General features: G+C 44.3%; 1 protein-coding gene and 3 long non-coding RNA genes across 8 annotated transcripts; 2 read left to right on the top strand and 2 right to left on the bottom strand.

Moving 5' to 3' along the window:
* Nucleotides 1–23,633: 23,633 nt before the first annotated feature.
* LOC108006065 (uncharacterized) lies at nucleotides 23,634–31,168 on the bottom strand. Of its 2 annotated transcripts, none has more exons than XR_005016075.3 (4): nucleotides 26,668–27,010; nucleotides 26,469–26,593; nucleotides 24,164–24,279; nucleotides 23,634–24,063 (listed from the first exon to the last, which is right to left on the bottom strand). It is a non-coding gene; the product is annotated as an uncharacterized lncRNA (long non-coding RNA). The 2 variants fall into 2 exon arrangements; XR_010655158.2 differs by adding an exon at nucleotides 30,102–31,168 and having other exon boundaries at nucleotides 23,670–24,279; nucleotides 26,668–29,943.
* LOC108006066 (uncharacterized) lies at nucleotides 27,284–29,531 on the top strand. 4 transcript variants are annotated; one of them, XM_017069510.4, is made up of 2 exons: nucleotides 27,284–29,293; nucleotides 29,352–29,531. In XM_017069510.4, exons 1-2 carry the CDS (start codon nucleotides 27,284–27,286, stop codon nucleotides 29,457–29,459), a joined length of 2,118 nt encoding a protein of 705 aa, XP_016924999.3. In that variant the 3' UTR covers nucleotides 29,460–29,531. The 4 variants fall into 4 exon arrangements, with proteins under 4 accessions (XP_016924999.3, XP_016924998.3, XP_065724674.2 ...); XM_017069509.4 differs by having other exon boundaries at nucleotides 29,343–29,531; XM_065868602.2 differs by lacking the exon at nucleotides 29,352–29,531 and having other exon boundaries at nucleotides 27,284–28,519; nucleotides 29,127–29,267.
* A 2,650-nt stretch (nucleotides 31,169–33,818) lies between the features above and the next one.
* LOC136117631 (uncharacterized) lies at nucleotides 33,819–35,510 on the bottom strand. The gene is made up of 3 exons (XR_010655159.2): nucleotides 35,406–35,510; nucleotides 34,506–35,265; nucleotides 33,819–34,446 (listed from the first exon to the last, which is right to left on the bottom strand). It is a non-coding gene; the product is annotated as an uncharacterized lncRNA (long non-coding RNA).
* A 4,911-nt stretch (nucleotides 35,511–40,421) lies between these two features.
* Nucleotides 40,422–45,529, top strand: LOC139354755 (uncharacterized). Its single transcript, XR_011605617.1, has 2 exons — nucleotides 40,422–41,577; nucleotides 45,219–45,529. It is a non-coding gene; the product is annotated as an uncharacterized lncRNA (long non-coding RNA).
* The last annotated feature ends 26,560 nt before the right edge of the window (nucleotides 45,530–72,089 follow it).

Genomic DNA, 72,089 nt, shown 5'->3' with positions numbered 1-72,089 from the left:
CTGGATAATTCCACTCGAGACCGTACCGATCGACCGCTCTCCCTTCTGGCTTGTTATACTCGTGGTTCAGGCACGCTGCTCCGGGACCTCGCAAGTCGAATCCGTAGGGCTCTCCTGGACAATTCCACTCGAGACCTTACCGATCGACCGCTCTCCCTTCTGGCTTGTTATACTCTTTCCAGGCGTAACGCCAGGACTTTGTGGACAGGGTTAATCGACCGCCTTGACCTAGCCGTGTGATGCCCTTTGGATCTCAGCTACCTGCGTCTCAATTCGGAGATTCCTGGTATCCCAATCCCGAACGTCTCGACGTAGCAATCTCGCTCCTTGTAGGCTCCCACGGCGCTGCTTCTCTGGCGACTCGACTTGCTGCTGCTCCCTTGTAGATTATCTGGTTGTTTGATTGTTCACTTTGGTATCTGAGTGATCTTGACGGTTTGACTCCTTGTGATCGACTGATCCAGCTGCCAGCGCTCTGCGGCCTTATATAGGGCCTCCGGGAACCGTTATTTCCCTTTTGCGCACGGCCCGCTGGATCTCTCCACTCTGGGTCCAAAGTCCGTGCCTCCTGGATGACCCACTTGTCGTTCCCGTACCGCTTCCAATCGATGCTCCGCCCACTGCTGCCATCCCGCTGATTCCCGTGATGCTTGTGGCACGCCTGTGTGCCGCTCCACCGCCGAGATGTGGCACTTCCTCTCCCGGTCCACAGTTCACGGGAGAGTCCAAAGTCCGGTGGAGTCCCGTTACCCGCTATTGCACACGGCAATCTTGCCTTGCCCGCGAAGTCTCCACTCTCTCTCGATCTCCATCCTTGGTCTCCAAACTCTCTCGCTCTCCTTCATTGGTCTCCAAACTCTCTCGCTCTCCTTCGTTGGTCTCCAAACTCTCTCGCTCTCCTCGCCGCGCCGTTACTACGCGAATTCGCCGCGTATCTGGCAAGCGGCCGGCCGTCTGCTGCTGTTTCTATTTGTGGGGAGTTATTCAACTCCTCACAATACAAAACCGATTCAGGAATGACCCGGAAGTAAATCCTGGCCCTACTGGACAACGTCAGCAAATCGGTCCGTCGAGTTATCAGCAGAATCTTCAACAGGAAGGTATGCACTTCCGACCAGGTTCCTCTTCCAGTGGAAGCCATCAACCAAGAGACACGGAAGGGCGTCAAGGGACTCTTCGGCGGAATCATGAAGTCTACGGGTATTCTCAACGAGGACACTGTGTCCCAGTGCACAAATGGGGGATACAGTTCTCTGGAACCTCCGATGGGATGAGTGCGGAAGAATTTATATTCCGAGTCGAGCACTTAAGGCAGCATTATGGCACGCCTTGGGCGGATCTTATCCGAAACTTTCACCGCTTGGTGGTCGACGGTGCGGCGGAATGGTATTGGCTGCTAGTCCGTACTAACAACATAGCAACCTGGATGGAATTGCGGACGGCTTTTGAGCGTCGGTATATCGACACTAGATGCGACTATGAGAGGATCCAGGACCTGAGTGAGCGGAGGCAAATGCCAGGAGAGTCTCTGGATTCTTTCTTCCACGCGATGCGAAGACTGAGGGCTGCGGTGCGGTTACCAATTACGGAAGAATGGATGATCAAGACCGTCAAGCGTAATCTGTGCGAGCCCTTGAAGCAGTACGTGTTTCCGATTCGGGCATATACCTTGAAGCATCTCAGAGACGAATGTCGAGAAGCCGAAAGAGCTTTCGCGGAGGAAGTGGGACGAGCCAGACAGACACCACGAGCGGTACCCCCCAGACGACTAGAATTTCGAGGACAGAGGGTAGACGAAGCCGGCGGTACAGTAGCATTCCAGACCAGAATTTCCGGACAGTAGTCGAAGATGAAAGCGAGGGAGGACTAGTAGAGGCCATCCAATCTGTCAGCAAGCGGAAAGCCGTGGTATGTTGGAACTGCAAACAAGCCGGGCACGTCTACAAGCAATGTGAAACACCGCAAAAGTCCTACTTCTGTTTCAAATGCGGGCGAGCCGACACGTTGACGCCTAAATGCCCAAGGTAATAAACCCAGTGGAGTTGCGTTCCGGACGGGAGCCGGTCGGTGTAACCCCAATGACCCAGAGTCGTGCGAAGTAAACGCAGGATCAAGGGTGGAATGGCAAGGAAGACTGGCTATACCACTGGAGGAGAGATGACGTCGATACAAGGAGGCTCGGCAACGCATTTTTAAGGACCACCAACTGGAGGGAATGACAGCTGTAACCAGACGGATTCACAAGGCCAGGCAGCGCTTCAAAAAGAGGAAAATGGAAAGGCAGGAGGTCCAGCGCACGATATCACAAATAGAATCCCTTAAGTATACTAACGGCGATCCAAGGCCCTACGCGACAGTGACTGCTGGATTCCGGAGCTTCTATTAGCGTCTTAGGTACCGGCTGCCAGGAGTTGGTGGATCGACTTGGGTTGGATTGGTTACCATACAGGGGAAACGTTAAGACAGCGAACGGCGAAGATCAACGGATACTAGGCAAGGTCATCGTGAGAGTGGTTTTCTGGGGACGAGAGGCCAGCATGTGTTTGTATCTATGTCCTGCTTTAAAGCAACAGTTGTATTTGGGGGTAGACTTTTGGAAGGAGTTCAATATTGCTCCGGAACTATTTGGAGGTGGCGTCGAGGAATTGGTAGAGTCGCAGGAAGTTACAACTGTCGAACCCGAGCGTCATCAACTATCGGCGTCCCAGGAATCCCGACTCGCTGAAGTCCGAGGAGTGTTTCTTTCTTACGAAAAGGTTGGATTGGGACGAACTAAGCTTCTAAAGCACAGGATAGAACTGGAAGAAGAAACAGTTCCAGTGAAGTCAAAGCACTATCCGATGTTTCCGGCAAATAGGCGGCGGTCTATGCAGAAGTGGATGAGATGTTGCGACTAGGCGTCATCGAGGAAAGTGAGAGCGCTTGGAAAAAAACTTTGTCGTTGGTCATGAAACCTGGGAAAAATAGGCTTTGTTTGCACGCGCGCAGGGTGAACAAAGTGACAAAGAAGGTCGCGTATCCGCTTCAAAACATAGATGGAATCCAAAGCAGAATTGCCTTAACCATATTTATCAGCAGTGTCGACCTGAAACATCCTTATTGGCAAATCGAGCTGGAGGAAAAGAGTCGACCGATCACTGCATTTACTGTCCCTGGAAGGCCCTTGTACCAATTCGTCGTAATGCCCTTTGGGCTCTGTAACGCGGGTCAAAGCATGTGTCGGTTGATGGATAAGGTCATCCCATCCAAACTACGGGAGAAAGTCTTTGTTTATCTCGACGACCTACTGATAGTAACCCCGGACTTCGAATCACATCTGTCCATTTTGAAAGAAGTAGGAGAATTTTTGAAGGCAGCCGGACTCACAATCGGGTTACAAAGATCCCATTTCTGCTTCAAAGAATTGCGCTATTTGGGTTTCGTAATTGGCGGAGAAGGCAAGAAGGTAGAAGCTATTCGAAAGCTAAGTAATCCCCGTAATCCGCGGGAGGTTCGTAGTCTGTTGGGTACAGCAGGATGGTACCGCAGGTTCATCCATAATTTCGCAGAAATTTCCGCCCCTCTTACAGATACCTTGAAGAAGAGTGGGAAATTCCACCTAACCCCCGCGGCTCAGCAAGCCATAGAAACCCTGAAAACTGCACTCGTAACGGCGCCCGTGCTAAACCATCCAGATTTCTCACGGCGTTTTTACATACAGTGCGATGCGTCCGACACGGGAGTTAGGGCAGTGCTATTCCAGCTTGATGATCAGGGAAACGAAAGACCCATTGAATACTTCTCACAGAAGCTGAACAAATGCCAAATACCAACTGGCGAGACGTTTGAAGGCATTAGAAGACAACGAACTGTATATCCTGCCAAGAGAATCTAAGATCGTCCTGATGCGCGAAGAAATCCGGAAGAATTCAAACAAGGCTACGAACGAAGCGCAGCTGTGTACAACCGGAGGTTACGAAATGTACGATTCGCAGTCGGACAGGAAGTATACCGGAAGAACTTTACTTTGAGTAATTTCGGCCAGAACTATAATGCCAAATTCGCGAAGAAATTTGTTAAGTGTCGAATCAAGTCAAGGATAGAGAACAACATGTATGAGACCGAGACATTGCAAGGGAAACCTAGTGGAATATATCACGCGAAGGATTTGAAGCAGTAAGAACGGACCTACAAGCGACCCACGACGAGCACTGGAAGAGAAGGTGTTGGTGAGAAAAGTTTGCTGCGAATATGTACTCACCTGGCTCCCGCGACGAGATTCCAAGTCCATTAGTGGTCATCCACCCAAAAAAGAAACCAAAACAAACACAATCCGATGTCCAGCTGGGGAAGAAGAAGACATCGCAACAAGCTGTTCGGTAGTATGTGTGGGTGTGATCCCTCGTTGGGCCTTGTCCTGATGTCCCAAAATGATCCTCCGTGTTTTCAGGGTAGTTCCGGATTTACAGATGTCTGGAAGATGTCCATAGGAGGGATGTCTTCTATATTTTACTAGCGTTTCGGAGAAACAAGCATCCGAAACGCTAGTTTGGTTGTTATGTCGCCATCCCTCAGTAATCGACTAATCGAGAAAAACCAGGGATGCAAAGTGGGTTTAGGGTTTCCAGTGATGGGCAACGTGAAAATTGGAGTCAGTTCGGGGGCGAATTCAAATTCAAACCGGACAAATGGAGGTTATAGGGACATTGACCCAGAATGCAGGGAACAGAGGTCCGTAATCTGCATGGGTTAGCGGAAGGAAAATGGCCGACATTAGATCAGTTCAGATTTGGTGTCGGAAGCGCGCAGTCGCAGCGGGTTCGGTGAATTAGCAATCTCCTCACGCGGTCGTGGTGTTCAAGTGGCCATCAGCGCCTAGACAAGTTCAGCAAAAATTTCGAACGCAGTATTGATAAATAAAAAGGAGTGAGCCCGCCCGTGCAAAGTTTTCGCCTGGCCAAGTTCTTTCTTGAAGCAACCCCGGTTCTCGGCCGGAGGTTACGTCATCGGCGAGTCCGGCGCCTCCAGCCGCTAGCTATCTGGAGGAACCCGTCGTGCCTGTGAAAAGTCATCCCCCCGCGTGGAGAATTCACTCCAGGAGGGGGCATAATCCTCCCCAGGATACGGTGGAGGATTCGATTGCGCGTAACAGCACGTGGAATTACGTCACCAACCGGACCTGGAAAAGACCGGCGGCTTAACGCAAAATAACCTGTTCGTACCCAAAGGTACTCAACATGACCACACCCAACAAATCAAGCAGTAGCCAAGTTGGGAACAGTACCACGCGCACAGTAGCACCCACTGCATATGAGAATTGCTGATCAGCATATTATATGTCTCACTAACTCACCGTCTCGCCGACTCAACGGCACACTGACCGGCCAATGCAGTCGGCACAATTTGCAGCGTCTGCCGAGCCAACTACACAAACTGCTACCATAATCATAATTCCCTGACCAACTTTAGAATACAGCTTACTTCTCTAATCATTACACTAAACTTCCGTGTTCCAAGTAGTATATAAACATATTCCAAATGAAGAATAAAACAGTTATCAACGCATCTCATAACTCCGCGGATCTACTTCCTACCTCTGGGAATAGGGCTCGTAATACACTATCTCCACTAGCAGCTGACCCACGTTAGCTCACCCTCAGCGCAGTTCAGCATCGCCTGTGGTCCGGCATCGCAGTAACCATCGTTACCATTGCCGCGACGCGATCGTCCTGCCATCAAAGCGTCCCCGTGCCAGCGACAAGTGCTCATTACCCCCTTGTCCCGCGGTGTACCCGGAAGTGTCTACTTCGGTTAGGCACAAACATTGGTGACCCCGACGTGATCCTTTAACAACAAAGGATCACACTCAAGCAACCCCCTTCCCACTGAAGGACTCACAGCTTAATCCAGCTTCACAGGATACGCTTCTTCTTCCAGCGTCACAGGAACTTCAGCTTCATCCAGCTTCACAGGATACGCTTCTTCTTCCAGCGTCACAGGAACTTCAGCTTAATCCAGCTTCACAGGATACGCTTCTTCTTCCAGCGTCACAGGAACTTCAGCTTAATCCAGCTTCACAGGATTTGCTTCTTCTTCCAGCGTCACAGGAACTTCAGCTTAATCCAGCTTCACAGGATACGCTTCTTCTTCCAGCGTCACAGGAACTCAGCTTAATCCAGCTTCACAGGATACGCTTCTTCTTCCAGCGTCACAGGAACTTAAGCTTAGTCCAGCTTCACAGGATACGCTTCTTCTTCCAGCGTCACAGGAACTTCAGCTTAATCCAGCTTCACAGGATACGCTTCTTCTTCCAGCGTCACAGGAACTTCAGCTTCATCCAGCTTCACAGGATACTCAGCTTAATCCAGCTTCACAGGATTCTTCGTTTCCAAGACACACAATATGTCTACTTCATTCATAGAGGAAACAAGTCACACAAGAATCGATTTACAAAATCGATTACTAGACACCCAAAACGAGCTGCAAGGGAAAATCCAACAGCTCATTAAGAATTATGGCAAGGATTCCGACCGACGCCACCGAGACGGCTATTATTCCGGTAAGCTAAATCAGTTAAACGATCTCTGGCGGCAGTTTTGCGACCTAGGTGAAGAAGTCCAGCAAGCGGCACTACCCACTGGAAGTAAGTACTCTTCACGACTAGGAGCACTTAAAGAGCTGGTCGAAAAATATCAGAATATCTTTCTGGACAACATGCCGACTGGAAGCGGGCTTCATCATTAACATTAGCCTCGAACGCCCCAACTGTCACCCCAGCCCTACAAAGGCACCTGGATCTCCATTGGGCGTTACTGAGGCAAGCCCACGACGTATTGGATAGCACACCTGGGGCCGCAGCTCTGGCAGAAGCAGAGCTAGCCCAATTCCACACATTATACGAGGAATACGAAATGAACCTGCTACGAGAAAACGACGCGCCAATGAGCCTAAACTTGGCACCTTCACCAATTAGCATTCCGGAGTTCAACGGCGAGTATCTAGACTGGCCACGGTTCCATGATCTCTTTGTGGAATTGGTACATAACAAACCATATTCGGCCAGTCAAAAACTACATATTCTACAGAGTTCGCTTCGTGGTGAAGCGAGGAACGTCTTGACAGACACAGCCTTCTCACAGGGTGGCTATGACGACACCAGGTTGCGGTTGAAGGCCAGGTACCAGAACGGCAAAATATTAGTATTCGCCGCCATAGCTAAAATTATTGACCATTGGCCTATAGACAGCTCCTCGCGCCAACTAAGGGCCTTACATGACACTATAAAAAACTCAATGAGTACTCTTAAAAGCCTCGATATCAGCACAAAATCCTGGGATCCAATCCTGTGTTTTCTTATCAGAAGAAAACTAGACCAGCAGTCTCTAGCTGCTCTAGAAAATTCAGCGGATGCACCAACGGAAATTCCAACGTTATGAAGTGTACTGACATTTATTGAGCGGCGCGCTTGCATGCTGGAGACGATAAGCGCTCAACCTACAGCAACACTCCGCCATCAGTCAGTTCACAACGAAGAGAGCTGTAAGATTTGTCACCTAGGACAACATAATCTTAGAGCATGTAGCCGTATCCAGCAAATGGACCCCACGGCGTCAAGCCATTATTCAAGTAGGAGCATGCACAAATTGTTTGTCTACAGCTCATAAGGTTGAAAACTTTGGATTACCGACCACTTGTCGAGTCTGCCAGCAACGGCATCATTCACTGTTACACCAAGGACCGACTAGCAATCCAGTGGCCGGTGCAGTAACCATTGCAGGCTACGACAACATAGGAGGATATACTTTGCTCGCGACCGCGAAGGTCTCATTACAAGGGCCAAACGGTCAATTACAAACATGTCGCGCTGTAATAGATGGTGGATCACAGGTGAATCTTATCTCAAGGAGAATGGCCGATCTGCTATCTCTTAAGGAAAGGTCACCGATTGAAATATCTGGAATCGGAGGAAAGATATCAATAGCAATTAGATCAACACTAAAGCTCGCATCCTGTACATCAGGGTTTGAAAAACTATTAGAGGTATTTATTATGCCCACAGTCATTACAGACCAACCGTCAGTACCGATTACAACCGATCTTAATATTCCCGAGGGACTGCCATTAACAGATCCTGACTTTCGGCAACCAGGACCCATTGACCTAATTTTAGGGGTTGAAGTATTTTCTCGTGTAATTAACGTCTTGAACTAGGACCTAATAAACCTTTGGCACAAGGCACAAGGCTTGGTTATGTAATCACAGGTTATCTCAATAAAGAAACCTCATCTGATACGGAAATCAACCCCAATCTAATAGAAAACAGAGATGATTTTGCAGGACCGAACGTTGCTTATGAGCCAACGAAAGATAAAAATCCGATGAATATAGAACCGACTTCTCATCAATTCAAAACCTACAAGAAGGCTGACTTTGGTTCAACATTTCTAAACTTAACCAAGAAAGATCTTAGTTTTGTTGCAGAACGTCCACATACCATAGACGTGCCAAATGATCAAGTTCTACGAGGGCACACTTTCAGTCCCCACTTTAATGTCAATTTTATCGCAAAGGGGAGTGTTAAGCAGCATCAAGAAGACGTGAAGGACCTGAATCACAAACATGAACCGCAGTTGAAGGAAAGATCCACCTTGGTCAACGATTTGTTAGGCGCTTCCTATACAATTCGGTCAAGGGCTGACCGACATCACGACTTAATTGAGGGTACCCAATGGGGGGGAGAATGTTCGTACCCAAAGGTACTCAACATGACCACACCCAACAAATCAAGCAGTAGCCAAGTTGGGAACAGTACCAGGCGCACAGTAGCACCCACTGCATATAAGAATTGCTGATCAGCATATTATATGTCTCACTAACTCACCGTCTCGCCGACTCAACGGCACACTGACCGGCCAATGCAGTCGGCACAATTTGCAGCGTCTGCCGAGCCAACTACACAAACTGCTACCATAATCATAATTCCCTGACCAACTTTAGAATACAGCTTACTTCACTAATCATTACACTAAACTTCCGTGTTCCAAGTAGTATATAAACATATTCCAAATGAAGAATAAAACAGTTATCAACGCATCTCATAACTCCGCGGATCTACTTCCTACCTCTGGGAATAGGGCTCGTAATACACTATCTCCACTAGCAGCTGACCCACGTTAGCTCACCCTCAGCGCAGTTCAGCATCGCCTGTGGTCCGGCATCGCAGTAACCATCGTTACCATTGCCGCGACGCGATCGTCCTGCCATCAAAGCGTCCCCGTGCCAGCGACAAGTGCTCATTACCCCCTTGTCCCGCGGTGTACCCGGAAGTGTCTACTTCGGTTAGGCACAAACATTGGTGACCCCGACGTGATCCTTTAACAACAAAGGATCACACTCAAGCAATCCCCTTCCCACTGAAGGACTCACAGCTTAATCCAGCTTCACAGGATACGCTTCTTCTTCCAGCGTCACAGGAACTTCAGCTTCATCCAGCTTCACAGGATACTCTTCTTCTTCCAGCGTCACAGGAACTTCAGCTTAATCCAGCTTCACAGGATACGCTTCCTCTTCCAGCGTCACAGGAACTTCAGCTTAATCCAGCTTCACAGGATTTGCTTCTTCTTCCAGCGTCACAGGAACTTCAGCTTAAACCAGCTTCACAGGATACGCTTCTTCTTCTAGCGTCACAGGAACTCAGCTTAATCCAGCTTCACAGGATACGCTTCTTCTTCCAGCGTCACAGGAACTTCAGCTTAATCCAGCTTCAAAGGATACGCTTCTTCTTCCAGCGTCACAGGAACTTCAGCTTAATCCAGCTTCACAGGATACGCTTCTTCTTCCAGCGTCACAGGAACTTCAGCTTCATCCAGCTTCACAGGATACTCAGCTTAATCCAGCTTCACAGGATTCTTCGTTTCCAAGACACACAATATGTCTACTTCATTCATAGAGGAAACAAGTCACACAAGAATCGATTTACAAAATCGATTACTAGACACCCAAAACGAGCTGCAAGGGAAAATCCAACAGCTCATTAAGAATTATGGCAAGGATTCCGACCGACGCCACCGAGACGGCTATTATTCCGGTAAGCTAAATCAGTTAAACGATCTCTGGCGGCAGTTTTGCGACCTAGGTGAAGAAGTCCAGCAAGCGGCACTACCCACTGGAAGTAAGTACTCTTCACGACTAGAAGCACTTAAAGAGCTGGTCGAAAAATATCAGAATATCTTTCTGGACAACATGCCGACTGGAAGCGGGCTTCCGAAAGCCCCCAGACGAACTTCGGCCAACATCAAGCTCACAACAAGAGATCAAGTCAAAGGAGATTCCGCAATTGACACGGTGATCCGACAGTTGCAGAGAAGATGCAACGAATTGGAGTCATCATTAACATTAGCCTCGAACGCCCCAACTGTCACCCCAGCCCTACAAAGGCACCTGGATCTCCATTGGGCGTTACTGAGGCAAGCCCACGACGAATTGGATAGCACACCTGGGGCCGCAGCTCTGGCATAAGCAGAGCTAGCCCAATTCCACACATTATACGAGGAATACGAAATGAACCTGCTACGAGAAAACGACGCGCCAATGAGCCTAAACTTGGCACCTTCGCCAATTAGTATTCCGGAGTTCAACGGCGAGTATCTAGACTGGCCACGGTTCCATGATCTCTTTATGGAATTGGTACATAACAAACCATATTCGGCCAGTCAAAAACTACATATTCTACAGAGTTTGCTTCGTGGTGAAGCGAGGAACGTCTTGACAGACACAGCCTTCTCACAGGGTGGCTATGACGACACCAGGTTGCGGTTGAAGGCCAGGTACCAGAACGGCAAAATATTAGTATTCGCCGCCATAGCTAAAATTATTGACCATAGGCCTATAGACGGCTCCTCGCGCCAACTAAGGGCCTTACATGACACTATAAAAAACTCAATGAGTACTCTTAAAAGCCTCGATATCAGCACAAAATCCTGGGATCCAATCCTGTGTTTTCTTATCAGAAGAAAACTAGACCAGCAGTCTCTAGCTGCTCTAGAAAATTCAGCGGATGCACCAACGGAAATTCCAACGTTATGAAGTGTACTGACATTTATTGAGCGGCGCGCTTGCATGCTGGAGACGATAAGCGCTCAACCTACAGCAACACTCCGCCATCAGTCAGTTCACAACGAAGAGAGCTGTAAGATTTGTCACCTAGGACAACATAATCTTAGAGCATGTAGCCGTATCCAGCAAATGGACCCCACGGCGTCAAGCCATTATTCAAGTAGGAGCATGCACAAATTGTTTGTCTACAGCTCATAAGGTTGAAAACTGTGGATCACCGACCACTTGTCGAGTCTGCCAGCAACGGCATCATTCACTGTTACACCAAGGACCGACTAGCAATCCAGTGGCCGGTGCAGTAACCATTGCAGGCTACGACAACATAGGAGGATATACTCTGCTCGCGACCGCGAAGGTCTCATTACAAGGGCCAAACGGTCAATTACAAACATGTCGCGCTGTAATAGATGGTGGATCACAGGTGAATCTTATCTCAAGGAGAATGGCCGATCTGCTATCTCTTAAGGAAAGGTCACCGATTGAAATATCTGGAATCGGAGAAAGGATATCAATAGCAATTAGATCAACACTAAAGCTCGCATCCTGTACATCAGGGTTCGAAAAACTATTAGAGGTATTTATTATGCCCACAGTCATTACAGACCAACCGTCAGTACCGATTACAACCGATCTTAATATTCCCGAGGGACTGCCATTAACAGATCCTGACTTTCGGCAACCAGGACCCATTGACCTAATTTTAGGGGTTGAAGTATTTTCTCGTGTAATTAACGTCTTGAACTAGGACCTAATAAACCTTTGGCACAAGGCACAAGGCTTGGTTATGTAATCACAGGTTATCTCAATAAAGAAACCTCATCTGATACGGAAATCAACCCCAATCTAATAGAAAACAGAGATGATTTTGCAGGACCGAACGTTGCTTATGAGCCAACGAAAGATAAAAATCCGATGAATATAGAACCGACTTCTCATCAATTCAAAACCTACAAGAAGGCTGACTTTGGTTCAACATTTCTAAACTTAACCAAGAAAGATCTTAGTTTTGTTGCAGAACGTCCACATACCATAGACGTGCCAAATGATCAAGTTCTACGAGGGCACACTTTCAGTCCCCACGGTAATGTCAATTTTATCGCAAAGGGGAGTGTTAAGCAGCATCAAGAAGACGTGAAGGACCTGAATCACAAACATGAACCGCAGTTGAAGGAAAGATCCACCTTGGTCAACGATTTGTTAGGCGCTTCCTATACAATTCGGTCAAGGGCTGACCGACATCACGACTTAATTGAGGGTACCCAATGGGGGTGAGAATGTTCGTACCCAAAGGTACTCAACATGACCACACCCAACAAATCAAGCAGTAGCCAAGTTGGGAACAGTACCAGGCGCACAGTAGCACCCACTGCATATAAGAATTGCTGATCAGCATATTATATGTCTCACTAGCTCACTGTCTCGCCGACTCAACGGCACACTGACCGGCCAATGCAGTCAGCACAATTTGCAGCGTCTGCCGAGCCAACTACACAAACTGCTACCATAATCATAATTCCCTGACCAACTTTAGAAAATAGCTTACTTCACTAATCATTACACTAAACTTCCGTGTTCCAAGTAGTATATAAACATGTTCCAAATGAAGAACAAAACAGTTATCAACGCATCTCATAACTCCGCGGTTCAACTTCCGTCCTCTGGGAATAGGGCTCGTAATACACTATCTCCACTAGCAGCTGACCCACGTTAGCTCACCCTCAGCGCAGTTCAGCATCGCCTGTGGTCCGGCATCGCAGTAACCATCGTTACCATTGCCGCGACGCGATCGTCCTGCCATCAAAGCGTCCCCGTGCCAGCGACAAGTGCTCATTACCCCCTTGTCCCGCGGTGTACCCGGAAGTGTCTACTTCGGTTAGGCACAAACATTGGTGACCCCGACGTGATCCTTTAACAACAAAGGATCACACTCAAGCAACCCCCTTCCCACTGAAGGACTCACAGCTTAATCCAGCTTCACAGGATACGCTTCTTCTTCCAGCGTCACAGGAACTTCAGCTTCATCCAGCTTCACAGGATACGCTTCTTCTTCCAGCGTCACAGGAACTTCAGCTTAATCCAGCTTCACAGGATACGCTTCTTCTTCCAGCGTCACAGGAACTTCAGCTTAATCCAGCTTCACAGGATTTGCTTCTTCTTCCAGCGTCACAGGAACTTCAGCTTAATCCAGCTTCACAGGATACGCTTCTTCTTCCAGCGTCACAGGAACTCAGCTTAATCCAGCTTCACAGGATACGCTTCTTCTTCCAGCGTCACAGGAACTTCAGCTTAATCCAGCTTCAAAGGATACGCTTCTTCTTCCAGCGTCACAGGAACTTCAGCTTAATCCAGCTTCACAGGATACGCTTCTTCTTCCAGCGTCACAGGAACTTCAGCTTCATCCAGCTTCACAGGATACTCAGCTTAATCCAGCTTCACAGGATTCTTCGTTTCCAAGACACACAATATGTCTACTTCATTCATAGAGGAAACAAGTCACACAAGAATCGATTTACAAAATCGATTACTAGACACCCAAAACGAGCTGCAAGGGAAAATCCAACAGCTCATTAAGAATTATGGCAAGGATTCCGACCGACGCCACCGAGACGGCTATTATTCCGGTAAGCTAAATCAGTTAAACGATCTCTGGCGGCAGTTTTGCGACCTAGGTGAAGAAGTCCAGCAAGCGGCACTACCCACTGGAAGTAAGTACTCTTCACGACTAGGAGCACTTAAAGAGCTGGTCGAAAAATATCAGAATATCTTTCTGGACAACATGCCGACTGGAAGCGGGCTTCATCATTAACATTAGCCTCGAACGCCCCAACTGTCACCCCAGCCCTACAAAGGCACCTGGATCTCCATTGGGCGTTACTGAGGCAAGCCCACGACGTATTGGATAGCACACCTGGGGCCGCAGCTCTGGCAGAAGCAGAGCTAGCCCAATTCCACACATTATACGAGGAATACGAAATGAACCTGCTACGAGAAAACGACGCGCCAATGAGCCTAAACTTGGCACCTTCGCCAATTAGCATTCCGGAGTTCAACGGCGAGTATCTAGACTGGCCACGGTTCCATGATCTCTTTGTGGAATTGGTACATAACAAACCATATTCGGCCAGTCAAAAACTACATATTCTACAGAGTTTGCTTCGTGGTGAAGCGAGGAACGTCTTGACAGACACAGCCTTCTCACAGGGTGGCTATGACGACACCAGGTTTCGGTTGAAGGCCAGGTACCAGAACGGCAAAATATTAGTATTCGCCGCCATAGCTAAAATTATTGACCATAGGCCTATAGACGGCTCCTCGCGCCAACTAAGGGCCTTACATGACACTATAAAAAACTCAATGAGTACTCTTAAAAGCCTCGATATCAGCACAAAATCCTGGGATCCAATCCTGTGTTTTCTTATCAGAAGAAAACTAGACCAGCAGTCTCTAGCTGCTCTAGAAAATTCAGCGGATGCACCAACGGAAATTCCAACGTTATGAAGTGTACTGACATTTATTGAGCGGCGCGCTTGCATGCTGGAGACGATAAGCGCTCAACCTACAGCAACACTCCGCCATCAGTCAGTTCACAACGAAGAGAGCTGTAAGATTTGTCACCTAGGACAACATAATCTTAGAGCATGTAGCCGTATCCAGCAAATGGACCCCACGGCGTCAAGCCATTATTCAAGTAGGAGCATGCACAAATTGTTTGTCTACAGCTCATAAGGTTGAAAACTGTGGATCACCGACCACTTGTCGAGTCTGCCAGCAACGGCATCATTCACTGTTACACCAAGGACCGACTAGCAATCCAGTGGCCGGCGCAGTAACCATTGCAGGCTACGACAACATAGGAGGATATACTCTGCTCGCGACCGCGAAGGTCTCATTACAAGGGCCAAACGGTCAATTACAAACATGTCGCGCTGTAATAGATGGTGGATCACAGGTGAATCTTATCTCAAGGAGAATGGCCGATCTGCTATCTCTTAAGGAAAGGTCACCGATTGAAATATCTGGAATCGGAGGAAAGATATCAATAGCAATTAGATCAACACTAAAGCTCGCATCCTGTACATCAGGGTTTGAAAAACTATTAGAGGTATTTATTATGCCCACAGTCATTACAGACCAACCGTCAGTACCGATTACAACCGATCTTAATATTCCCGAGGGACTGCCATTAACAGATCCTGACTTTCGGCAACCAGGACCCATTGACCTAATTTTAGGGGTTGAAGTATTTTCTCGTGTAATTAACGTCTTGAACTAGGACCTAATAAACCTTTGGCACAAGGCACAAGGCTTGGTTATGTAATCACAGGTTATCTCAATAAAGAAACCTCATCTGATACGGAAATCAACCCCAATCTAATAGAAAACAGAGATGATTTTGCAGGACCGAACGTTGCTTATGAGCCAACGAAAGATAAAAATCCGATGAATATAGAACCGACTTCTCATCAATTCAAAACCTACAAGAAGGCTGACTTTGGTTCAACATTTCTAAACTTAACCAAGAAAGATCTTAGTTTTGTTGCAGAACGTCCACATACCATAGACGTGCCAAATGATCAAGTTCTACGAGGGCACACTTTCAGTCCCCACGGTAATGTCAATTTTATCGCAAAGGGGAGTGTTAAGCAGCATCAAGAAGACGTGAAGGACCTGAATCACAAACATGAACCGCAGTTGAAGGAAAGATCCACCTTGGTCAACGATTTGTTAGGCGCTTCCTATACAATTCGGTCAAGGGCTGACCGACATCACGACTTAATTGAGGGTACCCAATGGGGAGGAGAATGTTCGTACCCAAAGGTACTCAACATGACCACACCCAACAAATCAAGCAGTAGCCAAGTTGGGAACAGTACCAGGCGCACAGTAGCACCCACTGCATATAAGAATTGCTGATCAGCATATTATATGTCTCACTAGCTCACTGTCTCGCCGACTCAACGGCACACTGACCGGCCAATGCAGTCAGCACAATTTGCAGCGTCTGCCGAGCCAACTACACAAACTGCTACCATAATCATAATTCCCTGACCAACTTTAGAAAATAGCTTACTTCACTAATCATTACACTAAACTTCCGTGTTCCAAGTAGTATATAAACATGTTCCAAATGAAGAACAAAACAGTTATCAACGCATCTCATAACTCCGCGGTTCAACTTCCTACCTCTGGGAATAGGGCTCGTAATACACTATCTCCACTAGCAGCTGACCCACGTTAGCTCACCCTCAGCGCAGTTCAGCATCGCCTGTGGTCCGGCATCGCAGTAACCATCGTTACCATTGCCGCGACGCGATCGTCCTGCCATCAAAGCGTCCCCGTGCCAGCGACAAGTGCTCATTACCCCCTTGTCCCGCGGTGTACCCGGAAGTGTCTACTTCGGTTAGGCACAAACATTGGTGACCCCGACGTGATCCTTTAACAACAAAGGATCACACTCAAGCAACCCCCTTCCCACTGAAGGACTCACAGCTTAATCCAGCTTCACAGGATACGCTTCTTCTTCCAGCGTCACAGGAACTTCAGCTTCATCCAGCTTCACAGGATACGCTTCTTCTTCCAGCGTCACAGGAACTTCAGCTTAATCCAGCTTCACAGGATACGCTTCTTCTTCCAGCGTCACAGGAACTTCAGCTAAATCCAGCTTCACAGGATACGCTTCTTCTTCCAGCGTCACAGGAACTCAGCTTAATCCAGCTTCACAGGATACGCTTCTTCTTCCAGCGTCACAGGAACTTCAGCTTAATCCAGCTTCAAAGGATACGCTTCTTCTTCCAGCGTCACAGGAACTTCAGCTTAATCCAGCTTCACAGGATACGCTTCTTCTTCCAGCGTCACAGGAACTTCAGCTTCATCCAGCTTCACAGGATACTCAGCTTAATCCAGCTTCACAGGATTCTTCGTTTCCAAGACACACAATATGTCTACTTCATTCATAGAGGAAACAAGTCACACAAGAATCGATTTACAAAATCGATTAATAGACACCCAAAACGAGCTGCAAGGGAAAATCCAACAGCTCATTAAGAATTATGGCAAGGATTCCGACCGACGCCACCGAGACGGCTATTATTCCGGTAAGCTAAATCAGTTAAACGATCTCTGGCGGCAGTTTTGCGACCTAGGTGAAGAAGTCCAGCAAGCGGCACTACCCACTGGAAGTAAGTACTCTTCACGACTAGGAGCACTTAAAGAGCTGGTCGAAAAATATCAGAATATCTTTCTGGACAACATGCCGACTGGAAGCGGGCTTCCGAAAGCCCCCAGACGAACTTCGGCCAACATCAAGCTCACAACAAGAGATCAAGTCAAAGGAGATTCCGCAATTGACACGGTGATCCGACAGTTGCAGAGAAGATGCAACGAATTGGAGTCATCATTAACATTAGCCCCAACTGTCAACCCAGCCCTACAAAGGCACCTGGATCTCCATTGGGCGTTACTGAGGCAAGCCCACGACGAATTGGATAGCACACCTGGGGCCGCAGCTCTGGCAGAAGCAGAGCTAGCCCAATTCCACACATTATACGAGGAATACGAAATGAACCTGCTACGAGAAAACGACGCGCCAATGAGCCTAAACTTGGCACCTTCGCCAATTAGCATTCCGGAGTTCAACGGCGAGTATCTAGACTGGCCACGGTTCCATGATCTCTTTGTGGAATTGGTACATAACAAACCATATTCGGCCAGTCAAAAACTACATATTCTACAGAGTTCGCTTCGTGGTGAAGCGAGGAACGTCTTGACAGACACAGCCTTCTCACAGGGTGGCTATGACGACACCAGGTTGCGGTTGAAGGCCAGGTACCAGAACGGCAAAATATTAGTATTCGCCGCCATAGCTAAAATTATTGACCATTGGCCTATAGACGGCTCCTCGCGCCAACTAAGGGCCTTACATGACACTATAAAAAACTCAATGAGTACTCTTAAAAGCCTCGATATCAGCACAAAATCCTGGGATCCAATCCTGTGTTTTCTTATCAGAAGAAAACTAGACCAGCAGTCTCTAGCTGCTCTAGAAAATTCAGCGGATGCACCAACGGAAATTCCAACGTTATGAAGTGTACTGACATTTATTGAGCGGCGCGCTTGCATGCTGGAGACGATAAGCGCTCAACCTACAGCAACACTCCGCCATCAGTCAGTTCACAACGAAGAGAGCTGTAAGATTTGTCACCTAGGACAACATAATCTTAGAGCATGTAGCCGTATCCAGCAAATGGACCCCACGGCGTCAAGCCATTATTCAAGTAGGAGCATGCACAAATTGTTTGTCTACAGCTCATAAGGTTGAAAACTGTGGATCACCGACCACTTGTCGAGTCTGCCAGCAACGGCATCATTCACTGTTACACCAAGGACCGACTAGCAATCCAGTGGCCGGCGCAGTAACCATTGCAGGCTACGACAACATAGGAGGATATACTCTGCTCGCGACCGCGAAGGTCTCATTACAAGGGCCAAACGGTCAATTACAAACATGTCGCGCTGTAATAGATGGTGGATCACAGGTGAATCTTATCTCAAGGAGAATGGCCGATCTGCTATCTCTTAAAGAAAGGTCACCGATTGAAATATCTGGAATCGGAGGAAAGATATCAATAGCAATTAGATCAACACTAAAGCTCGCATCCTGTACATCAGGGTTTGAAAAACTATTAGAGGTATTTATTATGCCCACAGTCATTACAGACCAACCGTCAGTACCGATTACAACCGATTTTAATATTCCCGAGGGACTGCCGTTAACAGATCCTGACTTTCGGCAACCAGGACCCATTGACCTAACTTTAGGGGTTGAAGTATTTTCTCGATTAATTAACGTCTTGAACTAGGACCTAATAAATCTTTGGCACAAGGCACAAGGCACAAGGCTTGGTTATGTAATCACAGGTTATCTCAATAAAGAAACCTCATCTGATACGGAAATCAACCCCAATCTAATAGAAAACAGAGATGATTTTGCAGGACCGAACGTTGCTTATGAGCCAACGAAAGATAAAAATCCGATGAATATAGAACCGACTTCTCATCAATTCAAAACCTACAAGAAGGCTGACTTTGGTTCAACATTTCTAAACTTAACCAAGAAAGATCTTAGTTTTGTTGCAGAACGTCCACATACCATAGACGTGCCAAATGATCAAGTTCTACGAGGGTACACTTTCAGTCCCCACGGTAATGTCAATTTTATCGCAAAGGGGAGTGTTAAGCAGCATCAAGAAGACGTGAAGGACCTGAATCACAAACATGAACCGCAGTTGAAGGAAAGATCCACCTTGGTCAACGATTTGTTAGGCGCTTCCTATACAATTCGGTCAAGGGCTGACCGACATCACGACTTAATTGAGGGTACCCAATGGGGGTGAGAATGTTCGTACCCAAAGGTACTCAACATGACCACACCCAACAAATCAAGCAGTAGCCAAGTTGGGAACAGTACCAGGCGCACAGTAGCACCCACTGCATATAAGAATTGCTGATCAGCATATTATATGTCTCACTAGCTCACTGTCTCGCCGACTCAACGGCACACTGACCGGCCAATGCAGTCAGCACAATTTGCAGCGTCTGCCGAGCCAACTACACAAACTGCTACCATAATCATAATTCCCTGACCAACTTTAGAAAATAGCTTACTTCACTAATCATTACACTAAACTTCCGTGTTCCAAGTAGTATATAAACATGTTCCAAACGAAGAACAAAACAGTTATCAACGCATCTCATAACTCCGCGGTTCAACTTCCTTCCTCTGGGAATAGGGCTCGTAATACACTATCTCCACTAGCAGCTGACCCACGTTAGCTCACCCTCAGCGCAGTTCAGCATCGCCTGTGGTCCGGCATCGCAGTAACCATCGTTACCATTGCCGCGACGCGATCGTCCTGCCATCAAAGCGTCCCCGTGCCAGCGACAAGTGCTCATTACCCCCTTGTCCCGCGGTGTACCCGGAAGTGTCTACTTCGGTTAGGCACAAACATTGGTGACCCCGACGTGATCCTTTAACAACAAAGGATCACACTCAAGCAACCCCCTTCCCACTGAAGGACTCACAGCTTAATCCAGCTTCACAGGATACGCTTCTTCTTCCAGCGTCACAGGAACTTCAGCTTCATCCAGCTTCACAGGATACGCTTCTTCTTCCAGCGTCACAGGAACTTCAGCTTAATCCAGCTTCACAGGATACGCTTCTTCTTCCAGCGTCACAGGAACTTCAGCTTAATCCAGCTTCACAGGATTTTCTTCTTCTTCCAGCGTCACAGGAACTTCAGCTTAATCCAGCTTCACAGGATACGCTTCTTCTTCCAGCGTCACAGGAACTTCAGCTTCATCCAGCTTCACAGGATACTCAGCTTAATCCAGCTTCACAGGATTCTTCGTTTCCAAGACACACAATATGTCTACTTCATTCATAGAGGAAACAAGTCACACAAGAATCGATTTACAAAATCGATTACTAGACACCCAAACCGAGCTGCAAGGGAAAATCCAACAGCTCATTAAGAATTATGGCAAGGATTCCGACCGACGCCACCGAGACGGCTATTATTCCGGTAAGCTAAATCAGTTAAACGATCTCTGGCGGCAGTTTTGCGACCTAGGTGAAGAAGTCCAGCAAGCCGCACTACCCACTGGAAGTGAGTACTCTTCACGACTAGAAGCACTTAAAGAGCTGGTCGAAAAATATCAGAATATCTTTCTGGACAACATGCCGACTGGAAGCGGGCTTCCGAAAGCCCCCAGACGAACTTCGGCCAACATCAAGCTCACAACAAGAGATCAAGTCAAAGGAGATTCCGCAATTGACACGGTGATCCGACAGTTGCAGAGAAGATGCAACGAATTGGAGTCATCATTAACATTAGCCTCGAACGCCCCAACTGTCACCCCAGCCCTACAAAGGCACCTGGATCTCCATTGGGCGTTACTGAGGCAAGCCCACGACGAATTGGATAGCACACCTGGGGCCGCAGCTCTGGCAGAAGCAGAGCTAGCCCAATTCCACACATTATACGAGGAATACGAAATGAACCTGCTACGAGAAAACGACGCGCCAATGAGCCTAAACTTGGCACCTTCGCCAATTAGCATTCCGGAGTTCAACGGCGAGTATCTAGACTGGCCACGGTTCCATGATCTCTTTGTGGAGTTGGTACATAACAAACCATATTCGGCCAGTCAAAAACTACATATTCTACAGAGTTTGCTTCGTGGTGAAGCGAGGAACGTCTTGACAGACACAGCCTTCTCACAGGGTGGCTATGACGACACCAGGTTGCGGTTGAAGGCCAGGTACCAGAACGGCAAAATATTTGTATTCGCCGCCATAGCTAAAATTATTGACCATAGGCCTATAGACGGCTCCTCGCGTCAACTAAGGGCCTTACATGACACTATAAAAAACTCAATGAGTACTCTTAAAAGCCTCGATATCAGCACAAAATCCTGGGATCCAATCCTGTGTTTTCTTATCAGAAGAAAACTAGACCAGCAGTCTCTAGCTGCTCTAGAAAATTCAGCGGATGCACCAACGGAAATTCCAACGTTATGAAGTGTACTGACATTTATTGAGCGGCGCGCTTGCATGCTGGAGACGATAAGCGCTCAACCTACAGCAACACTCCGCCATCAGTCAGTTCACAACGAAGAGAGCTGTAAGATTTGTCACCTAGGACAACATAATCTTAGAGCATGTAGCCGTATCCAGCAAATGGACCCCACGGCGTCAAGCCATTATTCAAGTAGGAGCATGCACAAATTGTTTGTCTACAGCTCATAAGGTTGAAAACTGTGGATCACCGACCACTTGTCGAGTCTGCCAGCAACGGCATCATTCACTGTTACACCAAGGACCGACTAGCAATCCAGTGGCCGGTGCAGTAACCATTGCAGGCTACAACAACATAGGAGGATATACTCTGCTCGCGACCGCGAAGGTCTCATTACAAGGGCCAAACGGTCAATTACAAACATGTCGCGCTGTAATAGATGGTGGATCACAGGTGAATCTTATCTCAAGGAGAATGGCCGATCTGCTATCTCTTAAGGAAAGGTCACCGATTGAAATATCTGGAATCGGAGGAAAGATATCAATAGCAATTAGATCAACACTAAAGCTCGCATCCTGTACATCAGGGTTCGAAAAACTATTAGAGGTATTTATTATGCCCACAGTCATTACAGACCAACCGTCAGTACCGATTACAACCGATCTTAATATTCCCGAGGGACTGCCATTAACAGATCCTGACTTTCGGCAACCAGGACCCATTGACCTAATTTTAGGGGTTGAAGTATTTTCTCGTGTAATTAACGTCTTGAACTAGGACCTAATAAACCTTTGGCACAAGGCACAAGGCTTGGTTATGTAATCACAGGTTATCTCAATAAAGAAACCTCATCTGATACGGAAATCAACCCCAATCTAACAGAAAACAGAGATGATTTTGCAGGACCGAACGTTGCTTATGAGCCAACGAAAGATAAAAATCCGATGAATATAGAACCGACTTCTCATCAATTCAAAACCTACAAGAAGGCTGACTTTGGTTCAACATTTCTAAACTTAACCAAGAAAGATCTTAGTTTTGTTGCAGAACGTCCACATACCATAGACGTGCCAAATGATCAAGTTCTACGAGGGCACACTTTCACTCCCCACGGTAATGTCAATTTTATCGCAAAGGGGAGTGTTAAGCAGCATCAAGAAGACGTGAAGGACCTGAATCACAAACATGAACCGCAGTTGAAGGAAAGATCCACCTTGGTCAACGATTTGTTAGGCGCTTCCTATACAATTCGGTCAAGGGCTGACCGACATCACGACTTAATTGAGGGTACCCAATGGGGAATGTTCGTACCCAAAGGTACTCAACATGACCACACCCAACAAATCAAGCAGTAGCCAAGTTGGGAACAGTACCAGGCGCACAGTAGCACCCACTGCATATAAGAATTGCTGATCAGCATATTATATGTCTCACTAACTCACTGTCTCGCCGACTCAACGGCACACTGACCGGCCAATGCAGTCAGCACAATTTGCAGCGTCTGCCGAGCCAACTACACAAACTGCTACCATAATCATAATTCCCTGACCAACTTTAGAAAATAGCTTACTTCACTAATCATTACACTAAACTTCCGTGTTCCAAGTAGTATATAAACATGTTCCAAATGAAGAACAAAACAGTTATCAACGCATCTCATAACTCCGCGGTTCTACTTCCTACCTCTGCGAATAGGGCTCGTAATACACTATCTCCACTAGCAGCTGACCCACGTTAGCTCACCCTCAGCGCAGTTCAGCATCGCCTGTGGTCCGGCATCGCAGTAACCATCGTTACCATTGCCGCGACGCGATCGTCCTGCCATCAAAGCGTCCCCGTGCCAGCGACAAGTGCTCATTACCCCCTTGTCCCGTGGTGTGACCCGGAAGTGTCTACTTCGGTAAGGCACAAACATAACCCTTTTATCTTTATGTTGTGTTGTCCCTTAATTTATTTAGTTATTTGTTTATTTAATTATGTATGTTCTTTTCATATAAAATTTGTTGGGGCAGGGGATCTTATATAACACTTTAAAATTAACCTATATATATATTGCACATAGATACTACCCATTATTTATTTATTATATCACAAATTTTAAACTGTTTATTGCCGGATGTGAACAATTCACGGCGAGTGTTTTTTCACATTTGTATCTGTTAGTTTTTGCAATTTATCGCACTTGTTAATCCCACGGGGAATCCTCTCCAGCGACCGCGTAGAATAGGTTCGTGTGTTATCCTCGGGTCTGGGATCCGCTTAAGAGAGCTCTTTTAGGTAGGGACCGAAATAAAGAAAACAGACCAGTCTACCCGTCTACGTAAATCCCTTGGTGTGACTGTTGCACCCAGCGGGCGGTGGTTGATGGGTTTCCTTACGGGAAGCTGAAGCCCTGTAAATAATTTAAGTGAATAAATGGTACTAGAATGAATATGGAGTAGACATATCTTTCAGAGGGGAGGGAACATGTAAACGGTTCCAAGGTATCTTACGGTGACCGGTCCAAGGGGCAGTCGGAGACATCTACGGCTGCTACGGTTGGGTGGGAGCGCAGAGGCTTTGGGTTTGCCCCCAAAAGCCCACAATATATCTGATGGCGTCCTGTGACCTAGAAAGGAACAAGTCGGGGAATTAGTTTTGTGATAATCACGTGTTGTGTTAGTTTTATAGCTTCGCATATTTCGTCAATGTTTTGGTCCAGCCATAAGACAGCTGTTGCAGCGTGAAGTGTTGTGAAGTACAAACATCTGTTTGTTTATTGTTGCGTGTGTGTGGGCAGGGTTGGAGTACCCACACCCCAAGTGCTCTAGAGCTAGCCGGCGCTGCCCCCTCGCGGACACACGTAGCCTATTTTGGGACATAACACGAGGTTGATCGTAAATGAAGTAGGAGTTAGAGAATGAGTTAAGTTTGAGACTTGTCAACAGCAGGTCGGTGTTCTTCCAAAATATTGTAACCAGTGTAAAAGTAAATTAAATAAAGTTTTTTTAATACACTTATGGTGCAGAGATTTAATTATATATATATATATATATATATATGTTGACGATGTAGTAATTGCCACCGAAATTATGTCAAAATTTAAAACGTATCCTTTAAATACGTTTCAAATGACTGACTTATGTGAAATACAATACTTCACTGGTATAAAAATTGATCGAAAAGATGATCGAATTTGTCTCAGTCAATCTGCATATATTATAAATGCTTTAAAAAATTCAATATGGATTGTAATAAAGTTAGTACCCATCTCCCAAGCAAACTAAGTTATGAGGCCTTGCAAGTTGAAGAATCATGTGAAGCACCATGCAGGAATTTGATTGGCTGTTTAATGTACATAATGTTGTGTACACGTCCGGATTTTTTGTTTTTTTAGTCGAGTACCTCGTTTATCAGATATCCGTTACTCAGCTAAAAGGACCAAAGGGAGATGGAGATATGCTAGCAGCATAGCGAGATTGTAAATCGCCACATACTATCTCAATTTATGGTTATTTGGGCGGCAGACAGATTTAAGCGGTACGAGCCACCACATATCTTGAAAAATCGGAAGGCCTACCCGTATTTTTGTACTTTTTACAGAAGTTTGCTTTAAGGTTTCTAAGTATTTGCAACTTATTGGTAAACTAAGCAGGCCTGTCTAACTTAGGAGAAAAACTATCAAGAACACATTCACAGAAAAAAGAGTTAAGGACACTATAAAATAGTGCCGTATCACTCTCAATATCCAAGCAATTAAATAAATTTGTCCAAATATATTGTGAAATCATGTTGTTGAGTTTATTAAAGTTACGAAAGCATCTACTTTTAGTTAGAGAAAGTAAAGGAGAGAGGGTATCAACGCAGGGAAGACAAATTGTAAGTTCCAATGGGATGATACCGGTCTTCTGGCACAACGAGTGGGTCAATTCTAGATACCGTGACTTGAGTCGGATCTAAAACAAATACAAGATCTAATTGTCTGTTTAGTGAATTACGAATAAAGCTAACTTTCTGTAATGATAATTCTAACAGACAGTCAACGAAGTCATGGACAGATAATGGGGTAGAGACAAGTGAGTCAGTGGAAGGGGACCAAGAAATGTCAGGGAGATTGAAATCACCAAAAACAATCAAAAGATCCCATTTTTTTATTATTAAGGTCCGCCTTAGACTCTTTGAAATCAGCAACTACGCTCATAAGTTTATCAAACAGTTTCATAAAACGATCATTGGTCAGCGTAACATAGCCATTCAAATCACGGTCTATTTCAACGCATGAGGCACAAGTCCACGAAAAACCAACACGCAGATCAATATAGTCATCATCATTTTTGGACAAACTGACAAACAGAATTATTTGTATACCCGTTGCTCGTAGAGTAAAAGGGTATATACTAGAAAGTATGTAACAGGAAGCGTTTCCGACCCAATAAACTATATATATTCTTGATCAGGATCACTAGCAGCTTGCCACGCCCAATTTAACGCCCATAAACTTCAAAAAATCGTAAGTATGAACGCGGATATCTCGGAAACTATCAAATATAGAGAATTTGGATTTCAAATTTAATTTCGTAGCCTTGAACGGACCATCCGATTCTGACAGTTGAGGTGTCATTCGACGCGTATTTTTTAATTGAAAATACAACTAGGTCAATAGCGGGGGGTATTTTTTTCCACCGGCCCCAACAGATCAAATTTTCAAATTTTTTACTTTTACACTTTCACCACTCTTTCTCCCAAACTAATTGATTTTCTTTAAGTCTTAGTAAGCAATCCTTTTAGGGGTTCCAATACCTTTCGATCGATACATACCTCGTAACCATCGGACGATTACTGTACGTTTTCATTTCTTCATGTATATATAGTAGTCGGGCAAAGGCGACGCTCCTGGTGCGCTTCGTCACTACGTGGACTGCCGTCCACAGTGATTCCTGAAACTTATAGTAAAAACATAGTTACTGTTGGCCCACAATTGGCCCTATTAAATTTTCAATGAATGGAAATGTCATACTTGTTTAATTTTATTAATTTAACGCTGAAAACATTCCACATTATAGTGCTTAAATTGTATTTAGTTTGGCATTGTTTTCCAGTTTTTTTTCGGAGCAACTTAATTTGCGTGTCCTATCCCTTCGCATACGGCTTGCTTAAGCTGATCAGCTGTTCGCTTTAGCGAATTTCTATGTATACAAAAATCCGCCTAAAATCGCTGTTCCAATTGCCAGAATACCAGAATGTGTAAAATAACTCGAAAATCGAAACTTGCCCAATAAAAATTTAGCCACTACGAAATGAATGAATACAAGAAATAAATAATACAAATTATTATTAGTATTTAATAGTAAATAGCTGACTCAGAAATATATATTTTCGCTGCTAATAAAATTCATTCTGCTGAATCTGGTAGTTAGGACACCGTAATTCTACTTTGTAGCCCTGAAACGGAAGTTTTCCTCCCACCCCTCTTCGATTAAATGGACGCAAACGCGAAGCTTCTATAATGAAAACGGTGTAGAACTCTGATTCATTTCATACTGTTGTTGTGGATTTCCCCTAGTGAAATTAGTGCCTATTCCGTATTTTGTGAAGGCGCCTTAATCAATTTCGAGCTTATCAATACATTGGCGATGGAACTGGTAGGTGAAAACCTATGGTTGATTAAGGATGACTCCCTCTTTTTGGCATGGGGACTCATTGTGTCTGCAGCGCATGCCGGCAAGTCTGTGTTTATCACATGGAACAAGTACTTTTTGCTAAACTTGCACTTCAAGAAGTCTAAAGGTAACTCCAGGACCAAAATGGCTGCGGTGCAAGTTCCACTGCCCATGTTGGGAGAACACTATATCAGGAGCGTGCACACTTTAAAGTACAACACGATCCTGCTTATGTCGGATGGAGATGTCTACTGCTTCGGCTCAATCAAGGGCTTAAATTTAATAAAATGTCTCAGTGGAGTCCGCTGTTTAGCTGTTCTAAATGATGGATTTAGCGTGATAAAAGTGGAGGATCAACGCTTGCTGTTACAGATGTATCTTGATCTTCCTAGCTTCGAAAACGTCAAGTCCACACTTCAATATACATTCGATATTACTTTTGAAGATAAAAACATATTTCAGTGCGAGTGGCAGCATGACGAGTACACTCTTACCGCTTTAAGGGTCACTGAAGAGGAAAAACAGTTTGTGCAGAACCTGTTTGGGTTAAAAGAGGAACAACCGCTTTACGTTCACATCTTCAGCATAGCTGGACATGTTTTTGTTTTGACTTTTAATATTACTGGTTTATCAGAGAGTTCATATCCAGGCTACCACATTGAGCTACTCTGCGTGTACGCGTCTCATGTAAGATATATTCGCCTCTTGCCAATTGAGAACCTTTGTTTGGTTGTCCTCAGCAGTGGTAGTGTTGACGTGTGGTACGTATCTAGTCTTCTTGCAATAAAACAAAGTCAGACTTATCACACTGGTTCTGAATGGATGGATTACGATGCGACAAGTGACAATGGTGACATATACTACACGGACGGAGACCAGCTGGTGCGACTGAGATTTATGTACAACATCCAGCTTGACGAGTGCTTTGTCCACACCTTGATTAAGCCAGTGGTCGGCATTCAGGCCTGCACTTGGGTAGACCATAGAAAAGAATTGGCCTGCCTGAGCGACAATAACATATTTTACTGCATTGGCTTTAACTTACCTATACAGAAATCATCTGGTCGGACTCTAAACATGTTGGCATCAGACCTAAATCGCCCAATGGGATTGAGACAAAATGCCATAGTCTCGCGGTTTGAAAAAAGGCACCAAAATTTGTTTCAGCGAGAGCTACAGAGGGAGTATGAAATGCAAAAACTAATTTCTGTAAGTAAAGACATCAACATATTTAGTGCGGCACTTAAAATGTCCGTTGAATTCCATCGCCACGTACCTAGCTGTCACAACGTCGCTGTGCATATACAGCTGGCGCAGGATCAAGGTCTTCGCGCAGGTTGCATTTATGCATTGTTTAACCTTATACCTATTGAGAGCCAGCTCCTGTTGCACAGTACTCATTGCAAATTTGTAATATCCCACGACAACCAAGTCCACGCCTTCCTGTTGCCCACAGATATACTCGTAAAGAAAAAGTTTCGCATGGTGGTGGCTTTAAAAAAGGTGAAAAACGAACATCTGCCTTATTTTAAAATACAGCTGGTGGGTTTAATTAATGATCCTACAAAAATGTGTGCTATACTAGTACCATTATCAATAGAAAAAAGTGAAAATACTTATTGTGCTCTATTAAGTGAAAGTTCAACGGCTGGAAACTTTTCTCAAGATAATCAAATGCAGCTATATAAAGAACTATGTGGTCCATTAGTAACACAGGCTATTAGGAAAGTGGATCATTTCACATTTTCACGAATAGCGTCTTTATTTTACGCTTCTAGTTACGTTAACGAGAACACTCTAGAATTGTCCTTTTTAGACGAAAAGCTACATTACAATGCAACGAAAAATATTGTCAAAGGTACATTGGAAAGTAATGATGCTTCAGCGATCTACTATTTCAAGAAACATATTATTTCGAGCACGGAAGTACTGGATATAGGAGATTCACAAAATTGTAATGATATTACTTTTGGTATCATAATGGTATGGATGGATTTAGTTTTCGTGTTATTTAATATTTATTTTGTAACAGAAATTTCAGACTGAATCTGAGCTGTTGTACGGCTTAAAGAGCAACGATGTTTTGGACTGCGTTACGAAAATTGCAATAAGTCCCAAATACTCTGCTATAAGGAATACTATTTTTTAAGAAAATAAAAACTAAATAAATTAAACAAAAGTAAAACGTAATTAAATAAATTTGGATTCCTTATCTTCGTAAGCAGCGTAAGTTTGTTACACGAACATGGCGTGCCCCATCTTACGCCCACATACCGCCCAAAACTGTTGCTCCCACAGTTTTCATTAAAGAATAAAGTGTTAAGTGAAATCCATTTCACAATACATGTATTGTTCTTTTAAACATTTGTCGATTGACCTAAAGTTTGCCACGCCCGCAATAACCATACATTGAAATGGGTGGTAGGTGGCGCTTTCCATCGCACTTTTGCCCTCTTTAGCTAAGTAATGGGTATCTGGTAGTCCACGCACTCGACCACAGCGTTCTTCTTTGTTGATCTGATCGTGCCAAAATCACGCACTTTGGAAATTGATTAAACCATTTTTGCTGACACTGCAAACAAAAAACCACCCGTCCGGTGGACATCATAGCTGGTGACAGGATCATCCGAAAACTAAAAGTAACTTTTTTCTGTTAGTGTATTTCAAAATCGAATTAAACTAAGAGACTTAAATAAAACTTGAACTTTAATTCCTAAAATTAACTTAATTTAAATTATGTGTCAACAAATTTGAATTATGTGGGTTGTAAACTTTGAGTTATCGTGCTCACCGGCTTCTATTCGTGGTTTCGAGAAAAACGCGGTTCAAATGCGCCGCGGCAGGTCAACCGAGCTACAAAACAAAACTTTCAGCTACCATAATATGGCAGCCATATCTCCCAAACTATCAGTCCCATCGAAAAAAAGATTTAAGAGTATAATCGATAATATTTTTAAGCGTCACTTGTAAAGGAGTCGCTACTAAAATTTCTGTCGGCACACTATACAACAATATTTAAGGTTTTGACGGCTGGTTTTGAACCCGTCCAACCAAAGCCGTAGGTATCTCAGAACTTCAAGTGATTTGCTTTTTGTGAAAATCTTTATTAAATAAAAGCGTTTGATGCATAACTAAATATGACATATTTAATAAATATCGATTTTTGTTTCTCTTTATCCCTAGAATTTTTATACTAATTTTGTTTTGTCGCGAAATTACAAAATAAACACTTGTTTAAAGCGTAGCCGTTGGAGCACATATATTACATTAGAAAAGAACCTATTCCGCAATGCAAATATTTTGTTGAACTCTTATCTTTTAATTTTAAAATATTACAATTTCTGCAAGACTTTCTCATAAACGCTGTTTTTAGATTTTCTCACTGATGCTTTGTTAATAATAATGTAGCGGAAAGGTGTGAGGGAAAGCCGTGCTAATATTTGTTTAAACTTTTATATGTATTTGTTTAAGCATAGGAATCAGTTTAAAATTTGAAATTAGTTTTGCCCTTTAAAGGAAATGTGTTAAAGCTGTTTAAGACTTGGAAAAAAAATATTTTTTACAAAAGGATTTTAGTGCGTATTATAAATAATTCATATTTAAACGAATCTAATTTTCCCTGTCAGCTGTAAAGGCACCCTTCAGTTCCAAAAAAAAGTTTCACTTGGAAATCACCTTGTGAATCCCGTGGGACATGTCCTCTTGCACAAGTGAAGAACAAGTAACGCTCCCCTTCAGTTCTGCAGTAGGGTCCCGGTGAAATGGCTCAAGGCAAAAAGCTTCTTTTTTTTTTTTGTGCCTAAAACGCTGTGCCGCTGTTGACGTCAGCAGAGAAGTCGGCGCAGTGTAGAAGACTGCCTACGAAAACGATCGTGTAACAAAGAGAAGCAGATATTCGGAGCTTCCCTCTCTTTATTGTATATCGAAAAAAAACAACTAACATTGTTTTATTAAAGTAAATTATTTGATTATAGTAAAATTAAGTAAATTGAATTTACTTTTAATGTTATGCTTACGTATTATACATTAATATAACAATATAATTTTTTAGTTAAGTTATAGAAATTTAGTTCGTTAAAATTTATTTAAATAATTAAAACATTTTAATAGTACCATTATTAAAGAATTCATTTTGTATTTTTTACTCAAAAAAGTAAAAATTATGTAGTCGGATATTTTTCGCTTTAGAAAGGGTATATGTGCAGTGGCACGCGCCAACAGCGAATAGAAATGAAAAGAAATCATGTAAAGGGGTGAGAGGAATACTTGGTTCATTCTGTTTGAGTTATTGAAAGGGAAGCAAGCCATTTAAATTGTGCGCAGCAGATTTACTTCTTTCGTCTTTTTAAGTGAAAATAATAAGATCAGGTAAGTGTTACATTAAGTTAAAGATGTTGTGCATTGATCTTAGTTTAAAGGATGAAGGTATTCAATGGGTTCCGCAAGCCGAAAGTGGATGATGAAATGTTTTGCGCCGATAAAAATCCTGCAAAGGGTGAAACACAGCTCTGAAGTTCCTGGATAACGTTTATGTTGTTCTCGTTCATCCGTTTCAGCATTGTTAGGCTTAGAACTTGGTCATGGCCCATGATATTAAGCAACGGCGATGCGGAGACAATAGGGGTCTTGCTTATGATGGAGTTGTAGTTCAGTTATCGCATCGTCTACGCTGGCAATTGATGATAATGATCCCATCGTCTACTTTGGTATTTGGTGATAGGTGGCTGGGCTGCGTGCGGCAATTGTTCCACCTGAGTGTACTCTGCGGGCGCAGGTATCTTGCGTGGCTATCTTGCAAAACATCGCGTCGTTGTTTGAAGCGCAGAACCCCGTGATTACTTTATTTTGAAGTTGCAGATCGGTGTGGGTTTACGACGTGAAAACCCATTATATTTTAAATATATTCTAAACTTTAATTAGTGGACTTTGGAATTCAAATACTTTATTAGTTAAAACACCTATCAAACTAACTATAGGGACATCTGTGAGCTGATCAATAGCAAGAAAGGTAGTTAGCTTCGGCAAGCCGAAGTTTGTATACCCTTGCAGTTATAATTATTAAATTTAAAAACACAAGAAATGATATTTCCAATAGTATAGGATAATATGTCAAAAAACAGCGAAGATATAATTTGTTTCATATTATTTTCCCACCAATTTTCCGATCGTTTCTATGGCAGCTATATGATACAGTCGTCCGATCTTGATAAAATTAAATTCGAAATTCAAAACTAATTAACCCTTTCATGCCCAAATTAAACTGGGGACACATAGAAAATATTTAATGCTATAAATGATTTATAGGAGCCCCAAGTAACTTTCATTCCGATTTTCGGTACTCTAAGTCCTTTGGTATGTCCTTACTGCAATGTTGCCTATAGGCAACATTTGTCCATCCATATATATAAAAAAGTACGTACGTATGAGTAATATTACCTTTACAAGTAAATACAATTATGAGATTTTTATTAACAATCTTTATTTTTCGGTGTTAGTATTTGTATGATACAGTAAAAAACAATTTTTATTTGGGTTTGAGCACAAATGGATATTACATTTTGAACATTTTGACCTGGGAAAGCCTGTAGTACACATTCTACATCTACCTTTTGATTCCCACTGAACCCAGTGACCAATTTGGTCGTATCTTATTGCCTTTGCTGGAGTCATAATATAAGACCTCTTTGGAAATGAAGATTTTGGTGAATCAATCCCTTTGGAAGAAGCTGGAGAACTTTGCTCTGCAATACCTATTGATGAGCTTGAAGAGTTAAAATTTAATAAAGCAAATGCAGGCCGACCTCTTTTTCGGGATTGAACCACATTAGCATTAAGTAGCTCTTTGGCAATATCTAGTTGAAAACTTAGAAGTGGCATATGTTTTGTTCTCTCAAATAATTGCTTATGATCTCGGCGGTATAGTAGCCAGCTATTCACCACTGTCACATTTATACACCAATAAACGATTCGCATGTACCATTTTTTTGAGCGATGATTTACTTTGTACAATTCTAATAGCATATCTGATAGATCAACACCCCCCATGTTTCTATTATACATATCTACAATAGCAGGACGAGGTATTTTAACCATGATTTTCTCTTTGCGGCACCAACGCATGCACTCAGAAACTGGTGTATCAGCAATATAATTTGAAATAAGCTGAACACATTTATTATTATACCAGCGACACGAGATCAAGTTATAAGTTGCTTCGACCTTTATGTCAAAAGATCCCCTGCCTTTGCCAGCTTAGTGATGTAAATTTGGGTCGAAACATCGATGTCGATCTTCATCGTTGTTTGCAAAATGATACATCGATGTTTTGTGAAACATCGGCTAGAAACATCGATGCATCGATGTTTTCAACCCATTCCGTTATTTTTCGTTAATTCAATTTGTAGAAGACTATTAAATTTTTTATTGAGATTTTTTAATATTTAAATAAGAAGGAATTAAGACTAAAAAAATAAAAGCTTTCTTAGTTTTTTCTTTTTTATTTCTTCATTGAGTGGTTTTGTTAACAATTTTATAAACGAACTTAAAACTATATCAATTCATGAGCATTCAGCAGTCTTTTTCATTACATCATTACATTACTAAAACAAAAACCGCCAATTTGTCTGTGCGGCACTGAAACCATATGTTCTGCAATGTTGTGCAACTCGACGCCCGATGTTTTGGTTAAACATCGATGCATCGATAGACATCGGCATAACATAAAACATCGAAAAACATCGAAAAACATCGCCGAAAAATCATCGATGCTCGATGCATCGATGTTTTTTTACATCACTATGCCAGCTGACTGTTTTTCATTAAGAAGATTGCAATTTTTAGACGGTTATTGCGAATTGTGCCAACTGCTAAGATACCCCTTTCCTTTAATGCTATCATTAGGCTTACTGAAGTAAACCAGTTATCAAAAAATAGTTTAAAATTTTGATTGTCAGGAATGTTTGAAGCTAAATGCAAAACAATATCTGAAGACAATCCAAGTCCATAAGACTTACAAGTTCCGTCTCCAACGTAAAGGCAAAAATCATATATAATGCCAGACACCCCAGCTCTAGAAAACATTTTAAAGCCCCACTTGTGCGGCTTTTTAGGGAGATACTGCTCTAAACTATGATGACCTGAAATATAAATTAAATTAAAAACTCATATTTTGCAAAATAAATTAAACTACTTTTACCTTTGAAGGAAATCATCTGTTCATCACAGCTTTGATATTCCTCTTGTGATATTTCATTAAATTTCTCTTTTAATTTATTTAATAAGGGACGGATCTTATAAAGTTTGTCATATTTATCTTCACCTTTTCCGGGTTGCTTCAAATTATCATTTATGTGAAAATATGATTTTATTTTTTCAAATCTATTTCGTGGCAATGCGTCTGATATTGCGGATAATTTAAAATTATTTGACCATGCCATACGCATTGTTGGAATTTTGACTACGCCTAGGTAGAGCAGTATGCCTATATATCTTCGCAACTCCCATACCTCACACTTCAGCTCCACTCCTTTATTTTGAAATGCGTACTTATTAGTTTCCATGCATATCTAAAATGTCATCATCAAAAAATGAATTGAAATATTCAACGGGACTTTTTATGATGCCAGCAGTCACATGGTTTTTCCATTTTGTGTCTATCTCATTTCCTTTTGAGGCATATCTCCATCTCAAACTATTCAAATCGATTTTTTCATAAATTTGTTGGACTGTTTCATCAAAGTCGCTTTGCATCGAATTAAGCACGGTGCTTTTCATAAGCTCATCTTCAATAGTTCCTCCTTGCTGTATTATGTCCTGCAGACTTTCTTCTATGAATGCCTCCAAAACATCCATTTTATTCTCTGGCTCTTCATTTTCATCTTCGTCGTTTGAATCTTCCCAATCAAATTCGCAAATTTTTTGAATTTCCAATTCGTTTAATCCCTTCGGACGCATGCCTAAATGAGCAAAAAGAAATTATTATATGCGAACCTCTTATGACCAATGTTGCCTGTAGGCAACATCAACTTTTGAAAAAATCCACACTCTTTATAAAACAATTTTCAAGCCCAACTTTATACTTTTATCATAGTCTAACCTATTTTAAAGAATTGTGCGTTCTTATTTTTCTAATCTTTGTCACTAGTTTTAGTTAATCGCACTATTTTCACGGACACTTTTTGGTAAAATTTTTCGGCAGCTGTGGTCGCTTCGAAGAATTATCGATAACTCAGCACACGCTGCAACTGCGTTCGCAAAATACGAAAAATGAAAGAACGTTAATAGGGGGAATCCCCCATAAAAAAAAGTCCACAAAAATTTTGAATCGTAACCGATATTTAAATGTAAAGTCAATGTTGCCTATAGGCAACAGTGGGCATGAAAGGGTTATAAAATGATATTTCCAAGCTTAGGAGGTTGTATGTTAAAAAACACCAAAGATATAATTTCTTAAACTTTTTTCCGATTATTCCTGTGGGAGCTATAAGATATAGTTGTCCGATCCGGCTGGTACCGACTTTTGTGAAAGTTTCAGCCCGATACCTTTAAAACTGAGAGACTATATCGACTCGTCTAGTCATGCTGATCAAGAATATATATACTTTTTGGGGTCGAAAACGTGTCCTTCACTGCGTTGCAAACTTCTGACTGAAATCTTTATACCCTCTGCAAGGGTATATAAATAGTGGTCAAAAGTCGTAGTGCTTATAATGTTGGATCTGGAAGACGTTTTGGTTAGCATTAAATTTTGAATTTCTATGATTAAACTTTTATTTCTTGCCAAAATTATTTCGTATAAATGTGGGGTGATTACAAGTTCTCTCTTTTTTTCTTCAAAAATTTTATTGACGGTTTTGGTGAGTTGGGTTGATCCCTGAAAATAGATGAAGTCCCAAGAACGAATGGAAAGCAAAAAAACAAGGGGGTACTTTGGGGTTTTTACGCGACGTGCATAGATGTTTATTGGTTCACATGGAAATAAGAACTAATTGAGCCTAACTTAACGTAAGCGCTCCAAAGCGGAGCTGAGACTTAGGGGAGAGTTGAAGAGGGAGAGCGGACGGCAGTGCGAGCGCGCGAGATTTAGACATCTGGATAAAACTGCCGCTCGACACTGCCTCCTGAAATTAAACGCCCCTTTGACGTAAACATTTGTAGGTAAAGAAAAGTAGTTGGAGTGGACTGTATTATAATATTTATATAAATATACACACGCAGCTGGAACACAGTAAAAAATAAAGAGTGCAAATCTCAAGGAAAAATTTTATGATCGGTAATTTTTTACTGTGGCTGAGTTATATTTTACACACAATTGGAATTGAAAATATTTTCGAGAAATATTTTAGTTGAATAGTAGCACTAAAATATCTACTGGAATTGTTTCAAGTGTACAATTGTGGGCAAAGGAAACTGGAATATTGTCGGGCAGAAGTAACGGAATTGAAATACATATATTCAATGCCGTTGCGTCGGATTAATCGCTTTTGGATTTAGACAATATATCATTCAGAAAGTTAGTCAAAATAGGGTTCGAAAAATTGGCTGTACGACCGGAAAATTTTAGTAAGTGGGACTTATCTGGAGCGGTTCAAGCCTGCTGGGAAAAATCAAAGGAAACTTCAGGTGAGGAAAATCCAAAGACTTTGAAATCCGGCTCGAAGGACCAAAATGATGGGGCGGGTTGGCTTGAACGCTGAAAATAGCTGAAGTCCCAAGAACGAATGGTAAGCAAAAAAACACAGGGGTTCTTTGGGGGTTTTACGCGACGTGCATAGATGTTTATTGGTTCACTTGGAAATAAGAACTAGTTAAGCCTAACTTAACTTAAGCGCACCAGAGCGGAGACATCTGGATACAACTTCCGCTCGACGTTGCCTTCGAAATTAAACGCCCTTTTGACGTAAACAACTGTATTAATTATTACCTGTCTATTATTTGACACTATCATTTGAGCTTCGGTTATTCAAATTTTTTCAAAATGTGATGCGTCCGGGGTACCGGCAACGAATTGTAATGCTGGGCCTTTATAGTCAAGACTTGAAACTATCCTGTGGTGTGTAGTTAAAGGGAACAAAAGGTTGTTTATATGATCTACGTCAACTTCAAGAAGATTCCGCATATGGGACGGAGGGAATAGTTTGTACATTCGTTCTGTGTCTTCTACCATAAAGTTACTTAAATTAGTAGAGTCTCTAATTAAACTAGTCGGTTCCCGTTGCCGACCGCTATAGGGAAGTAGTTTGCCCGAGAAAAATCGGTGATTCGAGCATTTGTAGTGGTCATGACTAGGAGAATAGTTCCGAGAAACCTGTAGGAAATTATTCAGTTGAAACAATTAATTTGATACTAGTACTATGGTAAGTGTGAGTGTAGTATGTATTGTGTAACTATCTCATTTTGTCTTTGTGAACCACGCTTCCCTTAATAGGAACAGACGTTTCCAGGTCTGACTGAACTTTTCCTTCAGATGACAATTTGGTGACAATTTGTTACCAAAAGATTGGGATTTAAGATATACTTTATCGCCAACATAAAACACTCTGTTTTGTCTATCTGATATGCATTTCGATTTTGATAGCTGATATGGTTGCGACTTCGGAATCTTTTCCTTTATTTACTGTAGCCATGGTTAGGTGTGTTAAAAATTAAGTCAAGTGGTTTTTGCACCGTGGCTGAATGGATTGTTCTATTGTATTCTATAGATGCGCGAATTATTGCTTGAGTCACTAATGTTTATACCCGTTACTCGTACAGTAAAAGGGTATACTAAATTCGTCGAAAAGTATGTAACAGGTAGAAGGAAGAGTTTCCGACCCCATAAAGTATATATATTTTTGATCAGGATCGATAGCCGAGTCGATCTAGCCATGTCCGTCTGTCCGGATGAACGCTGAGATCTCGGAGACTACAAGAGCTAGCTATTCGGATTTGGCTTGCAAATTCCTGAGCTTCTTACGCAGCGCAAGTTTGTTTCAGCAGGGTGCAACGCCCACTTTAACGCCCACAAACCGCTCAAAACTGTGGAGCCCACAATTTTTATGCTAGGTACAAATTTTTAACTGAATTGTATTAGTCTCGTCAAATCCTATCGATTGACCCACAAAAAACTTTGCCACGCCCACTCTAACGCCCATAACGCTTAAATCAGTCTACCGCCTACATAACCATATATTGAGATCGTGGGTAGGTGGCGCATTTCAATCTCGCTTTGCTGCTTGCAGATCTCCATTTCGCTTTGGTCCCTTAAGCTGAATAACGGATATCTGATATTCGAGGTACTCGACGACAGCGTTCTCCCTTGTTTTTTTTTGTCGATTTTTAGGCACCTAGCAATCTCTGCCAGGGTGCTGTACAAACGATCCACCTGACCATTTGTGTTGCTATGAAGCGGTGGTGCATTGACAATGTCTATGTCAAATTAACCTTTCAACACTGGTCACTGTTTCTTAATTGAATGACGGTTCGTTATCGCAATAAATAGTTTTAATGTTGGGGAATAAATTGACGACCTGAAGAAGTGAGGTTGTTGTGTCAATTATGGCTCTAGATGTTAATGGTTGCACCATGGAAAAATTTTTTGTCGGTGGAAAATATGTCAATGTGGAACATTTCCCTGTGGTTTTTCCAACTTCTTTTTTTTTGGGTGCCTATCGTATTCGGCCTTCGCAAACACTTTGCAGTTTAGTATTACTTCGTTGGCTAATTTTGCCCTCTGGAAAGTTATAATAATAGTTCCCAGTAGTTCCCTTTGGTTAGTGGAGTAATGAGTCTCGGCCTGTTTAATTGAGCGAGATATCATTGTGATAGGCTTGCCTTCTTGAGACAGCACTGCTCCGATGTCACTTGGGTACATAAGTATAACATCTTCCGATGCCAATATGTTCCTTTCGCGTTCGAATGCACTGCGTTGCGTATCGTCTAACTCAACCATCGTCGGAAAGAATGTAACAGGTAAAAGGTATAAAGTATATATATTCTTGATCAGGATCACTAGCCGAGTCGATCTAGCCATGTCCGTCTGTCTGTCCGTCCGAATGAACGCTGTGATCTCGGAAACTACAAAAGTTAGAAAGGTTTGGGATTCTACATGCCAAGATTCCTGAGCTGTTGGCGCAGTGTGCAACGCCCACTGTAACGCCCACAAACCATCCAAAACTGCGGCTCTTGATGTTTTAAAGCTAGAATAAAAATTTTAGCTGAAATGTATCTTTCTCACCAATACCTTTCGATTGACCTAACAAAAATTTGGCACGCCCACTCTAGCGCCCACAAACTTCAAAAAATCGTATATATAAACGCTGATATCTCGAAAACTATAAAAGATAGAGCATTGGTGTTGAACATAACAGTTTATACGCCATCCCTATTTTAATGTACATTACAAAAATTAATATTATAGAAATCCCTACTTTTGAATATTCGGGCACACTTTCTGTTTATCCTTCTCTTTCTAATCCTCGTGTACAAGTGGCTGGTTGTGTGCAGAAAACAAGAAATATAAATTAATAATTAAAACAACGATCATAAAACATATCCATCTAATATTGGTGTTCTTATTTAAACTGATAATTTCCTAGTATACAAATGAACAAATTGGACCAGTCAAAGCGAAACATTAAACCGTTTGACGGCGAGAAATATTCTGTGTGGAAATTTAGAATTAGAACCGTTCTTGCTGAACAAGATATATTGAAAGTGATTGATAGTGAAGTTCCTGACGACGGATGAAAATTGGATTAAGGCAGAGAGGAGTGATAAAAGTACACTGATAGAACATTTGAGTGACTCCTTCTTAAGTTTTTCAACAAGCAACAACACAGCTCGCGAAATTCTCAGAAGTCTAGATTCCGTGTATGAGCGGAAAAGTCTTGCTTCACATACTGTGTTTATGCGATGCCGAATTCACGCTTTCATTTCGCGATTTCAACGCCATTTCGTGAATTCGGCAACACACGAAAGTTGACTATGAATTCAACCTGAAAGCGTGAAATGGTCACAATTATACTCCGGTAACTCTATATACTTATCGGAGTTCCAGATCGATATACATATTTAAATACATAAATACACCTTACTTTTAACAAATTATTTTTTAATTCAGTGCCAATGGAAACTAGTTTTTATCTTTTATTTTGATGGTAGAAAAAATGGTATACTGGCTTGCACACACTTTATCTTTAATATTAGCAAGATTATTTCATGCGAATCGAAAAAATTTTTCGGTTAATTATCGCTCACACCTTTTTCCACCGGTCCGGCATCTCTGTCAGCTGAGATTGATAAAATGCTAGAATTCGACCGCGTCGCATAAACAGGAGCAAATTTTATTTCACGCTTTCAAGAAATCATGAAACCCTTAGCATAAACATAGTAACAGTTATCTGTACGCAAACGGTTGTTGTCGCTAAAGCTTAAGAGTGAAATGGCATTAATTACTCATTTTGTTGTTTTTGATGAACTGGTTGGCGAACTGTTGGCGTCGGGTTATAAATTAGACGAAATGGACAGAATTTCGCATTTGCTGCTTACATTGCCAGCATCTTATGACGGGGTGATCACAGCTATAGAGACACTTTCGGAGGAAAATATAACGCTAGCTTTTGTGAAGAATCGCTTATAACGATACTAGTAAAAAAGTTATGCAAGCTGAGGCTAAAAATAGTTTTAGCAATAACTATAAAGCAAATTATAAAAACAACAACAAATATAAATTGAATGTTAAAAATTATAACAGCAATAATAATGCGCAAACACCATGTTATATGAAACAAAAACTTAACAACATAAAATGCCACCACTGTGGAAAACTAGGACACATGAAAAAGGATTGTTACGGTTATAAAAAGCAAATAAATAATGAAAATAATAAACAAGTGCACAGTGCAACAACCAAGCCAGGCTTCGCGTTCATGCTTAAGAGTGTACATCAAAATAATAATAATTTAAACGTGAACTTGAATTTAATTCTTGAATCGGGTGCTACCAACCACCTCATAAACGATGAATCATTATTTGCGGACTATGCTGACCTGGAAACTCCCATAAAGATTGTTGTAGCCAAGCATGGGGAGTATATTTTTGCAACAAAGCGTGGGGTCGTCCGCTTGGAACATGAATATCAGATAACGCTGAAAGACGTACTATACTGCGGAAAATTTCAGAAAATCTGATTTCCGTAAAAAGGCTACAAGAGACTGGAGTTACTGTCATGTTTAACGAAAAGGGCGTGAAATTGACGAAAAGTGGAACAACTATTCCTGAAAACTCAGGTGCGTACAATGTTCCAGTTATTGAATTTAAAGCATGTAAAGTAGATACAAAAAATAAAGGTTTATATAAATTATGGCATGAGAGACTGGGGCATATAAGAAAAGGAAAAATGTTAGAAATAAAAAGAAAGAATTTATTTAGTGATAATAGTCTCCTTAATAGTGTTAATCCTACCGACAATATTTGCGAAGCTTGTTTGAATGGAAAATAAGCCAGATAACGATTTGAAAAATTTAAAAATAAAGAGCATATAAATAGACCTCTTTTTGTTATTCATTCTGATGTCTGTGGTCCGATAACACCAACAACTATTGATGATAAAAAGTACTATGTAATTTTTGTGGATCAATTTAGTCATTATTGTGGCACTTACCTAATAAAACATAAGTCGGATGTGTATAGCATGTTTAAAGATTTTGTCTCAAAAAGTGAAGCCCACTTTAATCTTAACGTTGTTATTCTTTACATAGACAATGTTAGGGAATATTTATCTAACGATATGCGTGAGTTCTGTGTTCAGAAAGGAATTAGTTACCATTTAACTGTACCATATACTCCACAGTTAAATGGAGTTTCAGAGCGAATGATCAGAACAAAAACTGAAAAGGCTCGAGCAATAGTAAATGGTGCAAAACTAGACAAATCTTTTTGGGGTGAGGCTGTGTTGACGGCTACATATATTATAAACAGAATTCCAAGTAGGGCACTAGGAGATCGTCCAACAACGCCTTACAAGATGTGGCATAATAGAAAGCCGATTTTAAAATATTTTAAAATATTTGGCTCGACTGTGTATGTACACAATAAAATAAAACAAGGAAGAACGCTATAGTCGAGTACCTCGACTATCAGATACCCGTTACTCAGCTAAATGGAGATATGCAAGCAGCAAAGCGAGATTAAAATGCGCCACCTACCGGCGGTATACAGATTTAAGCGTTATGGGCGTTAGAGTGGGCGTGGCAAATTTTTTTTTTGGACCAATCGATAGGTATTGTCGAGACCAATACATTTCAGTTAAAATTTTTTATCTAGCATAACAATTTTGGGCGTCGAAGGTTTTCGCGGTTTGTGGGCGTTAGAGTGGGCGTGGCAAATTTCTTTTTGGATCAATCGATAGGTATTGACGAGACCAATACATTTCAGTTATGAATGAAAATGTGGGCGTCACAGGTTTTCGCGGTTTGTGGGCGTTAAAGTGGGCGTGGCAAACTTTTTTTTGGATCAATCGATAGGTATTGATGAGAACAATACATTTCAGCTAAAATTTTTATTCTAGTATCAAAACTGTAGGAGCCACAGTTTTGGGCGGTTTGTGGGCGTTAGAGTGGGCGTGGCACTGTGCTGAAACAAACTTGCGCTGCGTAAGAAGCTCAGGAATCTGCACGCCAAATCTCAATAGCCTAGCTCCCATAGTTTCCGAGATCTCAGCGTTCATCCGGACAGACGGACAGACGGACATGGCTAGATCGACTCGGCTAGTGATCCTGATCAAGAATATATATACTTTATGGGGTCGGAAACGCTTCCTTCTGCCTGTTACATACTTTCCGACGAATCTAGTATACCCTTTTACTCTAAGAGTAACGGGTATAAAAACGTAAATTTGATGAAAAATCGTTTAAAACCATATTTGTTGGGTACGAACCAAATGGCTTTAAAGTATGGGATACTGAAAATGGGAAATTCATAGTTGCCAGAGACGTAGTAGTAGATGAGACAAATATGGTTAACTCTAGAGTTCCTAAAAACGAAGCCCTGAATGATAGTAAGGACGACAAAAATAATATATTCCCGAAAGAGAGTAAGGAAAGTAACACCCTGAATGAAATTATTGAATGTGTTGAATATAATGTCCAGAATGAGAGTATGGAATGTTGTGAACAAGAGATCCTGAATGCGAGTAAGGATTCTAAAAATATAATTTTCCAGAATGAGAGTATGGAATGTTATGAACAAGAGATCCTGAATGAAAGTAAGGATTCTGAAAATGAAAATATCCAGAATGAGAGTATGGAATGTTTTGAACAAGAAATCCTGAACGAAAGTAAAGATAGTGATAAAGTGATAAAGACCTAAGTTAAGCGACCTAAAAAAAATGTCAACAGATGAAATCGCTAAAGTAACTAATGATGTAACTAGAAGAAGCGAAAGATTAAAAAATAAACCAAGCATATCCTATAATGAAAATGAAATAAACTTAAACAATTTTATAATGAATGCGCATACTGTTTTTAATGAAGTCCCTTGTTCATTTAATGAAGTACAAAGTAGAGAAGATAGGTCTTCATGGGAAGAAGCTATTAAGGTTGAGCTTTCTGCTCATAAACTAAATAACTGAAAAAAATGAAAATAAGAATATTCTAGATTGTAAGTGGGTATTTACTTTAAAGCTTGATGAAATGGAAAATCCAGATAGGTATAAAGCCAGATTAGTTGCACGCGGGTTTACACAAAAATATCAAATAGATTACGATGAAACGTTCGCTTCGGTTGCTAAAATTTCCAGTTTTCGTCATACATCACATGGATGTTAAAACTGCCTTTCTTAATGGTACGTTGAAGGAGGAAGTATACATGAAAGTTCTTCAAGGAATTGTTTGCAATTTTGAAAATGTCTGTAAATTAATCAAATCAATTTATGGGCTCAAACAAGCAGCTAGATGCTGGTTTGAAGTATTTGAGCATGCATTAAAGGAATGTGGATTTAAAAATGCATCTGTTGATCGTTGTATATACAAAGGCGATATCAAGAAAAATATGTATATTTTACTATATGTGGATGACTTAGTTATAGCAACATCCGACATAAAAGGATTAATAAATTTTAAACAATACCTAATGACAAAATTTAGAATGTCTGATTTGGGTGAAATACTATACTTTATTGGAATGAAAATAGAAGTGGGCCAAGATCAGATATCTTTAAGTCAGTCTGCTTATATCAAAAAGGTTTTAAGTAAGTTTTATATGGAAGATTGCAAATCTGTAAATACTCACCTTCCAAAAAAGCTAGATTATGAAATGTTAAATTCAGACGAAATTTACAATGCTCCTTGTCGCAATTTAATTGTTAGTTTATTGTACATAATGCTTTGTACACGACCCAATATAATTACTGCCATCAATATCCTAAGTAGATATACTAATAAAAATAATATAGAACTATGGAAATGTTTAAAAAGGGTTTTAAGATATCTTAAAGGAAATATTAATATAAAGCTCATTTTTAAGAAAAATTTAAATTTTGAAAATATATTTGTTTGCTATGTAGACTCAGATTGGCGTGGAAATCAGAATGACAGAAAAAGTACAACTGGTTATCTTTTTAAAATGTTTAAATCTAATTTAATTTGTTGGAATACAAAGAGACAGAATTCAGTAGCAGCTTCATCCACAGAAGCAAAGTTTATGGCATTGCTTGAAGCTGTGAAGGAAGCATTATGGCTTAAGTCCCTTTAAGAAAGTATTATTATTGAATTTGATGGTCCAATAAAAATATTCGAAGATAACCAGGGTTGTATAAGCATAGCCAGTAATCCCTCTTGTCATAAGAGGACAAAGCATATAGGTATTAAGTATCATTTTTCCAGAGAACAAATTGAATGTAATGTTATTTCCATCGAGTATATTCCTACAGAAAATCAGCTGGCAGACATTTTCACGAAACCATTACCTTCCGGAAGATTTATGGAATTAAGAGGAAAAATAGGACTACACAAAGATGACTAGACTTAACCACAACAATGGAGAGACAATTAAAACTATTTTACAATTCTAATTTGATTTTTTTTATATTTTAATACTTTAAAAACTATATTTAACGTACCTAATGAATTGAAAAGACTAAAGTCAAGTTTAAAGTTATGTAACTGAAGTTCCTTCTACATTTTATTTTATTGATATTTGGAAATATTGTTAAGTACCTACATATATGTATATATATAATTATCTGATTCGGTTTTATCTGGGTTTTCCCAATCCTCGCAGCAAATGCTGGGTCATATTGTAATATCTCCCCAGAATACAATTCAGCCACTTTTAATGAAAATCTAATATATTTTAAACGTATATTTTAAAATAATGTAATTTTTGAGGGGGCGTGTTGAACATAACAGTTTATACGCCATCCCTACTGTTATGTACATTACAAAAATTAACATTATAGAAATCCCTACTTTTGAATATTCGGGCACACTTTCTGTTTATCCTTCTTTTTCTGATCCTCGTGTACAAGTGGCTGGTTGTGTGCAGAAAACAAGAAATATAAATTAATAATTACAACAACGATCATAAAACATATCCATCTAATATTGGTGTTCTTATTTAAACTGATAAAGGACTGAACGGTTGAGCGGTATATTTCAACAATTGGGATTTCAAATTTAGATTCTCTAGCCCTGTGCGCAGCGAAAGTTTGTTACGCAATTATGCCACGCCCACAAACCGCCCAAACCTGTGGCACCCACAATTTTCATGCTAGCAAAAAAATTGTAACTGAAATATGTTAGTCTCGTCAATACCTACCGATTAATAAGAAAAAAATTTGCCACGCCCACACTAACGCGCACAAACCGCCCAATCCTTTTGGCGTCCACAATTTTCATGCTAGATAAAAATATTAACTTAAATGTTTTACTCTCGTCAATACCTTTCGATTGACACAAAAAAGTTTGCCACGCCCATTTTAGATCTTTCTACCCCCCACATAACCATACATTGAGATCGCGGGTAGGTGGCGCAGGTACTCGACTATAGCGTTCTTCCTTGGTTTTTCGACATGTGCTTTCTGACATTGCCGTTTTCGCCTTTAAGAATGTTTGTTAAAGGACGCGCCATTGAGGCAAAGTCAATATAACGAACACTCTATATTAGCTGGCAAGTTCCAAAAATGATCTGACAGCATACAAGTTTTTTTTCCGGATCGGTTTTGGCACCAATTCTGGTTTCTATAAACCTTAGGTATTCGAAATTTTTTTGAAAAAAATGAAAAGGTTATTACGTCATCGACTTACACGAGAACATTTGTTCTCGTTGGACGTCGTCGATTCCTCTTTGAAATATGCTTCCCGCATTTTTCAAGTCGAAGGGTAGACGACAAAACTCCAACTATCCACCGTTCACGGAAAATGAAGTCCTTCCATGATATTTTTGGCTAGAAAGATGGTGGTAGCCTGACCTGAAAAACTTGGACTTTCCCAGATTTACTAGAGTCATATGGATTTCGCCTGCGGTCGTGAAGTTGGCGAGTGCAAAAAACTTAGGAACGGCACACTCTTAGTAAGAACGAAATCCAGCCTGCAAGACAGCAGACTAATGCAACTGAAAGCTTTCGCACCCAACTTCAGCGTTGTCGTAAGACTCCACAATGCTCTGAACTATACGAAAGGGGTAATTTACTCTAATGACCTTAGAGCAGTGGTCGGCAGCGGCCTATCTAGTGAGCATAGGGAAGTGTTCTGCCCATCCTCTGCTCGCTCACGTATAACGTACATGTTCGTGTGACTTCGGCATGGGTCTTCGGGTCATTTTTTCTCAACTTCGGCGCGCTTTTTTGTTGCTGCGGCATAGGATCTCAGTGCAAAGCAGAGAAACGTCTCGCTACAGCACGCCGCGCGCAAACTTCGTGTCTGTTACACTCACACTAATGCAAGGCAAACTTGTGATGGTATGTGTGTGCCGACCACTGCCTTAGAGGAATCGAAGAAAATATTATACTTAAAGAGCTTGCGCATCAGCAAATATTCGACGTAAAAAAGATTATTAAGAAAGTAAACGGAAATCTGATAGAGACAGACCCTATTATTCTGACATTTAATACTTACTTTACTGTACTCCCTGAACATATTATGATCGACTACCAAGGAACAGCAGCTAGAAAATACATCCCTTTCCCAACCACATGAAAAAACTGCTTCGAATATGACCACTTTCAAAAAATATGTAAGACAAATAAAATTGGCTACAACTCCGGGAATAGCTATCACTTCGACCCTAATAATCATGAAGAATGCACAAGGCCTCCAAAATTAACTGACTGTAACAAAGTCCAAACCCAAAAAAACCGCACAACTCTGTCAATAGAAGATGCCCTATGTTTAAAACCCAACAAGAACTCATTGCCATCAAAACTACCAAAAAATGCGACAACAGAAAAGCCCTTAAGTCACGTAACACAAACACCACCCCGCTTTCTTACTCAACAGTCAACAAAAACACAACTCAAGCTCATAATAACGCTACACTTTAACAAAATCCAGGACCTAAACACCTCAAAGGACCCAATTCCACGCAACAAGCTTCAACCACCCCCAGAATACTAACATCATATGTTGATCTTAGTACAACTAATGTCACTAAAATAGACCTCTTAAACTTTCCACGAACTTCCAACAAAATCCCCCCTAGCGCAGTACAAATTCTACCAATCTCTACCTCAAAGCGCATGATCGGATCGCTCAAAGCTGCGAACAAGAAGTCTAATAAAAAAACCAAAACAAACCTGAAGACGCATCGAGCGACTTTTGCGACATGAAAACCAACTAAACTACCTAACTCCCCCACTTAACTAGTTTAATACTAAAAATATTGCATGGAAATATTAAAGGATATAGAAAAAATTACCTAAAATTACAAATACTTATTTAGAAGTTTAACCCACAGATAATTGACTTACGAGAAACCCACATATCCAACACAATACCTATCCCCATACTCATAAACTTCTCTATATACTGCAGCCAGAATACAAACGCATATAATGCACAACTCCATTTCTCACACACAACACCAACTGAAATCTGATCTTGAAGAAATAGGAATTAGATAAATTCCAAATCTAAACTTGCACTATTATCCACCCACATATCTTCCAAAAGGCAATTTCGCATAAACGAAATCCAAAACGTCCTCACCCGAACATATCTTAAAAAAATCGTCTTAGGCGATTTCAACAGTTGGCACCTTTACTGGGGGTCCCACATAGCCAACTCCAGAGGTAACATTGTTGCAAAATTCATAGACTGCTCTGATTATATTTTCCTTATATGTCTCCTACCCACTTCTCTACTCACATACATAAGCATCTCTCTCGCTACTGCCGACATAACCCCCAAGTGATTGACGACCTTCATAGTAGCGATCACTTCCCCATATTGATTTCTATGTTCCCAAACACCTCATCCCCTCCATACTTAGCCAAACCAACATATAACCCCAAGAAAGCAGACTGGCAACTTTACTGCAACCAAATTACGCATCTCAGTTCCCTAGCACAAACCTGCAACAGCAATGTAAACAAAGAAACCGCTCTTACTCTACCAAACACATCCATGCTATACACAACCCCCTAACCCAAACCACATCTACATGCACATCTGAAATAGCCAACACCTTCAGCGACCTATAAAGTATGCATATATTCAATATCTACTGTACCAAGAGTACTTAAAGTGAACACACTGTAACACTTTGTTGCAGTGTTTACATAAACAAAGTCCCTGTCATAAACCTAAGTGGCCGAAACATGCGTCGATCGGTGCGCTCACAGAATATGCAAGTGTCAGCACTCTGTTGCAGGCGCAGACCGCTTAACCGAACACAAGTATATGCATATAACCTAGCGCTCCAGCTTAAGAGAGCATAACTATATAGATATAATATGTAAGGTATACATAGCCGTCTCTCTGCTGTCCAACTTTGGGCGGCGCAGCTACGAGACTTAGGCTTATTTAAAACATAAGGAAAAATGTATAGATCAGAAACCACTAAACGTTGGTAGCGGCATAAAAAAAATATTCGAATCAATGGAAAAGGACATCTTTTTACTACATGGCGACCGTGACATGGTCCTCATAAAAATTACAATACAATATAAGAGCATGATCTCAACAAATGCAACAAAATGTTTTAAGCTAAATGCAATATCAACCACAACAACAAAAGTGATGAAAAATGTTATAAGTCTGTGCGATGACCAGCAATCTACAAGTACGAGTGGCATTCCGTCACTTGTACCAACGCTGGAATAAAACACAAAATATTCAACAACTGTGAGAGGCAATCCGACACTTACACCAACGCTGGAAACCGACCGATAGGAAGGAAAAGCCAAAAGTCTGAGTGAGTAGGGTGCGAGTAATAGGCAAACGCGGAGGCCACAAAAACAAAATCAATAAACGAATAGCACACATTAAGTGGCTATTATACACAAATACGCCGCCCACATGGGCAACAGCAGAAAAATTAACTGCTGAACTCCGTCACTTGTACCAACGCTGGAATAAAACACAAAATATTCAACAACTGTGAGAGGCAATCCGACACTTACACCAACGCTGGAAACCGACAGATAGGAATTAAAAGCCAAAAGTCTGAGTGAGTAGGGTGCGAGTAATGGGCAAACGCGGAGGCCACAAAAACTAAATCAATAAACGAATAGCATACATTCAGTGGCTATTATACACAAATACGCCGCCCACATGGGCAACAGCAGAAAAATTAACTGCTCATAATTAAAATATACATATATTTAATAAAAATTGTAAAATTGTGCGGAACCATCTCCGCTCAATTAGAAGTATAGCCCGTAAATCTATACAAAACCATAGGTACAAAACTTGTAAACGTAAATGCAAAGTAATGCAATAACCAAATTTTCTAAGGATACACAAATAGTTATAATTATAATTTAAATATATATACACTGACAGACTGAGAGACTGACCGACTGACAGACTGACCGACTGACCGACTGACAGACTGACCGACTGACAGACTGACAGACTGACAGACTGACAGACTGACAGACTGACAGACTGACAGACTGACAGACTGAAGACTGACAGACTGACAGACTGACAGACTGACAGACTGACAGACTGACAGACTGACAGACTGACAGACTGACAGACTGACAGACTGACAGACTGACAGACTGACAGACTGACAGACTGACAGACTGACAGACTGACAGACTGACAGACTGACAGACTGACAGACTGACAGACTGACAGACTGACAGACTGACAGACTGACAGACTGACAGACTGACAGACTGACAGACTGACAGACTGACAGACTGACAGACTGACAGACTGACAGACTGACAGACTGACAGACTGACAGACTGACAGACTGACAGACTGACAGACTGACAGACTGACAGACTGACAGACTGACAGACTGACAGACTGACAGACTGACAGACTGACAGACTGACAGACTGACAGACTGACAGACTGACAGACTGACAGACTGACAGACTGACAGACTGACAGACTGACAGACTGACAGACTGACAGACTGACAGACTGACAGACTGACAGACTGACAGACTGACAGACTGACAGACTGACAGACTGACAGACTGACAGACTGACAGACTGACAGACTGACAGACTGACAGACTGACAGACTGACAGACTGACAGACTGACAGACTGACAGACTGACAGACTGACAGACTGACAGACTGACAGACTGACAGACTGACAGACTGACAGACTGACAGACTGACAGACTGACAGACTGACAGACTGACAGACTGACAGACTGACAGACTGACAGACTGACAGACTGACAGACTGACTGACTGACAGACTGACAGACTGACAGACTGACAGACTGACAGACTGACAGACTGACAGACTGACAGACTGACAGACTGACAGACTGACAGACTGACAGACTGACAGACTGACAGACTGACAGACTGACAGACTGACAGACTGACAGACTGACAGACTGACAGACTGACAGACTGACAGACTGACAGACTGACAGACTGACAGACTGACAGACTGACAGACTGACAGACTGACAGACTGACAGACTGACAGACTGACAGACTGACAGACTGACAGACTGACAGACTGACAGACTGACAGACTGACAGACTGACAGACTGACAGACTGACAGACTGACAGACTGACAGACTGACAGACTGACAGACTGACAGACTGACAGACTGACAGACTGACAGACTGACAGACTGACAGACTGACAGACTGACAGACTGACAGACTGACAGACTGACAGACTGACAGACTGACAGACTGACAGACTGACAGACTGACAGACTGACAGACTGACAGACTGACAGACTGACAGACTGACAGACTGACAGACTGACAGACTGACAGACTGACAGACTGACAGACTGACAGACTGACAGACTGACAGACTGACAGACTGACAGACTGACAGACTGACAGACTGACAGACTGACAGACTGACAGACTGACAGACTGACAGACTGACAGACTGACAGACTGACAGACTGACAGACTGACAGACTGACAGACTGACAGACTGACAGACTGACAGACTGACAGACTGACAGACTGACAGACTGACAGACTGACAGACTGACAGACTGACAGACTGACAGACTGACAGACTGACAGACTGACAGACTGACAGACTGACAGACTGACAGACTGACAGACTGACAGACTGACAGACTGACAGACTGACAGACTGACAGACTGACAGACTGACAGACTGACAGACTGACAGACTGACAGACTGACAGACTGACAGACTGACAGACTGACAGACTGACAGACTGACAGACTGACAGACTGACAGACTGACAGACTGACAGACTGACAGACTGACAGACTGACAGACTGACAGACTGACAGACTGACAGACTGACAGACTGACAGACTGACAGACTGACAGACTGACAGACTGACAGACTGACAGACTGACAGACTGACAGACTGACAGACTGACAGACTGACAGACTGACAGAACTGACAGACTGACAGACTGACAGACTGACAGACTGACAGACTGACAGACTGACAGACTGACAGACTGACAGACTGACAGACTGACAGACTGACAGACTGACAGACTGACAGACTGACAGACTGACAGACTGACAGACTGACAGACTGACAGACTGACAGACTGACAGACTGACAGACTGACAGACTGACAGACTGACAGACTGACAGACTGACAGACTGACAGACTGACAGACTGACAGACTGACAGACTGACAGACTGACAGACTGACAGACTGACAGACTGACAGACTGACAGACTGACAGACTGACAGACTGACAGACTGACAGACTGACAGACTGACAGACTGACAGACTGACAGACTGACAGACTGACAGACTGACAGACTGACAGACTGACAGACTGACAGACTGACAGACTGACAGACTGACAGACTGACAGACTGACAGACTGACAGACTGACAGACTGACAGACTGACAGACTGACAGACTGACAGACTGACAGACTGACAGACTGACAGACTGACAGACTGACAGACTGACAGACTGACAGACTGACAGACTGACAGACTGACAGACTGACAGACTGACAGACTGACAGACTGACAGACTGACAGACTGACAGACTGACAGACTGACAGACTGACAGACTGACAGACTGACAGACTGACAGACTGACAGACTGACAGACTGACAGACTGACAGACTGACAGACTGACAGACTGACAGACTGACAGACTGACAGACTGACAGACTGACAGACTGACAGACTGACAGACTGACAGACTGACAGACTGACAGACTGACAGACTGACAGACTGACAGACTGACAGACTGACAGACTGACAGACTGACAGACTGACAGACTGACAGACTGACAGACTGACAGACTGACAGACTGACAGACTGACAGACTGACAGACTGACAGACTGACAGACTGACAGACTGACAGACTGACAGACTGACAGACTGACAGACTGACAGACTGACAGACTGACAGACTGACAGACTGACAGACTGACAGACTGACAGACTGACAGACTGACAGACTGACAGACTGACAGACTGACAGACTGACAGACTGACAGACTGACAGACTGACAGACTGACAGACTGACAGACTGACAGACTGACAGACTGACAGACTGACAGACTGACAGACTGACAGACTGACAGACTGACAGACTGACAGACTGACAGACTGACAGACTGACAGACTGACAGACTGACAGACTGACAGACTGACAGACTGACAGACTGACAGACTGACAGACTGACAGACTGACAGACTGACAGACTGACAGACTGACAGACTGACAGACTGACAGACTGACAGACTGACAGACTGACAGACTGACAGACTGACAGACTGACAGACTGACAGACTGACAGACTGACAGACTGACAGACTGACAGACTGACAGACTGACAGACTGACAGACTGACAGACTGACAGACTGACAGACTGACAGACTGACAGACTGACAGACTGACAGACTGACAGACTGACAGACTGACAGACTGACAGACTGACAGACTGACAGACTGACAGACTGACAGACTGACAGACTGACAGACTGACAGACTGACAGACTGACAGACTGACAGACTGACAGACTGACAGACTGACAGACTGACAGACTGACAGACTGACAGACTGACAGACTGACAGACTGACAGACTGACAGACTGACAGACTGACAGACTGACAGACTGACAGACTGACAGACTGACAGACTGACAGACTGACAGACTGACAGACTGACAGACTGACAGACTGACAGACTGACAGACTGACAGACTGACAGACTGACAGACTGACAGACTGACAGACTGACAGACTGACAGACTGACAGACTGACAGACTGACAGACTGACAGACTGACAGACTGACAGACTGACAGACTGACAGACTGACAGACTGACAGACTGACAGACTGACAGACTGACAGACTGACAGACTGACAGACTGACAGACTGACAGACTGACAGACTGACAGACTGACAGACTGACAGACTGACAGACTGACAGACTGACAGACTGACAGACTGACAGACTGACAGACTGACAGACTGACAGACTGACAGACTGACAGACTGACAGACTGACAGACTGACAGACTGACAGACTGACAGACTGACAGACTGACAGACTGACAGACTGACAGACTGACAGACTGACAGACTGACAGACTGACAGACTGACAGACTGACAGACTGACAGACTGACAGACTGACAGACTGACAGACTGACAGACTGACAGACTGACAGACTGACAGACTGACAGACTGACAGACTGACAGACTGACAGACTGACAGACTGACAGACTGACAGACTGACAGACTGACAGACTGACAGACTGACAGACTGACAGACTGACAGACTGACAGACTGACAGACTGACAGACTGACAGACTGACAGACTGACAGACTGACAGACTGACAGACTGACAGACTGACAGACTGACAGACTGACAGACTGACAGACTGACAGACTGACAGACTGACAGACTGACAGACTGACAGACTGACAGACTGACAGACTGACAGACTGACAGACTGACAGACTGACAGACTGACAGACTGACAGACTGACAGACTGACAGACTGACAGACTGACAGACTGACAGACTGACAGACTGACAGACTGACAGACTGACAGACTGACAGACTGACAGACTGACAGACTGACAGACTGACAGACTGACAGACTGACAGACTGACAGACTGACAGACTGACAGACTGACAGACTGACAGACTGACAGACTGACAGACTGACAGACTGACAGACTGACAGACTGACAGACTGACAGACTGACAGACTGACAGACTGACAGACTGACAGACTGACAGACTGACAGACTGACAGACTGACAGACTGACAGACTGACAGACTGACAGACTGACAGACTGACAGACTGACAGACTGACAGACTGACAGACTGACAGACTGACAGACTGACAGACTGACAGACTGACAGACTGACAGACTGACAGACTGACAGACTGACAGACTGACAGACTGACAGACTGACAGACTGACAGACTGACAGACTGACAGACTGACAGACTGACAGACTGACAGACTGACAGACTGACAGACTGACAGACTGACAGACTGACAGACTGACAGACTGACAGACTGACAGACTGACAGACTGACAGACTGACAGACTGACAGACTGACAGACTGACAGACTGACAGACTGACAGACTGACAGACTGACAGACTGACAGACTGACAGACTGACAGACTGACAGACTGACAGACTGACAGACTGACAGACTGACAGACTGACAGACTGACAGACTGACAGACTGACAGACTGACAGACTGACAGACTGACAGACTGACAGACTGACAGACTGACAGACTGACAGACTGACAGACTGACAGACTGACAGACTGACAGACTGACAGACTGACAGACTGACAGACTGACAGACTGACAGACTGACAGACTGACAGACTGACAGACTGACAGACTACAGACTGACAGACTGACAGACTGACAGACTGACAGACTGACAGACTGACAGACTGACAGACTGACAGACTGACAGACTGACAGACTGACAGACTGACAGACTGACAGACTGACAGACTGACAGACTGACAGACTGACAGACTGACAGACTGACAGACTGACAGACTGACAGACTGACAGACTGACAGACTGACAGACTGACAGACTGACAGACTGACAGACTGACAGACTGACAGACTGACAGACTGACAGACTGACAGACTGACAGACTGACAGACTGACAGACTGACAGACCTGACAGACTGACAGACTGACAGACTGACAGACTGACAGACTGACAGACTGACAGACTGACAGACTGACAGACTGACAGACTGACAGACTGACAGACTGACAGACTGACAGACTGACAGACTGACAGACTGACAGACTGACAGACTGACAGACTGACAGACTGACAGACTGACAGACTGACAGACTGACAGACTGACAGACTGACAGACTGACAGACTGACAGACTGACAGACTGACAGACTGACAGACTGACAGACTGACAGACTGACAGACTGACAGACTGACAGACTGACAGACTGACAGACTGACAGACTGACAGACTGACAGACTGACAGACTGACAGACTGACAGACTGACAGACTGACAGACTGACAGACTGACAGACTGACAGACTGACAGACTGACAGACTGACAGACTGACAGACTGACAGACTGACAGACTGACAGACTGACAGACTGACAGACTGACAGACTGACAGACTGACAGACTGACAGACTGACAGACTGACAGACTGACAGACTGACAGACTGACAGACTGACAGACTGACAGACTGACAGACTGACAGACTGACAGACTGACAGACTGACAGACTGACAGACTGACAGACTGACAGACTGACAGACTGACAGACTGACAGACTGACAGACTGACAGACTGACAGACTGACAGACTGACAGACTGACAGACTGACAGACTGACAGACTGACAGACTGACAGACTGACAGACTGACAGACTGACAGACTGACAGACTGACAGACTGACAGACTGACAGACTGACAGACTGACAGACTGACAGACTGACAGACTGACAGACTGACAGACTGACAGACTGACAGACTGACAGACTGACAGACTGACAGACTGACAGACTGACAGACTGACAGACTGACAGACTGACAGACTGACAGACTGACAGACTGACAGACTGACAGACTGACAGACTGACAGACTGACAGACTGACAGACTGACAGACTGACAGACTGACAGACTGACAGACTGACAGACTGACAGACTGACAGACTGACAGACTGACAGACTGACAGACTGACAGACTGACAGACTGACAGACTGACAGACTGACAGACTGACAGACTGACAGACTGACAGACTGACAGACTGACAGACTGACAGACTGACAGACTGACAGACTGACAGACTGACAGACTGACAGACTGACAGACTGACAGACTGACAGACTGACAGACTGACAGACTGACAGACTGACAGACTGACAGACTGACAGACTGACAGACTGACAGACTGACAGACTGACAGACTGACAGACTGACAGACTGACAGACTGACAGACTGACAGACTGACAGACTGACAGACTGACAGACTGACAGACTGACAGACTGACAGACTGACAGACTGACAGACTGACAGACTGACAGACTGACAGACTGACAGACTGACAGACTGACAGACTGACAGACTGACAGACTGACAGACTGACAGACTGACAGACTGACAGACTGACAGACTGACAGACTGACAGACTGACAGACTGACAGACTGACAGACTGACAGACTGACAGACTGACAGACTGACAGACTGACAGACTGACAGACTGACAGACTGACAGACTGACAGACTGACAGACTGACAGACTGACAGACTGACAGACTGACAGACTGACAGACTGACAGACTGACAGACTGACAGACTGACAGACTGACAGACTGACAGACTGACAGACTGACAGACTGACAGACTGACAGACTGACAGACTGACAGACTGACAGACTGACAGACTGACAGACTGACAGACTGACAGACTGACAGACTGACAGACTGACAGACTGACAGACTGACAGACTGACAGACTGACAGACTGACAGACTGACAGACTGACAGACTGACAGACTGACAGACTGACAGACTGACAGACTGACAGACTGACAGACTGACAGACTGACAGACTGACAGACTGACAGACTGACAGACTGACAGACTGACAGACTGACAGACTGACAGACTGACAGACTGACAGACTGACAGACTGACAGACTGACAGACTGACAGACTGACAGACTGACAGACTGACAGACTGACAGACTGACAGACTGACAGACTGACAGACTGACAGACTGACAGACTGACAGACTGACAGACTGACAGACTGACAGACTGACAGACTGACAGACTGACAGACTGACAGACTGACAGACTGACAGACTGACAGACTGACAGACTGACAGACTGACAGACTGACAGACTGACAGACTGACAGACTGACAGACTGACAGACTGACAGACTGACAGACTGACAGACTGACAGACTGACAGACTGACAGACTGACAGACTGACAGACTGACAGACTGACAGACTGACAGACTGACAGACTGACAGACTGACAGACTGACAGACTGACAGACTGACAGACTGACAGACTGACAGACTGACAGACTGACAGACTGACAGACTGACAGACTGACAGACTGACAGACTGACAGACTGACAGACTGACAGACTGACAGACTGACAGACTGACAGACTGACAGACTGACAGACTGACAGACTGACAGACTGACAGACTGACAGACTGACAGACTGACAGACTGACAGACTGACAGACTGACAGACTGACAGACTGACAGACTGACAGACTGACAGACTGACAGACTGACAGACTGACAGACTGACAGACTGACAGACTGACAGACTGACAGACTGACAGACTGACAGACTGACAGACTGACAGACTGACAGACTGACAGACTGACAGACTGACAGACTGACAGACTGACAGACTGACAGACTGACAGACTGACAGACTGACAGACTGACAGACTGACAGACTGACAGACTGACAGACTGACAGACTGACAGACTGACAGACTGACAGACTGACAGACTGACAGACTGACAGACTGACAGACTGACAGACTGACAGACTGACAGACTGACAGACTGACAGACTGACAGACTGACAGACTGACAGACTGACAGACTGACAGACTGACAGACTGACAGACTGACAGACTGACAGACTGACAGACTGACAGACTGACAGACTGACAGACTGACAGACTGACAGACTGACAGACTGACAGACTGACAGACTGACAGACTGACAGACTGACAGACTGACAGACTGACAGACTGACAGACTGACAGACTGACAGACTGACAGACTGACAGACTGACAGACTGACAGACTGACAGACTGACAGACTGACAGACTGACAGACTGACAGACTGACAGACTGACAGACTGACAGACTGACAGACTGACAGACTGACAGACTGACAGACTGACAGACTGACAGACTGACAGACTGACAGACTGACAGACTGACAGACTGACAGACTGACAGACTGACAGACTGACAGACTGACAGACTGACAGACTGACAGACTGACAGACTGACAGACTGACAGACTGACAGACTGACAGACTGACAGACTGACAGACTGACAGACTGACAGACTGACAGACTGACAGACTGACAGACTGACAGACTGACAGACTGACAGACTGACAGACTGACAGACTGACAGACTGACAGACTGACAGACTGACAGACTGACAGACTGACAGACTGACAGACTGACAGACTGACAGACTGACAGACTGACAGACTGACAGACTGACAGACTGACAGACTGACAGACTGACAGACTGACAGACTGACAGACTGACAGACTGACAGACTGACAGACTGACAGACTGACAGACTGACAGACTGACAGACTGACAGACTGACAGACTGACAGACTGACAGACTGACAGACTGACAGACTGACAGACTGACAGACTGACAGACTGACAGACTGACAGACTGACAGACTGACAGACTGACAGACTGACAGACTGACAGACTGACAGACTGACAGACTGACAGACTGACAGACTGACAGACTGACAGACTGACAGACTGACAGACTGACAGACTGACAGACTGACAGACTGACAGACTGACAGACTGACAGACTGACAGACTGACAGACTGACAGACTGACAGACTGACAGACTGACAGACTGACAGACTGACAGACTGACAGACTGACAGACTGACAGACTGACAGACTGACAGACTGACAGACTGACAGACTGACAGACTGACAGACTGACAGACTGACAGACTGACAGACTGACAGACTGACAGACTGACAGACTGACAGACTGACAGACTGACAGACTGACAGACTGACAGACTGACAGACTGACAGACTGACAGACTGACAGACTGACAGACTGACAGACTGACAGACTGACAGACTGACAGACTGACAGACTGACAGACTGACAGACTGACAGACTGACAGACTGACAGACTGACAGACTGACAGACTGACAGACTGACAGACTGACAGACTGACAGACTGACAGACTGACAGACTGACAGACTGACAGACTGACAGACTGACAGACTGACAGACTGACAGACTGACAGACTGACAGACTGACAGACTGACAGACTGACAGACTGACAGACTGACAGACTGACAGACTGACAGACTGACAGACTGACAGACTGACAGACTGACAGACTGACAGACTGACAGACTGACAGACTGACAGACTGACAGACTGACAGACTGACAGACTGACAGACTGACAGACTGACAGACTGACAGACTGACAGACTGACAGACTGACAGACTGACAGACTGACAGACTGACAGACTGACAGACTGACAGACTGACAGACTGACAGACTGACAGACTGACAGACTGACAGACTGACAGACTGACAGACTGACAGACTGACAGACTGACAGACTGACAGACTGACAGACTGACAGACTGACAGACTGACAGACTGACAGACTGACAGACTGACAGACTGACAGACTGACAGACTGACAGACTGACAGACTGACAGACTGACAGACTGACAGACTGACAGACTGACAGACTGACAGACTGACAGACTGACAGACTGACAGACTGACAGACTGACAGACTGACAGACTGACAGACTGACAGACTGACAGACTGACAGACTGACAGACTGACAGACTGACAGACTGACAGACTGACAGACTGACAGACTGACAGACTGACAGACTGACAGACTGACAGACTGACAGACTGACAGACTGACAGACTGACAGACTGACAGACTGACAGACTGACAGACTGACAGACTGACAGACTGACAGACTGACAGACTGACAGACTGACAGACTGACAGACTGACAGACTGACAGACTGACAGACTGACAGACTGACAGACTGACAGACTGACAGACTGACAGACTGACAGACTGACAGACTGACAGACTGACAGACTGACAGACTGACAGACTGACAGACTGACAGACTGACAGACTGACAGACTGACAGACTGACAGACTGACAGACTGACAGACTGACAGACTGACAGACTGACAGACTGACAGACTGACAGACTGACAGACTGACAGACTGACAGACTGACAGACGACTGACAGACTGACAGACTGACAGACTGACAGACTGACAGACTGACAGACTGACAGACTGACAGACTGACAGACTGACAGACTGACAGACTGACAGACTGACAGACTGACAGACTGACAGACTGACAGACTGACAGACTGACAGACTGACAGACTGACAGACTGACAGACTGACAGACTGACAGACTGACAGACTGACAGACTGACAGACTGACAGACTGACAGACTGACAGACTGACAGACTGACAGACTGACAGACTGACAGACTGACAGACTGACAGACTGACAGACTGACAGACTGACAGACTGACAGACTGACAGACTGACAGACTGACAGACTGACAGACTGACAGACTGACAGACTGACAGACTGACAGACTGACAGACTGACAGACTGACAGACTGACAGACTGACAGACTGACAGACTGACAGACTGACAGACTGACAGACTGACAGACTGACAGACTGACAGACTGACAGACTGACAGACTGACAGACTGACAGACTGACAGACTGACAGACTGACAGACTGACAGACTGACAGACTGACAGACTGACAGACTGACAGACTGACAGACTGACAGACTGACAGACTGACAGACTGACAGACTGACAGACTGACAGACTGACAGACTGACAGACTGACAGACTGACAGACTGACAGACTGACAGACTGACAGACTGACAGACTGACAGACTGACAGACTGACAGACTGACAGACTGACAGACTGACAGACTGACAGACTGACAGACTGACAGACTGACAGACTGACAGACTGACAGACTGACAGACTGACAGACTGACAGACTGACAGACTGACAGACTGACAGACTGACAGACTGACAGACTGACAGACTGACAGACTGACAGACTGACAGACTGACAGACTGACAGACTGACAGACTGACAGACTGACAGACTGACAGACTGACAGACTGACAGACTGACAGACTGACAGACTGACAGACTGACAGACTGACAGACTGACAGACTGACAGACTGACAGACTGACAGACTGACAGACTGACAGACTGACAGACTGACAGACTGACAGACTGACAGACTGACAGACTGACAGACTGACAGACTGACAGACTGACAGACTGACAGACTGACAGACTGACAGACTGACAGACTGACAGACTGACAGACTGACAGACTGACAGACTGACAGACTGACAGACTGACAGACTGACAGACTGACAGACTGACAGACTGACAGACTGACAGACTGACAGACTGACAGACTGACAGACTGACAGACTGACAGACTGACAGACTGACAGACTGACAGACTGACAGACTGACAGACTGACAGACTGACAGACTGACAGACTGACAGACTGACAGACTGACAGACTGACAGACTGACAGACTGACAGACTGACAGACTGACAGACTGACAGACTGACAGACTGACAGACTGACAGACTGACAGACTGACAGACTGACAGACTGACAGACTGACAGACTGACAGACTGACAGACTGACAGACTGACAGACTGACAGACTGACAGACTGACAGACTGACAGACTGACAGACTGACAGACTGACAGACTGACAGACTGACAGACTGACAGACTGACAGACTGACAGACTGACAGACTGACAGACTGACAGACTGACAGACTGACAGACTGACAGACTGACAGACTGACAGACTGACAGACTGACAGACTGACAGACTGACAGACTGACAGACTGACAGACTGACAGACTGACAGACTGACAGACTGACAGACTGACAGACTGACAGACTGACAGACTGACAGACTGACAGACTGACAGACTGACAGACTGACAGACTGACAGACTGACAGACTGACAGACTGACAGACTGACAGACTGACAGACTGACAGACTGACAGACTGACAGACTGACAGACTGACAGACTGACAGACTGACAGACTGACAGACTGACAGACTGACAGACTGACAGACTGACAGACTGACAGACTGACAGACTGACAGACTGACAGACTGACAGACTGACAGACTGACAGACTGACAGACTGACAGACTGACAGACTGACAGACTGACAGACTGACAGACTGACAGACTGACAGACTGACAGACTGACAGACTGACAGACTGACAGACTGACAGACTGACAGACTGACAGACTGACAGACTGACAGACTGACAGACTGACAGACTGACAGACTGACAGACTGACAGACTGACAGACTGACAGACTGACAGACTGACAGACTGACAGACTGACAGACTGACAGACTGACAGACTGACAGACTGACAGACTGACAGACTGACAGACTGACAGACTGACAGACTGACAGACTGACAGACTGACAGACTGACAGACTGACAGACTGACAGACTGACAGACTGACAGACTGACAGACTGACAGACTGACAGACTGACAGACTGACAGACTGACAGACTGACAGACTGACAGACTGACAGACTGACAGACTGACAGACTGACAGACTGACAGACTGACAGACTGACAGACTGACAGACTGACAGACTGACAGACTGACAGACTGACAGACTGACAGACTGACAGACTGACAGACTGACAGACTGACAGACTGACAGACTGACAGACTGACAGACTGACAGACTGACAGACTGACAGACTGACAGACTGACAGACTGACAGACTGACAGACTGACAGACTGACAGACTGACAGACTGACAGACTGACAGACTGACAGACTGACAGACTGACAGACTGACAGACTGACAGACTGACAGACTGACAGACTGACAGACTGACAGACTGACAGACTGACAGACTGACAGACTGACAGACTGACAGACTGACAGACTGACAGACTGACAGACTGACAGACTGACAGACTGACAGACTGACAGACTGACAGACTGACAGACTGACAGACTGACAGACTGACAGACTGACAGACTGACAGACTGACAGACTGACAGACTGACAGACTGACAGACTGACAGACTGACAGACTGACAGACTGACAGACTGACAGACTGACAGACTGACAGACTGACAGACTGACAGACTGACAGACTGACAGACTGACAGACTGACAGACTGACAGACTGACAGACTGACAGACTGACAGACTGACAGACTGACAGACTGACAGACTGACAGACTGACAGACTGACAGACTGACAGACTGACAGACTGACAGACTGACAGACTGACAGACTGACAGACTGACAGACTGACAGACTGACAGACTGACAGACTGACAGACTGACAGACTGACAGACTGACAGACTGACAGACTGACAGACTGACAGACTGACAGACTGACAGACTGACAGACTGACAGACTGACAGACTGACAGACTGACAGACTGACAGACTGACAGACTGACAGACTGACAGACTGACAGACTGACAGACTGACAGACTGACAGACTGACAGACTGACAGACTGACAGACTGACAGACTGACAGACTGACAGACTGACAGACTGACAGACTGACAGACTGACAGACTGACAGACTGACAGACTGACAGACTGACAGACTGACAGACTGACAGACTGACAGACTGACAGACTGACAGACTGACAGACTGACAGACTGACAGACTGACAGACTGACAGACTGACAGACTGACAGACTGACAGACTGACAGACTGACAGACTGACAGACTGACAGACTGACAGACTGACAGACTGACAGACTGACAGACTGACAGACTGACAGACTGACAGACTGACAGACTGACAGACTGACAGACTGACAGACTGACAGACTGACAGACTGACAGACTGACAGACTGACAGACTGACAGACTGACAGACTGACAGACTGACAGACTGACAGACTGACAGACTGACAGACTGACAGACTGACAGACTGACAGACTGACAGACTGACAGACTGACAGACTGACAGACTGACAGACTGACAGACTGACAGACTGACAGACTGACAGACTGACAGACTGACAGACTGACAGACTGACAGACTGACAGACTGACAGACTGACAGACTGACAGACTGACAGACTGACAGACTGACAGACTGACAGACTGACAGACTGACAGACTGACAGACTGACAGACTGACAGACTGACAGACTGACAGACTGACAGACTGACAGACTGACAGACTGACAGACTGACAGACTGACAGACTGACAGACTGACAGACTGACAGACTGACAGACTGACAGACTGACAGACTGACAGACTGACAGACTGACAGACTGACAGACTGACAGACTGACAGACTGACAGACTGACAGACTGACAGACTGACAGACTGACAGACTGACAGACTGACAGACTGACAGACTGACAGACTGACAGACTGACAGACTGACAGACTGACAGACTGACAGACTGACAGACTGACAGACTGACAGACTGACAGACTGACAGACTGACAGACTGACAGACTGACAGACTGACAGACTGACAGACTGACAGACTGACAGACTGACAGACTGACAGACTGACAGACTGACAGACTGACAGACTGACAGACTGACAGACTGACAGACTGACAGACTGACAGACTGACAGACTGACAGACTGACAGACTGACAGACTGACAGACTGACAGACTGACAGACTGACAGACTGACAGACTGACAGACTGACAGACTGACAGACTGACAGACTGACAGACTGACAGACTGACAGACTGACAGACTGACAGACTGACAGACTGACAGACTGACAGACTGACAGACTGACAGACTGACAGACTGACAGACTGACAGACTGACAGACTGACAGACTGACAGACTGACAGACTGACAGACTGACAGACTGACAGACTGACAGACTGACAGACTGACAGACTGACAGACTGACAGACTGACAGACTGACAGACTGACAGACTGACAGACTGACAGACTGACAGACTGACAGACTGACAGACTGACAGACTGACAGACTGACAGACTGACAGACTGACAGACTGACAGACTGACAGACTGACAGACTGACAGACTGACAGACTGACAGACTGACAGACTGACAGACTGACAGACTGACAGACTGACAGACTGACAGACTGACAGACTGACAGACTGACAGACTGACAGACTGACAGACTGACAGACTGACAGACTGACAGACTGACAGACTGACAGACTGACAGACTGACAGACTGACAGACTGACAGACTGACAGACTGACAGACTGACAGACTGACAGACTGACAGACTGACAGACTGACAGACTGACAGACTGACAGACTGACAGACTGACAGACTGACAGACTGACAGACTGACAGACTGACAGACTGACAGACTGACAGACTGACAGACTGACAGACTGACAGACTGACAGACTGACAGACTGACAGACTGACAGACTGACAGACTGACAGACTGACAGACTGACAGACTGACAGACTGACAGACTGACAGACTGACAGACTGACAGACTGACAGACTGACAGACTGACAGACTGACAGACTGACAGACTGACAGACTGACAGACTGACAGACTGACAGACTGACAGACTGACAGACTGACAGACTGACAGACTGACAGACTGACAGACTGACAGACTGACAGACTGACAGACTGACAGACTGACAGACTGACAGACTGACAGACTGACAGACTGACAGACTGACAGACTGACAGACTGACAGACTGACAGACTGACAGACTGACAGACTGACGACTGACAGACTGACAGACTGACAGACTGACAGACTGACAGACTGACAGACTGACAGACTGACAGACTGACAGACTGACAGACTGACAGACTGACAGACTGACAGACTGACAGACTGACAGACTGACAGACTGACAGACTGACAGACTGACAGACTGACAGACTGACAGACTGACAGACTGACAGACTGACAGACTGACAGACTGACAGACTGACAGACTGACAGACTGACAGACTGACAGACTGACAGACTGACAGACTGACAGACTGACAGACTGACAGACTGACAGACTGACAGACTGACAGACTGACAGACTGACAGACTGACAGACTGACAGACTGACAGACTGACAGACTGACAGACTGACAGACTGACAGACTGACAGACTGACAGACTGACAGACTGACAGACTGACAGACTGACAGACTGACAGACTGACAGACTGACAGACTGACAGACTGACAGACTGACAGACTGACAGACTGACAGACTGACAGACTGACAGACTGACAGACTGACAGACTGACAGACTGACAGACTGACAGACTGACAGACTGACAGACTGACAGACTGACAGACTGACAGACTGACAGACTGACAGACTGACAGACTGACAGACTGACAGACTGACAGACTGACAGACTGACAGACTGACAGACTGACAGACTGACAGACTGACAGACTGACAGACTGACAGACTGACAGACTGACAGACTGACAGACTGACAGACTGACAGACTGACAGACTGACAGACTGACAGACTGACAGACTGACAGACTGACAGACTGACAGACTGACAGACTGACAGACTGACAGACTGACAGACTGACAGACTGACAGACTGACAGACTGACAGACTGACAGACTGACAGACTGACAGACTGACAGACTGACAGACTGACAGACTGACAGACTGACAGACTGACAGACTGACAGACTGACAGACTGACAGACTGACAGACTGACAGACTGACAGACTGACAGACTGACAGACTGACAGACTGACAGACTGACAGACTGACAGACTGACAGACTGACAGACTGACAGACTGACAGACTGACAGACTGACAGACTGACAGACTGACAGACTGACAGACTGACAGACTGACAGACTGACAGACTGACAGACTGACAGACTGACAGACTGACAGACTGACAGACTGACAGACTGACAGACTGACAGACTGACAGACTGACAGACTGACAGACTGACAGACTGACAGACTGACAGACTGACAGACTGACAGACTGACAGACTGACAGACTGACAGACTGACAGACTGACAGACTGACAGACTGACAGACTGACAGACTGACAGACTGACAGACTGACAGACTGACAGACTGACAGACTGACAGACTGACAGACTGACAGACTGACAGACTGACAGACTGACAGACTGACAGACTGACAGACTGACAGACTGACAGACTGACAGACTGACAGACTGACAGACTGACAGACTGACAGACTGACAGACTGACAGACTGACAGACTGACAGACTGACAGACTGACAGACTGACAGACTGACAGACTGACAGACTGACAGACTGACAGACTGACAGACTGACAGACTGACAGACTGACAGACTGACAGACTGACAGACTGACAGACTGACAGACTGACAGACTGACAGACTGACAGACTGACAGACTGACAGACTGACAGACTGACAGACTGACAGACTGACAGACTGACAGACTGACAGACTGACAGACTGACAGACTGACAGACTGACAGACTGACAGACTGACAGACTGACAGACTGACAGACTGACAGACTGACAGACTGACAGACTGACAGACTGACAGACTGACAGACTGACAGACTGACAGACTGACAGACTGACAGACTGACAGACTGACAGACTGACAGACTGACAGACTGACAGACTGACAGACTGACAGACTGACAGACTGACAGACTGACAGACTGACAGACTGACAGACTGACAGACTGACAGACTGACAGACTGACAGACTGACAGACTGACAGACTGACAGACTGACAGACTGACAGACTGACAGACTGACAGACTGACAGACTGACAGACTGACAGACTGACAGACTGACAGACTGACAGACTGACAGACTGACAGACTGACAGACTGACAGACTGACAGACTGACAGACTGACAGACTGACAGACTGACAGACTGACAGACTGACAGACTGACAGACTGACAGACTGACAGACTGACAGACTGACAGACTGACAGACTGACAGACTGACAGACTGACAGACTGACAGACTGACAGACTGACAGACTGACAGACTGACAGACTGACAGACTGACAGACTGACAGACTGACAGACTGACAGACTGACAGACTGACAGACTGACAGACTGACAGACTGACAGACTGACAGACTGACAGACTGACAGACTGACAGACTGACAGACTGACAGACTGACAGACTGACAGACTGACAGACTGACAGACTGACAGACTGACAGACTGACAGACTGACAGACTGACAGACTGACAGACTGACAGACTGACAGACTGACAGACTGACAGACTGACAGACTGACAGACTGACAGACTGACAGACTGACAGACTGACAGACTGACAGACTGACAGACTGACAGACTGACAGACTGACAGACTGACAGACTGACAGACTGACAGACTGACAGACTGACAGACTGACAGACTGACAGACTGACAGACTGACAGACTGACAGACTGACAGACTGACAGACTGACAGACTGACAGACTGACAGACTGACAGACTGACAGACTGACAGACTGACAGACTGACAGACTGACAGACTGACAGACTGACAGACTGACAGACTGACAGACTGACAGACTGACAGACTGACAGACTGACAGACTGACAGACTGACAGACTGACAGACTGACAGACTGACAGACTGACAGACTGACAGACTGACAGACTGACAGACTGACAGACTGACAGACTGACAGACTGACAGACTGACAGACAGACTGACAGACTGACTGACAGACTGACAGACTGACAGACTGACAGACTGACAGACTGACAGACTGACAGACTGACAGACTGACAGACTGACAGACTGACAGACTGACAGACTGACAGACTGACAGACTGACAGACTGACAGACTGACAGACTGACAGACTGACAGACTGACAGACTGACAGACTGACAGACTGACAGACTGACAGACTGACAGACTGACAGACTGACAGACTGACAGACTGACAGACTGACAGACTGACAGACTGACAGACTGACAGACTGACAGACTGACAGACTGACAGACTGACAGACTGACAGACTGACAGACTGACAGACTGACAGACTGACAGACTGACAGACTGACAGACTGACAGACTGACAGACTGACAGACTGACAGACTGACAGACTGACAGACTGACAGACTGACAGACTGACAGACTGACAGACTGACAGACTGACAGACTGACAGACTGACAGACTGACAGACTGACAGACTGACAGACTGACAGACTGACAGACTGACAGACTGACAGACTGACAGACTGACAGACTGACAGACTGACAGACTGACAGACTGACAGACTGACAGACTGACAGACTGACAGACTGACAGACTGACAGACTGACAGACTGACAGACTGACAGACTGACAGACTGACAGACTGACAGACTGACAGACTGACAGACTGACAGACTGACAGACTGACAGACTGACAGACTGACAGACTGACAGACTGACAGACTGACAGACTGACAGACTGACAGACTGACAGACTGACAGACTGACAGACTGACAGACTGACAGACTGACAGACTGACAGACTGACAGACTGACAGACTGACAGACTGACAGACTGACAGACTGACAGACTGACAGACTGACAGACTGACAGACTGACAGACTGACAGACTGACAGACTGACAGACTGACAGACTGACAGACTGACAGACTGACAGACTGACAGACTGACAGACTGACAGACTGACAGACTGACAGACTGACAGACTGACAGACTGACAGACTGACAGACTGACAGACTGACAGACTGACAGACTGACAGACTGACAGACTGACAGACTGACAGACTGACAGACTGACAGACTGACAGACTGACAGACTGACAGACTGACAGACTGACAGACTGACAGACTGACAGACTGACAGACTGACAGACTGACAGACTGACAGACTGACAGACTGACAGACTGACAGACTGACAGACTGACAGACTGACAGACTGACAGACTGACAGACTGACAGACTGACAGACTGACAGACTGACAGACTGACAGACTGACAGACTGACAGACTGACAGACTGACAGACTGACAGACTGACAGACTGACAGACTGACAGACTGACAGACTGACAGACTGACAGACTGACAGACTGACAGACTGACAGACTGACAGACTGACAGACTGACAGACTGACAGACTGACAGACTGACAGACTGACAGACTGACAGACTGACAGACTGACAGACTGACAGACTGACAGACTGACAGACTGACAGACTGACAGACTGACAGACTGACAGACTGACAGACTGACAGACTGACAGACTGACAGACTGACAGACTGACAGACTGACAGACTGACAGACTGACAGACTGACAGACTGACAGACTGACAGACTGACAGACTGACAGACTGACAGACTGACAGACTGACAGACTGACAGACTGACAGACTGACAGACTGACAGACTGACAGACTGACAGACTGACAGACTGACAGACTGACAGACTGACAGACTGACAGACTGACAGACTGACAGACTGACAGACTGACAGACTGACAGACTGACAGACTGACAGACTGACAGACTGACAGACTGACAGACTGACAGACTGACAGACTGACAGACTGACAGACTGACAGACTGACAGACTGACAGACTGACAGACTGACAGACTGACAGACTGACAGACTGACAGACTGACAGACTGACAGACTGACAGACTGACAGACTGACAGACTGAC

Source organism: Drosophila suzukii, unplaced genomic scaffold (assembly GCF_043229965.1).
Source record: "Drosophila suzukii unplaced genomic scaffold, CBGP_Dsuzu_IsoJpt1.0 scf_20, whole genome shotgun sequence".
NCBI lineage: Eukaryota > Metazoa > Arthropoda > Insecta > Diptera > Drosophilidae > Drosophila > Drosophila suzukii.
This window is presented reverse-complemented; position numbering and strand designations above follow the sequence as displayed.

Bases quoted from the DNA above. Each gene is read 5' to 3' on its own strand.
- LOC108006066 (XM_017069509.4), top strand. From the start codon at position 27,284: ATGGAACTGGTAGGTGAAAACCTATGGTTGATTAAGGATGACTCCCTC. The intron at 29,294-29,342 runs GTATGGATGGAT...ATTTTGTAACAG, and splicing joins TTACTTTTGGTATCATAATG to AAATTTCAGACTGAATCTGA.